Source organism: Raphanus sativus, unplaced genomic scaffold (genome assembly GCF_000801105.2).
Source record: "Raphanus sativus cultivar WK10039 unplaced genomic scaffold, ASM80110v3 Scaffold0238, whole genome shotgun sequence".
NCBI classification, from domain to species: domain Eukaryota; kingdom Viridiplantae; phylum Streptophyta; class Magnoliopsida; order Brassicales; family Brassicaceae; genus Raphanus; species Raphanus sativus.
Genome location: NW_026615558.1, coordinates 1 through 50,588, shown reverse-complemented (window position 1 = coordinate 50,588; position 50,588 = coordinate 1). Strand labels below are relative to the sequence as shown.

General features: G+C 33.5%; 6 protein-coding genes, 3 long non-coding RNA genes and 1 other non-coding gene across 13 annotated transcripts; 8 read left to right on the top strand and 2 right to left on the bottom strand.

Annotated features, from left to right (window-relative positions):
* Positions 1–883: 883 nt before the first annotated feature.
* Positions 884–2,157, top strand: LOC130501634 (dehydration-responsive element-binding protein 1B-like). Its single transcript, XM_056996476.1, has one exon. It carries the CDS (start codon positions 1,202–1,204, stop codon positions 1,967–1,969), a length of 768 nt encoding a protein of 255 aa, XP_056852456.1. The 5' UTR covers positions 884–1,201; the 3' UTR covers positions 1,970–2,157.
* Positions 2,158–4,331: 2,174 nt separating this feature from the next.
* Positions 4,332–5,787, top strand: LOC108834914 (uncharacterized). Its single transcript, XR_001946884.2, has 3 exons — positions 4,332–4,624; positions 4,717–4,913; positions 5,419–5,787. It is a non-coding gene; the product is annotated as an uncharacterized LOC108834914 (long non-coding RNA).
* A 5,076-nt stretch (positions 5,788–10,863) lies between these two features.
* LOC108834913 (dehydration-responsive element-binding protein 1B-like) lies at positions 10,864–11,829 on the top strand. Its single transcript, XM_018608227.2, has one exon. The coding sequence runs from the start codon at positions 10,983–10,985 to the stop codon at positions 11,760–11,762; it is 780 nt and encodes a 259-aa protein (XP_018463729.2). The 5' UTR covers positions 10,864–10,982; the 3' UTR covers positions 11,763–11,829.
* Positions 11,830–13,396: 1,567 nt separating this feature from the next.
* On the top strand, positions 13,397–17,929 carry LOC130501636 (ABC transporter B family member 28). The gene is made up of 16 exons (XM_056996477.1): positions 13,397–13,840; positions 14,379–14,566; positions 14,653–14,676; positions 14,749–14,850; positions 15,055–15,145; positions 15,241–15,341; positions 15,431–15,481; positions 15,590–15,718; positions 15,984–16,046; positions 16,131–16,410; positions 16,534–16,682; positions 16,778–16,867; positions 16,954–17,088; positions 17,182–17,238; positions 17,325–17,381; positions 17,570–17,929. The coding sequence occupies exons 1-16, from the start codon at positions 13,432–13,434 to the stop codon at positions 17,804–17,806; spliced, it is 2,163 nt and encodes a 720-aa protein (XP_056852457.1). The 5' UTR covers positions 13,397–13,431; the 3' UTR covers positions 17,807–17,929.
* A 235-nt stretch (positions 17,930–18,164) lies between these two features.
* On the top strand, positions 18,165–18,237 carry TRNAK-CUU (transfer RNA lysine (anticodon CUU)). Its single transcript has one exon. It is a non-coding gene; the product is annotated as a tRNA-Lys (tRNA).
* On the bottom strand, positions 18,171–28,343 carry LOC108819885 (uncharacterized). The gene is made up of 5 exons (XM_018592902.2): positions 28,149–28,343; positions 27,904–27,992; positions 27,038–27,835; positions 26,624–26,890; positions 18,171–18,203 (listed from the first exon to the last, which is right to left on the bottom strand). Exons 1-5 carry the CDS (start codon positions 28,318–28,320, stop codon positions 18,171–18,173), a joined length of 1,359 nt encoding a protein of 452 aa, XP_018448404.2. The 5' UTR covers positions 28,321–28,343.
* Positions 18,863–25,106, top strand: LOC108821184 (MADS-box protein AGL72-like). 4 transcript variants are annotated; one of them, XM_056996480.1, is made up of 7 exons: positions 18,863–19,292; positions 19,390–19,575; positions 23,977–24,123; positions 24,214–24,313; positions 24,471–24,512; positions 24,632–24,682; positions 24,823–25,106. In XM_056996480.1, exons 2-7 carry the CDS (start codon positions 19,394–19,396, stop codon positions 24,958–24,960), a joined length of 660 nt encoding a protein of 219 aa, XP_056852460.1. In that variant the 5' UTR covers positions 18,863–19,292; positions 19,390–19,393; the 3' UTR covers positions 24,961–25,106. The 4 variants fall into 4 exon arrangements, with proteins under 4 accessions (XP_056852460.1, XP_056852458.1, XP_056852459.1 ...); XM_056996478.1 differs by having other exon boundaries at positions 24,799–25,106; XM_056996479.1 differs by having other exon boundaries at positions 18,863–19,575; positions 24,799–25,106.
* Positions 19,582–21,456, top strand: LOC130501637 (uncharacterized). Its single transcript, XR_008939830.1, has 2 exons — positions 19,582–20,890; positions 21,181–21,456. It is a non-coding gene; the product is annotated as an uncharacterized LOC130501637 (long non-coding RNA).
* Positions 28,344–35,403: 7,060 nt separating the features above from the next.
* On the bottom strand, positions 35,404–36,373 carry LOC108821682 (transcription factor bHLH126-like). Its single transcript, XM_018594674.2, has 3 exons — positions 36,080–36,373; positions 35,598–35,951; positions 35,404–35,524 (listed from the first exon to the last, which is right to left on the bottom strand). The coding sequence occupies exons 1-3, from the start codon at positions 36,302–36,304 to the stop codon at positions 35,444–35,446; spliced, it is 660 nt and encodes a 219-aa protein (XP_018450176.1). The 5' UTR covers positions 36,305–36,373; the 3' UTR covers positions 35,404–35,443.
* Positions 36,374–38,657: 2,284 nt separating this feature from the next.
* LOC130501635 (uncharacterized) lies at positions 38,658–39,385 on the top strand. The gene is made up of 2 exons (XR_008939829.1): positions 38,658–38,865; positions 39,100–39,385. It is a non-coding gene; the product is annotated as an uncharacterized LOC130501635 (long non-coding RNA).
* Positions 39,386–50,588: the final 11,203 nt, after the last annotated feature.

Below are 50,588 nucleotides of genomic sequence, written 5' to 3'. Positions count from 1 at the left end.
ATATTATCTAATATATTTTCGATTTCAATTTTTTTTATTTTATATTTTCGAATTTCATTAAAAAAAATAATATTTTTTTTTTATTTTTTTTTTTGAAAATTCCGAAGAAAGGGTTCTCTCATAATATTTCGACGACCACGTCCCTAGAAAAATTTTGAGGAATTTTGTGACGAACCCTCATCCTCACAGTTTCCTCAGAATTACTGTTCTTTGAAATTCCGTCAGAAAATTTCGAAGAAATTTCGAGAAAAAATGAAATTTCGAAGAGTTTTTTTCGAAAACCTTTTTCTTCGGTATGTCGTCAGAATACTTTTTCTCAGTATCTGCGTGTTTTCTCGTAGTGATAGGTTTTCCAATTTTCTTATGCGTGGCTCATTTGTTTCTAGTATAACATAATTTGATTTTGATCGACTGTGACGAGTTTCTGGTTGAATTCAAACATTTTAATGGCTGGTTCTGTGGCGACAAACAAAAACTGTAGATTCAGGACGTACCATATTTTCTCTGGAGTACAAAACTGTTAGGTTATTTATCGTACAAATGGGAAATAAACGCTTTGGACACTTGGAAAAGTGACACACACAACAAAACTCAAAAGTGACTAGTATAAAACAATTTTTAAAGAGTGCTCTTATATATGTATGATGATAACAACTCAAAACAAACTGAGAGCACTTATGATATATTTCTCGCAGATCTATTAGGTCCATTAGTTTCTAGATGGTTGATCAATAATGAAATTTTGTTTATTCATGGAAGTTAATAGTTATATACAGAATTGTCCTACACAAACACAGCCACACACTCGCACAGTACAAGTTAAAACTCATAAAGGCATAACGAGTGAAGAGTCAGCAGCCATGCCAAAAGGGTCGGGACGACACGTGGCATGCTATGAGTGAATGAAAACAACGCATTCAAACAAACCGTGGGATCACTTTAGCTGTGTCCTGTCCACTTGTCACTCCCAGAGCCAAAAACACCGCGTTCTTCTCTAAAAACCAGCCCCACCCATTCCGAAATATCTCATGCCAATATAAGCACCAACTCTCGCTCCACTTTTCTCAAACTACAAAACTTTTAACTTCACCTGAAAAGAAGATAAAAGAGAGAGAAAATAAATATCTTATCAAACCAGACAGAACAGAGATCTTGTTACTTACTAGACTACACTCAGCCTTATCCAGTTTTTCTTCCAACGATGGACTCAATCTCTACTTTTTCTGAACTGCTTGGCTCCGAGAACGAGTCTCCGGTTACTACGGTAGTAGGAGGTGATTATTTTCCCAGGTTGGCGGCAAGCTGTCCGAAGAAGCCAGCGGGTAGGAAGAAGTTTCAGGAGACACGTCACCCCATTTACCGCGGAGTTCGTTTAAGAAAGTCAGGTAAGTGGGTGTGTGAAGTGAGGGAACCAAACAAGAAATCTAGGATTTGGCTCGGAACTTTCAAAACCGCTGAGATCGCTGCTCGTGCTCACGACGTTGCTGCCTTAGCCCTTCGAGGAAGAGGCGCCTGCCTCAACTTCGCCGACTCGGCTTGGCGGCTCCGTATCCCGGAGACAACCTGCGCCAAGGATATCCAGAAGGCTGCTGCTGAAGCTGCATTGGCTTTTGAGGCCGAGAAGAGTGATCATGGCATGAACATGAAGGATACTACGGCGGTGGCTTCTCAGGTTGAGGTGAATGACACGACGACGGACCATGGCGTGGACATGGAGGAGACGTTGGTGGAGGCTGTTTTTACGGAGGAACAGAGAGAAGGGTTTTACATGACGGAGGAGACGAGGGTGGAGGGTGTTGTTACGGAGGAACAGAACAATTGGTTTTACATGGACGAGGAGTGGATGTTTGGGATGCCGACGTTGTTGGTTGATATGGCGGAAGGGATGCTTTTACCGCGACCGTCCGTACAATCGGGACACTACGATGACTTCGAAGGAGATGTTGACATGAACCTTTGGAGTTACTAATATTCGTATTTTTTTTTATTTTTTTTTTAATTCTTCTGTGTGATGATATTTTACTATAAAAATTAGGATTCTGCCTTTATTTTTTTGTGGGGATCTTTATTTTTATTTTTGAAGTTTGGGAAACGAGTGTAAATGTTTCGCCATTTGCTGAGTTTTTTTTTGTGTGCAGCATAATCATCTTGGTTTCCTAATATGCAATAAAGAAAATTTTAGTTTAAATAAAGAAAGAAGAACAAATAGAAGGATATTATTAAATCGGTAATCAAGTATTGGATTTAATAGCGAGATTTTATATTAAAATGATAAATATTTCACTATTTAAATATAAATTGTTTAAAAATAGAGTAATTGCACTAGATAAGTAAAAAAAACTTATTTTATTAGATATCATATATGGAAAGGAGTTCAGAAATCACTGTGCATTTTCTCAAAACTCAAACTTAGCCTTATAGATAAATCTGGATCTACACCTATTTAGCTATTTATTGCTGTTTTTTCTTTTTCTTTTTCTTTCGTCTGTCTTTTTCCTCATATTTGATCGTGAAATTTTCTGCCTCTTTCACTGATAAATAACTATTTATTTATTTTTCTCTTGTCTCTCTTCTTTCTCATTGGTCGTGAGATTCTCTGTTTATAACATTTTTTTGGTTTGTTTTACTTTTTTGCTGATAATATTTTTTTTAGTAAATTCAATTTCATCTTCCAAATGTGAATCGGAAAAATCCGAACAATGAACAAAGCTGCAGCTGAAATACATCATCTTCCTCATCATATCTTTACCTGCTTTTTAATTATTACCCTATGTTGTTGTGGAGTTGTATATAATTTCACATACCCTTCTTTCTACAAATACTTTTGAAAAACAAACCATCTAACCTAATTACTATTCTATCTATGAATATTCACCTAAATTGGCCTAATTTAATCTAAGAATTTTTAATTTAAAAACATATTGTAAAAGGTTATAAATCTTTTGTGAATAGCATTTATGTAAACAAAGGGGTAATTGTAGTCTTTTAGGTGGCAGTAGAGCTCAAAAGAGATAAGTGACCAAGATGCAAAAGAAAAATATTTGTACAATGGATTAATAAATCCAACCGTTTAGTCCACTGAGCTATCTCTCCTAATAAAAAAACATACTATTAGACAAGAAAAAAAAAACAATATAGGACCTTAACTCTCTAGTTATAGAACTTTTTTTTTTGAAATGGAAAGTTATAGTATTTGGCTTGTATATCCTTTTTTTTTTCCAACTTGTAACTCTGAAGAATATCTTCGTAAAGTTTTAAAAGATGATCCTCGGATCTTTATTTAAATAGACTCTCGGTCGAGTGACAAGGGGACATGCCTTAAAGAAACATTTGTCAAAACTCAAAAGAGGATTTCCAGAAATGGAAAAATATAACCGAAGCAACCGCTTTCATCAAACCGTGAATTTAATGGAGACCAAAACGGTATTCCAAAAACAGAAAGATGGGTTCCACAAGAGAGCTCATGGGTCCGTCAAAATATCATAAACCGTGTCTTAACAGCGGAAACACTGTCCCTACGAGCCAAACTTTCCCATGCACTGGTGCCCTACGTAGCCCCACTATCACGTCGCCTTCAAGCCTTTACTTTCTACTTTCTTCTTAAGGAAAACATTTTATTGTGACATCTTTTCATCGCCACTAAATTTTTGCCCTTTGCGTTTGTTGTATTGTTTTTTCTCCCAAGGTGTCACTATACTCAATAGTGAGTAACGTGTGAGAATTGAGAGTGAGTGGCGACGAGAGTGACGTTCTTTTTCTTCTTTTTGTATGCGAATATATGTTAGGAAAGATACTCTACATTGAGATAGTACAACTATTCGTGTTTTTTATTAGATTAAAGACCTTTCTGTGCCCACGTGATTATATTATAACCACAAGTTCTTTTTTGGAACAAGAACCACAAGTTTTTTTCTCTAATACTATTTGAGATATTTTATCGATATTCGACCAAACAAAAATAATATTTTACTGGTATAAGGATATTTGAGTGTAATAATGTAGGGTCTGATTGTATAACACATCTAGCGCAACAAAAGTAGAGTAATTAAAATTAGAGAAATTGCAGTGGATATACAAAGATAACCACTATATTTGCGAGTATGGACATTCGACTTTAGCGATGACGTGTTTTTTTATAATGTCACCAATACCCCTACCATCCTATATCGAAGCCTATTTTTGTATGCATTATTATTTGCCATATTCATTTTTTTTTCCAGAACATGCGAAGTGAGAGAACTTTTGTTCATTATTGCATGCAAGAGACATGAGTCTCGAAAATATCAACTCCCTCTCTCTCACCCCTTCGGTTTCTCCGTAGAATCACAAACATCCACTTTCAGTTTTTTTTCTCTCCGTAAAATCCATAGTTATCAAAGATTCTTACATATATTCTAGTACAATCCAGACAATAATCCAGATTAATCAAAGAATCTCAGCTTCATATCACTCAAATCCCTCGGATTTCACCGTAGATTCCAGAAGATAATCTAGAATTATCGTAGAATCTCATCCTCCCATCCCTCAAATCCGTCGGATTTCACGGTACATTCCAGAGTCATCGTCTGAACACTACACCGATCATCTTCCTCGTTCCACCGTTCTGGTTGCATATCGTTCGATTGTAAGTATTTTTATTCTTTTTTTTCATCACCAAATACTCCATACAGATCAAAGCTTTTGATTATACTTATTATTTGATTCAATAATATGCAGTCAATGGAGTTAGGAACCCGATAAGATTCTCGCTAAGAGAGTTTGCCATCGTAACAGGGCTGCCGTGTGGTAAATACCGGATCCCTCCGCCGAAAGATATGAAGAAACCCGCCGGTGAAGATGACGATTTCTCACACACACCACCGAGAAACGGTATCAAGCCAGCACATGCAAGGACGTTGGACACCGCATAAAATGTGAGATGTTTACATACCCATCTCCATTTTCTACTTTCTAGCCTTCTTTAGCAATATATATATAATTCTCCGGATAACACCTATGTTAGAGAAGCTTAGTCATAAATAGCCTTTTTATTTTTGGAAACAACATCACCTGTTTATTTGGATTAGTTACCGTGCAAGCATTAAGTTAGACATACATATTTCTAGAGATAGCCGGCATAATTAATGTATTGACCAATTTACCGGCCAACAACAAAACTAGTCTCCTGTTTGCTAAATATCCGTCTAAACTCCTAGAGATAACCTCTCGTTGTCCCAAACTTCACCAAATTGCTCATCTATGGAAATACCGGCTAACATTTGTGGTAGACATACACTGCCCAGAATAGCCGTACATTTTTGTTTGAAGATAGCCGGCGTAGTTAATCTATTTAGCTAAGTTACCGGCCAACTACAAAGTTTATGCAAATGTTTTGTTAAATATCCGTCTAACCCAGTCCTTTGTCTTCTAAATGCCTAGGTACGTGTGACTCAAATCATCCCGAATGAAACATATTTCGAGATCGACGAAGCAGAGCTGTGTTTCTCTGACGACGAAGATGGCGAAAGAGTAGATAAAATGCTCAGTCTAATCAAAGAGGGCAGCAGTTTCAGGAACGAAATGTTCGAAGGGGAGCACCAAAGGAAGACGTAGCGCCCATGCGTGACGTCTCAGAAGAGGCTGTAGCTCTAGCAAGAAATATGTATACATCATAAATTAGCCTTTACAGATCTAGGTTATCTGTACATTTATGAAAGTTTAAAACATAACATATCTAGAGCATATAAAATACTCATCATACTGTTTCAGGATTTAGCCGCACATTAATATAATTAGCCATATATTTTAGAGCCATTACTTAGCCGGATATTATATACAACTAAAATAACCGAAGCCACAAACTGAATCCGGCCAGCCATGAAAAAGGACAGGATACATCGATACTTAGACTTAATTGTCCTAGGTTATCTGTCCACTCCATAACAGTTTTGAAAGCAATATAACTAGAATGTAGAGAAACACTAAAGACGATCCAAGTGTTTTAGAGTGACACTTTAGTTGGTGTTCTCTTCAACTACCTTAGCACCAGTTATATAGAAGAAAACATATAACTAGAACGTAGAGAAACATATATATATATATATCACTCGTGAGATTTCAGCGAATTTTTTTATTTTTTAAGGTGTCTTTTATTGGTCAGAATGCGTGGTTATTACTAGGTGTATGACGTAGCCATATAAACATTTTGTGCATATATACTTTTGCTAATCATTACTTGCATGTAATGATGACAAAACATTTTTTTTATGTAAAAGAGAGAGACGGCATAGGGGCAGCAGAGTATTTTTGCTAGGGCAGAAGGTGGGCCTGAAGCTTGGGCCTCTTCTTTTTCCATATCCGCAAATATTGCCACCAGACTGTATTTAGTGTGCAAATGCTTCTTAAAATTAACGCTCAGTTACGCTCGTTTGATACCAATTAAGTAGAAAAAGAAAAACAAGTAAAGTAATAAAAATTCCATAAGTTACGCTACATATGAGAGATGTTTTACTCTCAATAAATGTAGCAAAACTCAGCGCAACATATATTTGTAATTATTTTTTACTCTTATTTTATCCCTCTCATTTACTCCCAGTTCAGCTTTTCTTTATCAATCATACTCGTAGAGTTTTGTCATACTGATTGGAAAAACTTGAATAAATATAAACAAAACTGTAGGCGTAAATCATTTTGTCAAAAAATAATAATGTAGAGTTGTAATACTTTTTGACTTTTTCTTTACATTAAAGTATTAAACACTTCTCTCATGAGAGACACTTTCTGATAAAAGACTATGTGTTTTTTTCACAAATTTGTTTTGTGGGAAAATCAAAAATTGTAGATAACCAGTTATGGACGATATGAATTACGGATGATAAATTGTTGACGACGAATTGTAGAGGACGAGTAACTTGTGGATATATAATAAAAAATACAAAATATGTGTAATGATTTACTTTTACTATTACAAATTTGAAATGTTAAAAATAAATTGACTTGTATGTAAAATATGTGAATGAATAGCAAAATAAAAATGAAAAATGTGGATTAGTGAAGATGTGGAAATAGAAATGTTGATTATTGAAAACGTGGACACAAAAAATACGGTTGGTTATAATGGAAATGAGTTGGATTAGATGTGACCACGGGGGAGTCTCCAGCAAATTGGTGTACAGTGGTTCGAAAGATGAGATCTTTAGTGAGTTAGAACAAAATTCGATTGTGGTGGTGCCGTCGGCGACAGTGGGAATAATGGTGGAAATGTGTTTATGTGGGGTTTTTTTAGAAGAGGCGAAGAACAACGTTTTAAAGGTATCAACTAATGACCTCGGTGTGAAGATGTTTATGTCTATGACTAATTTATAGTTTTTCTATCAACGCGTTGGTGTCCACGTCCACATTTAATTTTGTTTACATGTTAAATTTTATATATATATATATATTATATATATATATATATATATATATATATATATATTATATATATATATATTATAGGATCCTAACAATAGAGAATTTTATATATAATTTATCATGATATATATTTTTGTTTAATATATTTTAGAATTTGAGATAAAAGTAAATGAAAACATAAAATATAATAAGAAAAACAATAAAGTAAAATAAGAAGAGGAGAGAGACTTATGTGATTGAGAAAAAAATATCTAGTTTCATTCTTTTAGTTTAGGGCCATGAGAACTTTTTCTACAAAAAGTGTGTATCAAGTGACAAATATCTTATAGTGTAATTGAAATGTGATAATATGTCTTTAAGCGTAGAAAATTCGATAATGTATTGGTCAAATACTCTGCTCCCTGGCTTAAGATGAAACTAATATCATTTGTGTTTGGTAAAATAGATCTAATACTATTTATATTATAGTAGACTACATCAACTTAGTAATTTAAGAAACATCTGACTGGAGATAAGTGACAAACACAATTGAATACCATATTTTATTTGAACTAATCCATGCTGTATGTACCTTATAGAACTCTTATAATCCATATCATTAAACCATTTCTGTCTCCTGTTTTGATTCTTATTTTCGGTACTTTAGCATTCTTTTGGTATGTTACTAGTAATATAAGATAGACGGACTTGCTTCATAGGATATGCATGTCTTTGTGGAAAGTAAACCCGTAACCATTGTCAGGGTTGGCCCTAATATGTTTGTTATAGAAAGCGGAACATACACCATACTAAACTTGGGTGTAAGTAAATGTTGTCTCAAATGGTGTTTTTAAAAGAGGTGTTCTGACTCCTAGCTTTATAACTGTCTCTTATATACAACTTAAAAGTAGTTGAATCGTGTAAGCATTAATATTCTACGTTGCGGCGTTACAATCTCCAGTTCGTAAATATTTAGTCCTTTTTGCTGTGAAATTATTAGACCATCACTAATCCCAGTTTTTAAAATGAAAATTTTAACTTCGGCTAAGAGATGATTCTTATTTTTTTAGATTTTAACTAAGAAAAGTTAAAAATCGTTTCTTAAATAAAAGATATAAAAACTGTTTTAGTCGAAAAATGTAAAATAAATAAAAAAAAATGTCAAATTATAAATTAAGAATCCCAGATAAGAAACCAGGTTAATCATGCTCTTAAGATATCGACGAGATCAATATTGACGAGAGTACAGTTACGAAAAACAAAGATATATATATTAATGAGATTGTGGGTGGAAATCGAGGGTATGCAAAGGTTGTAAAGATTTGTCAATATCTTACTGTAGGAAATTACCTTCATGAACAAATATACTGTTTACATTTATGCTTATTTTACAACAGGTGTGCATAAGCTACTAATCAAGCGCATGAGTTGGTATTCTTGCATTCCTAATTCGAGCCCCGGTAGAAGGAGTGAATTAAGCATGTTTATGTTTAAGATCAAAGGATGGCTCCCAGTGGCGGATCTAGAAATTTTTCTGAGTGGGGGCAAAAAAAAATTTAATCTACTAGTTAGGTTTTATATGATATTTTACATGAATGAGTTGTATATCTTAAACATCTAACAGAAAATAAACTAAATAATACAGCTAAAATTTTTTTATGTAACTTTTGAAGAAAAAGAACGAACCACTAAGAAAAAAAAACTGAAACCATTTGTCAAAACAAAATTGAATAACAAGAACAAATGACCAAAAATATTGGAAAGAACTAAAGAAGAGAACGATGTAAAAATAAATACTAACATATGGAATAAATTAAATCAAAAAAGTGAAAGAAGAAAAATATATAAAAACAGTGCAAAAAGATGTAGGTGGGAAATTTGAACCTCGGTTTGAGTGGAGGCAAAAAGAGGCTTTTGCGAACAATGCTGCGAGATACTTGATAATTCTAGTAGAAATAAATTTAGTTGTAAATTATTATGGGGCAGCTGCACCCTTCCTGGGCTTAGTAGATTCGCCCATGATGGCTCCATGCAGAGGGGGAGATTAAGTCCATAATATCCCCAACTCTTCCTAGAATAACCGATTTTTTTTTTTTGCGTTTATAAATTATTGTAACTTTTAACGTAATTCAGATTGAAGTACTTTCTAATTCTTAACTGCTCTGCACTTTCCGTTGATATGTGAAGCTGGAGGATTAGTCACCGTTTGAACAAATTATATTAGCTAAGACATTTCCATTTCCACATATAATTTACTCTATAAATAGAATGAGAAATGGAGTATGAACAAAAAATAAAAATCACTCTACTTATAGAGTAATTTATTTTTTGTTTATACTTCATTTTCACTCTATTTCTGGAATAAATTATGGAGTGGAATAAAGATTTTTAAGTTGGTTTCTGTCTCTTCAGTGTTTTAGCCATTTCTTTTTGTTGAGTTCGAACTAGCAACTTTGATAACATAACATATTATATGTTTTATGGTAGGTAAGTTAAATAAGTTTGTAACGTAAAATTAATTGATAATATGTAGATTGATCTATACTTTGATGTGAGACTTTATTGTTGTGTCAATTGGATACGATAGTTTTTCTTTGCCATTAATTTCAAAATAGTAAGTAAGAATTGATGGGATAAAAAAATTGCAACTTTTGGATCAAAGCGAGTACCTAACGAATTAGATTGTGTAGATCGGATTCTGATTCTGATATGATATTAAATTAGATAATCTGTCAATATAAAACTAATTTGTGATTAATAGATTAGTTCATATTCTAATTACTTATAATATGTGACGTTGTTATAATATGACAGAATTTGCTTATATGCTAGTAGTTCATATGGTGATTTTTATCGGTTCTGACGAGTTTCGGGTTGAGTTTATACACTTTAATGGCTGGTTCCGAGGGGACAAACAAAAAACTTGTCAGATTACCTCTGAGGTAGAAAAGTATTAGGTTATTTATTCTTCAAATATGAAAATGATCGTTTTTGTACACTTAGAAAAGTGACTCACTCACATCAAAAGTGTCTATCATATAACATTTTTAAAAGAGTGCTCTTATGCATATGATACCAACTAAAAAGAAATAGAGTACTTTATGATATCTTTTTATTAGATCTTTAGGTCCATTAGTTTCTAGATATTTGATCAATAATGACATTTTGTTTATTCATGGAAGTTAATAGATAAAACAGAGTTGTCCTACACACCACAAACACAGCCACACACTCCCACAATAAAGGTATAACGAGTGAAGAGTCAGCAACCATACCAAAAAGGTCAAGAGGACACATGGCAGCCTATTCGTGAATCAAAAATCCATTCACACAAAACCGTGGGACCATTTTAGCTTCGTCCTGTCCACTTGTCATCCCCAGAGCCAAAAACAGCGTGTTCTTTTCTAAAAAACAGCCCCACCCGTTTCCAAATATCTCATGCCAATATAAACACCAACTCTCGCTCTACTTTTCTCAAACCACACACTCTTATCTCCACCTGAAAAAGAACATAAAGAGAGATAGAGAGATAAAATAGATATTTTATCAAACCAGACAGAACATAGATCTTGTTACTTACTCACTACACTCAGCCCTATCCACTTTCTCAAATGGAGTTTCCAACAATGAGCTCATTCTCTTCTTCCTCTGAAATGCTTAGCTCCGAGAACGAGTCTCCGGTTATGACAGGCGCCGATTACAGTCCCATGCTGGCGGCGAGCTGTCCGAAGAAACCGGCGGGTAGGAAGAAGTTTCAGGAGACACGGCACCCGATTTACAGAGGAGTTCGCCTTAGAAAATCAGGTAAGTGGGTGTGTGAAGTGAGGGAACCGAACAAGAAATCTAGGATTTGGCTCGGAACTTTCAAAACCGCTGAGATCGCTGCTCGTGCTCACGACGTCGCCGCCTTAGCCCTCCGCGGAAGAGGCGCCTGCCTCAACTTCGCCGACTCGGCTTGGCGGCTCCGTATCCCGGAGACAACCTGCGCAAAGGATATCCAGAAGGCGGCTGCTGAAGCTGCATTGGCTTTTGAGGCCGAGAAGAGTGATCATGGCATGAACATGGAGGATACGACGGCGGTGGCTTCTCAGGTTGAGGTTAATGATACGACGACGGATCATGGCGTGGACATTGAGGAGACGATGGTGGAAGCTATTTTCACGGAGGAACAGAGAGAAGGGTTTAACATGGCAGAGGAGACGAGGGTGGAGGGTGTCGTAACGGAGGAACAGAGCAATGGGTTTTACATGGATGAGGAGTGGATGTTCGGAATGCCGACATTGTTGGCTGATATGGCGGAAGGGATGCTTTTACCGCCGCCGTCCGTACAATCGGGACATAATAATGATGACTTCGAAGGAGATGTTGACATGAACCTTTGGAATTACTAATATTAGTATTTTTTCTTTTCCAATTCTTTTGTGATATTTCACTATAAAAATTCGGATTCTACCTTTATTTTTTGGGAAAATTTGGAGAAATACACTCAAATAAGAAAATAATTTGAAAATTACACCTATATTTAAGTTTTTAGAAAAATACACTTATATACATATAAATTTACATAATTGCCCATTCTTAATATTTCTCTAATTCAGATATATTGTTTAAAGAACACTGATTACGTTCACGCTTATGTTTTTTTCTTCTATGATGCTGAATATGAATTTGGTTAATGAATAAAGAAAAGATATGTATTTGGTTAAAGACAGGTAAGAATTTTTTTTCTGGAATCCAAACAGAGAGTGCTCTCTCTCCTCTACACTCTCTTCTCTCGTTTGCTTCCCTCTTAATTTCTTTGTCTTCTTCGTCGTCCTTGTCTCGTGAAGAAGAGACACTTAGCTTTTTTTTTTGTGAAACTAAGAGACACTAACCTTTTTCCGTTTTTGTGAAACTAAGAGACACTAGTGGAATCCTTTGCTCACTTTCATTGATGGCATTGCCTTAGCTCATGCTCGTCAATTTCGGTTTGGAAGTAGATAAGATATTTCCGTCGTGATGAAATTTTTGCCTTTTGGTCTGATTTTGTTTGACTTGTCTCACTGAAAAAATCATTCTCCTGTTATGAAATATTTTTGGTAAATATGTGATGATATACGCAGGGGATAGCCATCTAAATGAAGTGGTCTGATTTTAAAATGATAAAATAACATATTTATCTCAACACACAGATTTATCTTAAACAAAATAATTTTAATGATATTATTCTTATTAATTACCAATTTATATATTAATTTCGAATTAATATATTAATTACTGAAATATCTTGGGTAAACAAGTCATTTCATAATTAAAGAAGTGTATTTTTCAAAAAGTAAAATAGGAAATGCGGTTTTCAATTTTCAAATCCTAAACAGGGTATTTTGCAAATTATCCCTTATTTTTTTGTGGGGATCTTTATTTTTCTTTTTAAGTTTGGGAAACGGGTGTATATGTTTCACCATGGTGTTGTCAAAAATGCTGGGTATTTTCTTGTGTGTGTAGCATAATCATCTTTGTATGCAAAGAAACAAATTTTGGTTCTAATAAAAAAAAAGAGGAAATAGAAGGAATGTTACTAAATAAAAAAAGAAAATAATCAAAAGGTAAATTAGTATAGATTTTAAAGTGATCATTATTAAAAGGAGACCAATATTCTATATTCATATATAAATTGTTATAGATTCTTGACAAAAAAAATTGTTATAGATTCTGGTATCCAGCTGAGTAATAGAATAGCCGTTTGCTGTAAAAAAAAAAGATTATGGTATCCAGAAGTTATTAATTTTAAAACATATTTAAAAGGTTATAAATCTTGTATGAATAAATAGCAGAAATCCTTAGCATTTCTGCAAAATAGAAACAATATAGGGCACTTCAGTAATTACAAAAAGTTATGGATAGCGAATAATCGGAGCAACATTTTTAGAAAAATCAACACTATTAAAAGTTTAGGTACACTTGGTCCACATTTAAACAAAATCCGCCTTATTTTGTAAATAGAAAAAGTACAGGTACTAAATAAATATAAAAACTAACAGAAATTGAGAAGCGCGTTGGACAGAGAGAGAGAGATTATCAATGGCGTCGTCTGCAACCACTCTTCTCTTCCACCACGGCTCTACTCGACTCATCCCTCGCAGACGATGCCAATCGCCTCTACTCAGAACGTGCATACCAAAGCCATTTCTCTCCCTCCGCAGCTCACGTGGCTCCTCCTCCACTGCGCCGCTCGTGCTTTCGCCGAAGGCGAAATCGGTCGGATTACCTCGCGCTTACGTCACCGGAGCGCCGCCGATCGTGGGAGAAGAGGACCCGAAGATCGACGACGGATCGAAATCGGAGGCGGAGAAGGAGGAGGAATCGAAGGATTTGATCAAATGGGGGCTTGTGTGGAGCTTGATGAGCAAGCACAAGCTCAGGCTCCTTGTTTGCTTATTGACTCTTGTTGGATGCAGCACTTGCACTCTCTCGATGCCTGTGTTTTCAGGTAATCGATGTTCTTCGATTCAGCCTCACGTTATTGTGGAATGATAGTGTGCTGGTTTGGTTTAGTTTTTCTATTTTTAGTTAGGCAAAATCTATGTTCAAATTGATTAGGCGCGCGTCTAGACCGATTTAATTAGTACCTCGACGGATATTTTTAAATTCGGTTTTGTTTATGTTCGATTTGCTGACTAGGTAGACATCTAGGCACCAACCTAGACCGATTTTTAGAACATTGGAATGGTTGATATTTACACAATACGCCATGGCCACATATCTTGCATAATAGTTCATGTAGATTCATAATAGTTCGTGTAATTTCATATAATTCATGTAGTTTGTAGCGATGTAACACATAATAATAGTTCATGTGATTCATTCACAGTCCGTATAGTTTCCAATATACTACTATTTTTCATGTGGTTCATGTGCTGGTTTTGCTGGTGTGGCTGACAATTTTTTTTTTTCATTATTGATTGAGTTAAATATGTATTGGTTCTGTGTCACAAGTAACTGTGAGTGTTATGTTTTGAGATGTAAAGGTAGATTCTTTGAAGTGTTGATTGGCGTGAGGCCGGATCCTCTGTGGCAGCTGCTGAGCAAAATCGCTGTTTTGTATTCGTTGGAACCCGTCTTTACTATTGTTTTTGTAACTAACATGAATGCTATCTGGGAAAGCGTTATGGCAACGCTAAGAGCTCAGATTTTCAGAAGGGTTTTGATCCAGAAGGTATGGTTTGTTTCGTATGATCCATAATTTGCTGAATGTTTACCACCTGAATATCTTTGATGTTGGTTTTCTTTATGTATTTGCAGGCAGAGTTTTTTGACAAATATAAGGTTTGTGTTTTTTTTTATCTCTTGGTTTGTTCAGGGGGATTGGGACTTTTGGGCTGAGTTCATTTGTTGTAGGTAGGAGAGCTGACGGGGCTGCTTACGTCTGATCTTGGCGCTCTGAACAGCATTGTGAATGATAACATCTCAAGAGATCGTGGATTTAGGGCATTTTCTGAGGCAAGCCATTTCTTTACTATGCAAATGTGAGATCGGTGTTTGTGTTTCCACTTTGCATAATGAATAGTTGAACACAGACTTAATCTTAGCTTGGTGTTTTGTTGCTCGTATTTTTGGAGTTCTATACATGACAAAGAGTATCCTGTTGCATCTCAAGAATGCACAGTTCCTATGGCTTATGTTTTTTTTAAAAAATCTTTTTAGGTTTTTGGAACAATCTGCATATTATTTACTCTATCTCCTCAACTTGCACCTGTGCTTGGTTTATTGATGCTCGCTGTGTCAGTTTTAGTTGGTAAATTCTCCAGGCCTTCATTTTTTCCTGAACTTATTGTTTGGTACACCTTGGTCATTTTTGCTCACGTTTAATTGTGCTCATTTGGTCAAAAGCTGTGTACAAAAGATCGACTGTTCCTGTTTATAAAGCACATGGATTAGCCCAAGCAACAATGTCTGATTGTGTATCAGAAACGTTCTCTGCAATCCGAACTGTAAGTACTTGACTTCATCATATTGTATGTTTTGGCTGTAGTAACTTTTGATTTTCCTTTAACGAAGCAAGTATTTTTCTCTCTTATAGGTAAGATCGTTCAGTGGTGAAAAACGTCAGATGTCTCTCTTTGGTAGTCAGGTCATATTTCAACTTCTTACTAGCTATAAGTCAACTCTTTTAAACAAATATTGTTTTTGTTCCAACTGTTCCAGGATCTTTTATTCTAACCATCTGTTTGATGTACAGATTCTTTCTTACCAGCGTAGCGGCTTAAAGCTTGGTACTTTCAAATCAATAAATGAATCTATAACAAGAGTTGCTGTTTATATTTCTCTATTGGCTCTGTACGCTCTTGGGGGAAGCAAGGTCAAGACGGTAAGATATGCCTGCCTGTAAGACTTTTTGATTGCTATTATGGTTGAAATGAAGCTTCATGCCCATTAAGGCAAAAAGAAAATGGTGACTAGATGTTTTAAGCTAGGACAAAGTTACCACCGTCTGAAATTTTATAAATCATCAGAACTAAATAATCAAGTTTCTTTTATCTCTATTTTGTTTAGTTTCTTATGCTGTTACTTTTACTCCTCTGCACTTTATCTTTCTTGGTTCTTATCTTTTAAATTTTTTTTTTCCTACGCAGGGAGAGCTTGCTGTTGGAACAGTTGTTTCCTTCATTGGATACACATTTACTCTAACGTTTGCTGTTAGTACCTCTATCCACAAGGCACTTATGGTTACCCATATACATGTAATTTAGTTTACCATGGTCGTTGCTTCTGTTTGCCAGGTCCAAGGGCTTGTAAACACGTTTGGAGATCTACGTGGAAGTTTCGCTGCTATCGAGAGGATCAACTCCATTTTAAATGCGGTGGACATAGATGAGGCTCTTGCCTACGGGTTAGAAAGAGATATACATACAAAGAAAGTTCAAGATGAAAACCTTAGATTATTCTTGTCTTCTGGTCCTAATTTGAATATCCGTCACCTCGATAAGTACTACATGTCAGATCTGAAATCAACGAACAATCTACGTACATTGACTTGGGCAGGAGATGTCTGTCTTGATGGTAAAATCAGACCAAGAAAACTCTCCTCATATCATCATACTTCAAGATCACCCAAACTTCCCTTGAACTGAGGTTGTACAGCTAAGCTGAGGGTTTTCCATTTTCTGATTTTGTCTAGTGTAGATTTGGATTTTGCTTATCCCCTACGACCCGATGTGAAAGTTCTTGATGGGTTCAGTTTGACGTTGAAAGCTGGGACCGTAACTGCACTTGTTGGCTCTAGTGGTGCGGGAAAAAGTACTATTGTACAGTTATTGGCACGCTTCTACGAGGTAATCGGCTCTCCTCTTCCATCTGAAGTCTGTGAAGACTAATTTTGAAGCTGCTTTTACATCATACTGATGGGTTGAGTTCCCAATTCTCGCAGCCAACACAAGGACGTATTACTGTGGCTGGAGAGGATGTGAGAATGTTTGACAAGAGTGAATGGGCTAAGGTTATCTCAATTGTGAATCAGGTGTGTATCCGTACATGTATTGGGTCAATCTTGGTGGATTATATCTTCTTCTCTTTTTAGATGGTTATGATTCTTGTGTGACTCAGGAACCCGTTCTCTTTTCCCTCTCTGTGGCCGAGAATATTGCATATGGTCTCCCTAATGATCATGTGTCCAAGGACGACATCGTTAAGGCAGCCAAAGCTGCCAACGCTCATGAGTTCATAATCTCACTTCCCCAGGTTCGGATTCCTGACCTTATGTGCAACAACTCCCCTGTTCTTCTTGAAAATGGAGTTAAGCTCCTCTTACCAATACTGGTGTTTTGTTAATAGGGGTACGATACACTGGTGGGTGAACGAGGAGGCCTGCTTAGCGGAGGACAGAGACAGGTATAAAGACATTAAATGCTATGTGTTTTGTTGTTCCTCGCAGACTTTTGCTACCGCTTTGATGTACTTGTTTATCAACGTTTCAGAGAGTTGCAATAGCCCGGGCTTTACTGAAGAACGCCCCCATCTTGATTCTCGATGAGGTGAGAGACTCTTTTGTTTAATAATCTCATCTTTGATTGACTGTTTGGATGGGAGAGAAGGAACAATATGCAAACAGTTCAAATGATATTCTAGAACAGAGAAGGAGCGAATTACAACTTAAAGCAGATAGAGCTTTAAGATAAACATGAGACCCCTCTGCTTATTCTCTCTTCCATTCTTGTTGCAGGCCACGAGTGCGCTTGATGCAGTGAGCGAACGTTTGGTCCAGAGTGCGTTGAACCGTCTGATGAAAGACAGGACAACTTTAGTCATCGCTCACAGATTAAGCACAGTCCAGAGCGCGCATCAGATCGCTGTATGCTCTAGTGGGAAGATCATAGAGCTTGGAACTCATTCTGAGTTGGTGGCGCAAAAGGGATCATATGCTTCACTTGTTGGCACTCAGAGGCTGGCCTTTGAATAATCTAATCAATCTAAAAGTTCTTTTACAAGTTTTACTCAAATAGAAGACCATACAAACAGATTATAGATTGTTACATGTGTAATCTGAAACAAAAATTACTATAAAATGGTGTTTCAAGTGTTATATTCCAAGAACTTATTTCAATGCAAAGCAATTACCAAATAGTTAATAGAAATTTGATTTTGATAATAAGTGGTTGGTATAGGTTTCTACAAAGAGAAGTATCAGAGTCACAGAGGTCAATGGTGGTTTTAGTTTCTATGGTAATGATCTTCTGTTCGCTGGTGCACAAGCTAAATGTTTGACCGGTGTATGGCTTTTGTCTAGATATACAACTAACCTTCTTAATGAACAAATAGCCCGTCTAGCTCAGTTGGTAGAGCGCAAGGCTCTTAACCTTGTGGTCGTGGGTTCGAGTCCCACGGTGGGCGAATTGTTTTTTCCTTTCACGACCTTTTTTGTTCCTGGGCCCTTTTTCTTTTGTTGTTTTTAATCTAGTTTCACTGCATTTGACAAGGTAAGTTTTGTTTCTCACCATACGTAATAAGATATTACTGCACTCGAAGACCATAGTCTCACTGCCTTTAACAAGCTTTTTTCTTGCGTAGAAAAGTACTTAACCTATTGTTTTTTCTCTTTTGAGTTCCACAAGTTTGATCCATCTGCTCAATTACAACTTCACAGGGTCTAACTTTCTTCAGATCTAAAGCTATGAGTTGATTTTTTGGAGAGAGAGGATAAATCAATTTGATTTTGATTGTGAGAACTTGGGTGAGAGAGATATATGAGGAGAAGATGGACTAAAACCATTTTTTTTGTGCAACCAAGTATTTAAAAAAATAGATTAATGTGAACCAAGTATTTATCAATAAGATTTGGAACATTAAAAAAGACAAGCAAAACTAGTGATAAAAAAAAAAGACAAGCAAAACTAGTTGACTATTTTTTGGACAAGGAAAAAAATAGAATATTAAAAACTTAGTAAAATTAATATCTTTATAAAATTTAGCATAAATAACAAAAGTTTCCTGAGCGTTATATCACATCAGATAAAAATAGCAGACTAGTTGACTTAGGGCTTTGTGTCTCCTGCTTACGCAGTTTTAAGGAGATGAAGACCAAAGAGAGAATCATCGAGGGATAGTTCTATAGTCTACGACTCTTTCACCAAATTCTCTTCATTTTTCACAAGTTTTATTGCTCTTTCCACTTTTTAATCCCTTTTTGTTTTCTTTTCTTGTAAAAGTTATTCTTTGTTCATATCACAGAGGTTTTTGGTCGGCTAGATTTCTGTTCTTGTAAAGTTCTTTTAAAGGCGAACGCCGCATCTTGTCAAAATAAACTTAAAAGGGTTTTGTGCGCTATCTTTAATTTTTTTCCAGATTTATTTACCAACATATTTTCTAGGGAAGTTTTCAGATCTAGTCTTTAGATCTCTCCAAAATATCTTTAAGAAACCATTTGTTGGCTTTGGATTCATATCCAAGTGAGTTCATTCTTTTTTGAAAGAAACAAATTTTTCCTTTCCCAATAATCTTTCAGATTTTAGGGTTTCTAATTAAAGGATTCATTAATCATGGCAGGAAGATGGTGAGAGGGAAGATCGAAATCAAAAGAATCGAGGACATGACTAGCAGACAAGTCACGTTCTCCAAGCGTAGGAAAGGTCTCCTGAAGAAGGCTCACGAGCTTTCAGTTTTATGTGATGCTCAAGTAGCCGCCATCGTCTTCTCTCAGACAGGAAGATTATATGATTTCGCTAGCTCCGAGTAAGTACCTATCACTTATGAACCTTTTGATCCAACACTCATTTGTATATATATACACCATTATTTGTGATGTTAAGCTCTTAATTAATTAGGTAAGATTGTTTGTACTAGCTGGAGATTTCTAAACATGTAGTTGAGTTTAATTTCCCCCAAAATATTCCCTATGAAATTGCTTTGATTTTCTTTAATTAGGCATATCTATACTATTAAAGCAGAATCCCTCATAGGATTCTGCCCCTGTTTTTTCAACTTAATTACAACCAAATGCCACTGCCATTTTCTTCCTTTTTTTAAATGAAAATCGTCCATTATAATTGGCCAACCAGAACCACCTATTTTTAAGCCCATTCACGACAACTTTTACACAAAAACTGATTCGAACATTCATTTATACCAACTCAATCTGTTTAAACTCATTTGGAATATAACATAACCCACTAAAAATTTACCCAATTCGATACCCTAAAATTTAAGGTTTGCGAGATAAAACTCAGAAAAAACCTGTATCTAATACCATAAGACTTGAAATTTTCGATTTATGAATTTGACAAAATATAGTATTTACATTTTAGTACCACTTGAATGAAGAACCAATTAAAATATTGAATGTGAACCAAAAAAATAACAATCTATTAACATTTTATCAATTAGTGGATTTATAAAGAATAAGAATGTATTTTTAATTGAGTTATAGATTAACCCATTCACTTTTATTCCATTATTGAAATCGATTCAATAGATGTTAAGGAATATTCTGTGTTTTAACTACTTGGTCACTAATAAATATTTTTTTTTCTAATAAAGAAAGGATTTCTAAAGATTATAAAAGTTACCTAATATCACGGTGCATGATATCCAACTAATTATATTAACGTGGCCAACACCCACCGATTATATTGGAGCTTTCAAATGGTACCCATATTTACAATAAATGATAGCGATAATATAGATATTATAGCGATAATATAGATATTATAGTTTAGAAAAATCTAGTGGGATACGATTTGGAGTATGCCCCAAGGTTTCCCAATAACCTAAGCACCTCTCCCTTTAACCTCTTCATATTATAAATACCGTAGACCCCTTCCTATTGAAACCACTACCGTCAAAAACACTGCCCTTAAAGAAACCTACTGCTTGCAGCAAAACATAACCTAAGCAAATCCAAACATTGGAAGCTTCTAATGAAATAGTGACAGGCATCAAATATTTGAGGTCCTAGAAGATTACTTGGTTTGTTCATGTGAAGGTTCTACACTCTTGGAAACAAAACATAACAGGGAAAACCATGTAATTTGTATTGGCTGATGAGAATGTAAGCATTCTTTTCTGTCTACATATGTTTCTGTCTACTCATCGTTGATGTTTTTTCTAATATTGCGATTTGTTGTTAATAATTTTCATTCCTATAAAGGGTCATAACATAGCCATTAATATATCCAGTCACATGAATGATTAGTTGTATCTGAGTTTGGTCGACTTTCAAACTATTTCGAATGGATCACTTGATTGCAATATCTTATTTGTAATTATACAAGTCATTATGCATTTAAATCTCTGAATATTTGCTATCAATACTAACATGTTTCTACTTTTTTTTTTCAGATTTGCTGGGACAGGTATTGAACTGTGGTGAGGTCGAGATGATCCAATGTATTCGGGAGAAGCGACGGAAGAAGCTTGAGTTCACCCTACACGACATCCAATAAGTTTGGTAGCATCTTTAACCCACCTAGAACCTGTACATACGTAACATAATTTTATGTCATTTTTTTGCCTGGTCAAAAGCATTCGAATTATGAAATGCTTACAAGAATCACCAGGCTTACACACATTCTGGGCGAATTTATCTTCTTAGAAAGTTTAATGTTAGACTTCTTATTTTCCAATGTAAAAATAAAACTCATATTACAACTATCAAACTATGCTGTACTTGAATGGAAACTAAAATATATATTAATGAAAAACAAGACCAAGTATCGGGAAATAATTTATCTTTCTGAAGCAATGCCGTTCTTTATATTTGTCCTGAAGACACATAAAGGACGGTAAGTATGATTAAAAAAATTGCTAAAAAATATACTAAAATTTCCTTTCATAGATATTTATTTAACAAAAAAATGTAAAAAAAAGTTAGATTTCAGTGAGATCAGATTTTGAATGCTTCAAATCTTATTCGGTCACTCTGAATCATTCCAATCTCATCGGAATAAACGAAAGTCATTATCTGATTTAACATTGAAAACAAATTATAAAAAAATATAGATTTCGATGGCCAGTTCTTGGGAAAAAATTCTTAGAAACTGTTAATTATTTTCTTTTTGGTCAAAAACTGTTAATTATTTATAAAAAAGAGAAAGACATGAATTATATTTACCTCTTTGTTGTCTTCCGAAAAATCTTATGACTTCGTTAAATAGTTCGGAAAGTTGAATTCAAAAGCCATCTCCGTCTCATCGTTTTAACTCCGATGGCTTCAGATTAAACATGCAAATATTTGATAAATGAAAAGGTTTTGAAATGTATAGTTCTAACAGATTTTTAAACATAGAACAACTAAGTCTATATAATCTAAAAAAAAGAGAGAATATTACTGACTAGGGAACGAAGAAGGTGAGTCGTCGGTAGAAATTTCCATTCTCCTTTTGGTTTTTGCACAGAGGATTTTGTTATTTTTTTTAACATCGATTCACTTTCAGAAATAACAAAAGTAACTTGATCTTTTGTTGTCCATAAACATTGTAGTTAATGTGGACTGGGCCTATAAATATGTATCTAAATTAAGATTGAAGAAATTATCTAATATATATTATAATAAAATCCGAAAATTAAACCCATTATATAAAGAAAATAGTTTATATTCAAATTCATTCTTATAAGATAACCCAATACAATTTAGATTTTTATGAAGCTCAATAATTGAGTGTTGTCTTTATTTTATATAAAACTATGATTTATGAAGCCCAAATTTTTAATTGTTCTATCCTAAATAAAAATGTACACTATAAATTATATAAAGATATTATAGAATAGAATCCACATTAAAGTTTTTCAAAACGCGTAAAAAAATATTTATTTCTGTATAAGTATACAAATTTATATAAGATTTCTCAATTGTTTGCATATTTTATAAATATAAACGATTAACACAATTGTAACTAGATTATATAATCTTATGTACAAATAAATAATTTTATAAATAAAAAAAATAAATAGAAATTTCAAAGAAAAAACCCGCGCTTTGAAAGCGCGGGTCAAAATCTAGTAGTTTCTTTAAAGTACCACGGAATTGTATTTCTTAATGAAAATCTAATAAATTAATTGACTAAATGTGTTTGTAACTTGCAATCAAGTTCTTCTTCAAGCACGAGCAAGTGATTTAGGGTTTTCCCAAAGCGTTGTCGAACTTTGAACCTAGTATACATTGGAACTCATCATGCTGAAACCACTTAGCACGTTATTATAATATATAAGAAAAGCTCAGTGATCATGTCATAAAAATAAATACCTGAAGAGTACAATTAACCGTTTTAAGAATAGAAAACTACATGAGACAATATTTTGTTACTTTGTGTCAAGGTCTAAACTTCAGCCCTAGACAGTTTGGGATTCTTGAGTGTGTTGATCTTTTAGGGATACCTGAATTTCTTGCACCGAATTCAAACTAACCGAAAGAATTAAAATTGTGATGTGATGCTACGTTGATCAAGTGTTCAACTGATGATTATCAAACCTCAACATTTATCACTCTGCCAAGCCATATATATATTATAGCCTCTTGGTTAAATTAACAGTTACTACTAATTCACATTTTAGTAATTACCAATAACTACATTTGAGTGTCATTGATACAAATGTTAACGTCATTGATAATTACGAGCTTACTTATTGATTTTGACCATTAAAGCAAAATAAAACTGTTAATAGTTAAAAAGGCGTGTGTATAAGTATCACTGTGTGTATCAGTATCACTGGTGACTATAAATAGGAAGCCAAATCATGCAAATTAAAAGATGCATATTTACACTTCGGTGTTCTGATGTTTAGCATTCTCATCCCGTTAGGTCGAAAAACATATTGAACATGTACATTACGATTCATGCTTGGGAAATATTTCATACTTATATAAAATACATTACTGCTCAGTAGTCATGAGATAGGTCAAAAGTGGCTAGAAACATGTATTTAATTTTTTTTTTGGTAAAATACATGTATTTAATTTACTAGGACATATGACTTGATGCTTGAATAACAATTTTAGGTTAGAATAAACATGTCTAAAAACATGAATTTTGAATGTGTGAATTGCTCTTGTTGATAACGATATATAACATAGTTCAGAAACTGATTATGTATATTTCTAATAAATAATACTGAAGGGGTTCTTGGAAATGTATACAGCATGCAGAAGATGATAGATAGATGTGAGATACATAGGGGTGAGTATTTTGGAGCGGAGAGACTCCAAAAACAACAATATGTGCGAGAGCTCAAGAACGAAATGGCGATAATGATGGACAAGATTGAAATTCTTCAACTTCATTGCCGGTGATTTTCTGATCTTCCTATATCTGTTGCATATGTATGTTTTCTTGATATGCAGTATATGATTGTATAACACTCGGATAACATCTAAAGGAAGCTGATGGGACAAGATTTGGATTCGTGTTCGGTGGAGGAACTCAAGGAGATAACTACCAAAATTGAGAAAAGTCTTACTATTGTCAGATCAAGGAAGGTATAAATGCACTGAGTATATAATTCATATAGAGAGAAATAAAACTTCATTCTAATAGTACTGTCGTAATTATATAGTTGTCATAATGTGTTGAACAATAATGTTAGACGTTGATATCGAAATGATGAGCTCATTCCGCATTTTCCGATTTCGGCAGGCTAAGTTAAATGAAGATAACATAGAGAAACTAAAAGCAGAGGTACTATTACTAATTAATTTAATTATTTTCAAGGGAGTTTTATTTCTAAGTTTCTTTTTTTGTAAACTGAGTTTTATTTCTAAGTTTCCTTGTGAATTTTGTTCACTTCACTTTATTAGATTGTAGCAGAGAGAGAGGGCTTGAACGAGAGAAGCAGGCTGCGCCAAATGGTAAACACACATATACATAATTCAAGGACATGAATTGATTCATTAATGCACAATCATAGACTTAATTTAAACATAAATCTCTAAGAATTTAATTTGTTTTCTTCAATGGATTTTAGGAAAATAATATGTTATCATTTCAGTTTCAAGAACAGCCCTTGTGGATGCAGTCAAGGAGCCTAGAGAGTGAGAAGAATGCACATTCCTGTAGTAGTGGAAACATGGACTTGTCTGATGTGGAAACTGACTTGTCCATCGGATTTCCTCAAAATCGAGTGTAATCAACAGGGTTCTTGTTATTATCAGGAGATGTATATATTTCTATTTCTGAATGTTTGAATCGATTCTCTCTATGAATGCATCAATAAATATAGTAGTGTAAAAGTGTTAAGTATTCTCTACGATATTGCTTTATTTATTTTCTCCCTTAGTAGAGCGGTTTTTGTTTGTCTTACTTTGTGAAAAATTGAGTGTTTATATAACTATGTTAGTGTATATCAGTATATATATATATGATTTTTGTTAATTTGTTATATCAATATGGGTAAAAGTTAGGGCTGGGCAAATAAACCGAACCCGAAAATCTGAACCGAATCCGATCCGATAAAAATGAATCCGAACCGATCCGAACCCGACATAAAAACTGAATGGATCTTGTTTTATGGTATTACGGGTTATGGGTATTATCCGAACCGAACCCGAATCTAAATAGATATTCGATACAACCCGAAATATTCAAAACCCCCAAAAAATCTTGTATCAAATATGATCTCAATTCCTAATATGTATTCAAAATACATTAATATATATATTGAATATTTAAAATACTTATCTATTACATGAAGGTTGGTGGTACTATTACATGAAGATTGATGGTTAAATATGGCTATTGAATCTTGAAATATTTAGATTTAGATTTTGTTTTCACTAAACAATATTTCTCATTTCATTTCATGAGAACGTAATTTTCGTTTTATGGTTTCGTTTATTTAATTTTTTTTATCAATAAATATGTTTGATTTTGAATGATCACGGTTGATATTCATTTCTTATTTTAAAATCAATTTTACTTATGTTTTGGTTACAAAAAGTTACAAATTAGGTATTTCAAACCCGAAGAACCGAATTTTCTTATGTTTTGGTTATAAAGTAGGTAAAAATTAGATATTTTAAAACCGAAGACCCGATTGGGACCCAAACCCGAAAGTACATTGGATTGTACCGGTTCTTGGAAGATTTACTAACCCCGACCCGAACCCGATAGAACCCGAACCGGTCCCGAACCGAATTTTTAAATAATCCGAATGGGGCTGATTTTGATAAACCCGAATAACCGAAACCCGATTGGATAAAACCAAAACCCGATTGGGACCCCGAATGCCCATGCCTAGGTAAAAGTAAAACATACATTTTATTTTAATAAAGTCACATTGCTCTAGCTCTGCAATGTACTTTTGAGCTATTAAATCCAGACATTTAATAGTTTGACTGTTAATTTATTAGTCACAAGGCCCACAATTACATCCCAATAGATAAATGTTTTTATTAGAATATTTATACTGAATGACCATAAATTCAAAACAAATTACGTATATAAATATATTTAAAAAACAATATGGAATTTGTTCATGACATTTTAGCAGATAACTCGTTATTTGGTAAACGAATAACATAATTATGTATAATGGTAAGGAGTGTTATATCAGACGACGCGTTTGAAATTCGGATGATGGTTGCAAGTTGCAACAATTAGTAACAGCCATTGCAAAGCGAGATATGCAAAACGCACACTGTTACGTTATGCGTTGAGTCTCTCGTTAGTCGTTTAAGAACAAAACGCAAACGTTATTTTAGAATAGTCCTCATTACGTTCCCACAAATATAAAACGTTCTTTAATACTAAAAACGCCTCGTTTATCTCCTCAAACCGCAAGCCATTTTTACCGTTTCCAGCACGAGTACGTCTACAATATGCCGCTCAATCTCAGCGACCACCATTTCCTCTTCTTTTTCAAGCTTTTTCATCCCCAGAAGATATTCAAAATAGATTTTGGTTCTTCCTACGTTGGAGAAGGTGGCAGAAATGGTGGTTGAACGGGAAGAACTGGAGCTTAGAAGTTCTTGAGGAAGCTTGTTCTCCTCGTAGTTATACATCTGACCGGAGCATATCGTCCCATCTTCGTCCTGTTCCGGTCCTTCTGCTCTCTCCATCTAAAATGTTACATGAAAAATCAGTAAAATATTCATAGACATAACCAAAAAAAATAAATACAGACATAAACTTCTGAATTATTTTTAAAAAAATATTTATTTTTAAGTAAATATTTATAGAGAGTAAGAAAACGTAGACAAGTGCACCTGTTTCCGGGGACGTTCTGAGGCAGAGACAGCTGATGAGTTTGGGATTTTTTTGCATTCTTTCTTGTGTAAAGGATCACATCTTGGTGTAGAGATGAAAGCTTGTCTCTGCTTGTGTTGGAGATTGGGTGTTGAATGAGGAGATAACTTTGATTTACCACACACATTTTTCTTGCATACGTTGGTAGGTCTTAGTGGATGTTCATCTACGCTTTTGAGTTTCTTCGTGGAATCTTTTGAATGGGTCAGCTTTCTTGTTGGTTCTTGAGAGATCTTATTATCTTGTTTGAACACAAATGTGGGACTGGAGCTTAGTGTGTTGTTCTCTTTCCGTGAAGACATGCTTCTCACTTTCCTATGCTTATTCTGGTCCAGTCCTGGTCTTGCCCTTCTGTTCTCAAGCAAGTTTGTTATATCCATGCCAAGTCTTCTAGTGATGACCCTTTCATTATTTCCTGGATCTTGAGATTCCTCATCTTTGAGCCTCCAACACGCAGAGTCTTCATGCTTATTCTCTCTGTTTAGCTGAAGAGAGAGGCGACGAACTTCTGAATCAGATTTACGAGCAGAAGAGACCCTGGGGCTCTCAGGCAAAGATCTTGTCCCTGAGCAGTTCTCAGTGAGTCTATGTCCTCTTACACCTTTTATTGATGGTCTATTAAGGTCTAAGTTATCAGGAAGAAGATCAAGACCCATGAGTCTAGCCACCAGGTTTGGTGACTTGGCGCTAGGTGAGTTGCAGTTATCAGAGGATGTATCAAAAAGAAGAGCTCTCAGGTTTGAACTTTTCCCGCCCACCTGCATTTGAATTTGTCACTTGGCTGCTACATCAGTACTATATAATAAAACCATTAATGCTGACTTACAGAGATGTTGAAGTTATCTTTTTCCTTGTATTTTGTTGATAGAGAAGACTCCTTTGTTAACTCCAAGCTGTTTCGTGGCGCAACCAAGCCTGAAAGTTCCAGTAACAACAACAACAGTCCCAAGTGCTTTATACAACGAACCTAATCCTCTATAAAACTAAGTCTTTCTTTTCCTTGGTCAACAGTCAACATGTTTTAAACTCACAAATGACTACCAAACAGCAGAGAGAAGAGAAGGCTAGTACCTTTTGGATATCTTGAGAGAGAATCAAAACTTGGCTGGCGGTGATGGTGACGTGAAGTAAAGTAGAAATGGTGAGAATGAAAAAAGTGGTAAAGAGCAGGGATGCAGCCATTAGCTTCACTGGATTTGCTCCTGGATCTGCCTCCACTGGACCATTCTTTACCCATTTCCATTAAGACAAAGCCTGTCTTCTTGTTTTGTTATTACCACTAACGTATAATGACAAGTGGCATGTGAAAATGGACTGACAAAAGAAGAAAGAAGAAGAACAAGATTCTTTGCACGGGCAAAAAAAAATCCAATATGTATATCTTATGTTATTTGGGTTCTTGAGCTTCTTTTGAAACCTGAGACTGAGAGCTATCAAAAGAAAGCTATGTAACTTTATCTATCTTATTAAAATAGAAATATTCTGTTGGACCTAACATTTATTTTGTAAGTTTTTAAATTAAATACACATTTATACTTTATAGTTAAACCTACATTAAATCACTAATGTTCCTTTCTTTATACTACTATCTATGTTTCCAAACAATATACTTATTTCTTTATACTACTATCAATGTTTCCAAACAATATATTTTATATACTACTATCAATATTTCCAAACAATACAATAATTAATCTTAGTTATTTTATATCCATCGTTTTCTCTTTAAAATTTTGTAGAAACGTCATAATTTCAGAAATTACAAAATAATAAACTTTAAAATTTGGATTATAAGATTACAAATTATGAAACTATTACAATTTCAATCAAATTAAATTACATATCGGCCATCCATCAGTTCAATCGGTTAGTCTCGGGTTTTAGTGACTTTTTAATATGAATATTTTAAAAAACTAAATTGAATTGTTAGATCTCCGGATTAACCGGTATAATCACAATTGGGTTGAATTTAAAAACACTGATTTAAATACAAATATTTTAAATACACACTCTTTAAAAATTAACAAAATATTTGTTAAGTTATTAGTGAAATTTTTCATCGTAAAATATTCCGCGCTTCCAAAGCGCGGATCAAGATCTAGTTACTGCATTACATTGGTAAACGAGCAGATGCTATTTAAAAGTGTGACAGAAATATTTTAAAATAAACCGTACTAGTAAATTAATGCATGGTGAGATGATGATATTTAGCCACGCATCTCTCTCTGAGAAGAGACAGCTTGAGTATTACAATATGATTTCAACCACACTGTATGTTTCTCTACTCTTCACTTTCTTTGGGGGTTTTCAAGTTTCGAAAACTTTACAAATTAAGGTTGTCTATATTTCTTTTCTTGATGATTTGAAAGTAGAAGAATATTTTTCATGGGTTACAAATTAAGGTAGTTACAACATGACCACATGTTTCAAACGTTCATGGATATATGAAGTATTGCAGAGCTACAATGGCTTGGCATTTACTAGGACTTGTCTTGTCTCACTATTATGCTCAGTTTCAAGTTTCAACCCATTTTTTAGTTCAACTCTTTTCAACATTTTAACTCTTATTTCTATGCATTTACTTGGAAAAAATAAATTTATTTGATCAGTTTAAAAACAAATGATTGTTCACGCGAAATTTTAGAGAGGTTAAATCTTTATTACATTTAATGAATAATTAAACAGATAAAAAACAAAAAAAAAACTTACCTATAAGAGCAACGATGAATTTAGTTTTTTTTTTCTCTATTTTGTTCATTTTAATTGATTTTATAATTATCACTATCTTAAATAGTTTATATAGTGTTATCCAAAAAATATTTACATAATAATTAAAAAAATAAAATAAATATAAATCCCTATATATATTTCTATATAATGTATGTAAACATGACTGTTTTCAAATTTATTTTATGAAATAAAGGATAATTTTACTATGATGAAAAATTGTATCTCATATACCAAATTTGATATTTAATATGTTACTAAATATTTCAAATCTATGAGTGTTTTCAAATTTATTTTATTTTTTAATTTATGATTAAATATTTTGAACTCTTGAAATAATCATTTATTGATTTTTAAATTAGAGCAATTGCATGTGATATACACGTTTAGAAGATTATTTGCACAAGTGGTGATGTCTACATGTGCAATTGTTCGACATTCCATATATGACAGTATTATCCCTAAACCGTATGCCTGCGATGATATGCCAATCAAATATTTAGTAAACATTTAAAACCATTTTTTACACACAAAAATATATTTTGAGATTGGATGCATAAAAATTGGCTGAAATTTCCCGACAGCAAGACGGCGTCACTACCGGCTGTTGAAACCCTTAGCCACCTCTCTCCGATCATCCCTCACCGAAAACAGAATGAACGGCGACGATCCAATCGAAGATTTGGATTTCTTAGCTCTCTACCAGACGCGATTCCCCACCTTATCCTCTCCTCAATCCCGACAAAGTCAGCGATCAGAACTTCCGCCTTGTCCAAGCGATGGAGACACGTCTGGTCCGAGAAGCCTTCTCTCTCCATCCGAGTGGTTGCCAGATCGAACACCTCCGAAGCTGGGGTTACGCTGAAGATACATTGACGGCGGTCGGTCTTGGATTCTCTGCAACTGTGTAATTTCTGATAATCCAATTTAGAAGCCATTGGTATTCAATCGGAGCGGTAGTTATGCCATTATCTTCTTTCCCTCCCCCGAATTCTCCTCTTTATTGTTAGGTGAATGTTTGTTAGATTTGCCATTTTCTTTCTATAATCTAGGTCTTTCGTTTAGTCGGTAAACTGTTGCATTCTTATTTTCTGATGTCAGAGGGGAAGACTTGAAGAAATATTATTAATAAAAAAAAATTCACCCCAGAACTTCTGTTTTAAAAAAAAATTGATCCCTCTGACTTCCTCTTCTCTAAACGGTTTTCGTGTTCTTGAGATGATGATGTGTGTGCTTGTGTGCTTTTGTGCTTGTGTAGTTGAGCACTGTGGGTAGGGAAGATAGAGTGAGAGATGTGAGTTTTCCATTCTCTGCACGTGTACGTATGTGCTGATTATAATGAATTTTAAGAAGGAAAAAGAAAATGTTACACAAGACGAAAAGGAGACACTCGTAATTTTCATCACTCTTGCATTACCAAACATGCAAATATAATAATTTTTTACCACTTACCTAATTATTTTCCATTCTATGTATATTGAGCTAAATGACTCTTTAAATTATTGATGCATCTATTAATAAATATTTGAAAAACTATTATGCACATACACGGATAGAACACCTAATCATTAATATTCAAATAAGTTGATGACAAAAAAAACTGACCAAACAAATTTATGATTAAATAAGTTGTTAAAATTCCAGATCAGACTTTAGAATGAATAATCGTTTCATAAATAATAATATGGATTCCTATTGCAAACACTTAAAAGAATTAAAATGAAACTAGTGCCATTACTTTTCAACAGTTCTAAAAAGATATTTAGGCTACAAAATTATATACTGTTGCTGCTGCTAATAATCATTCGGTCCATTATAAAATAAACCTTTTTGGGGAATGGGGGAAACGTCTCTCTTCAATATATGGGCTTCTAGTAATGTTAGAATCCACTTAAATTTGATAAGGCTGATAGCCCAATCGTCCGATTTAAATCTTAACCTATCCGTTCTATGTTTATAAATCGCAAATGTTGGATAATGGATATATATCCTCTTTGACATATGCTACTGCTATCTCAGATTACATGCAACAATTTTGGAATACTAGCAGAAAGTCTTAAACAGTTATTGATCGTAGATAGTTACTAACAGTGACACTTATAGATAAACTATATAGTCCATATAGCTTTACGGTTAGTAACAAAAACTATAAAATGTAATCTCGTTAGTAGCTTTACGGTAAGCAAAGTTTTAGATTAAAATAAAAACATGATTTTTTTCAAGAAATCAATTACAAAATATGGATACTAATTTCTAAGAAAATTGTATAAATTAAAAAAAAAATTCCCCACAAGTTCTAGATGACAAAATTTTTTTTTTCCTGTGATTCGCTCACACTAAACTACAATAATTGTATTACTGTATATATATGTATTCACAATTTTTTATGAAAAAATTATTGCTTGGGGCAGCCGAAAGTGTTTCATATCTGAATCTCAGGAAACGACACCTGCTGATGGAGAAGTACATGGACGAACATGTTGATACGTTTGGCTACAAATCAGTATCAATCATTTTTTTAACTGCAGGATGAATGATTATGGGGCTAAATTAACTTCCACACGGACACACACAAAATTTTGGTCATCACTTATAAGGTACAGAGCTAAAACCGATGTTATACTTTTAGCTAGGCTGTCTTGGATCTTGCTCTTAATTATTAGGCTCACCATTAGATCCGTACGTGTACAAACATAATTGTAGATCAAATTAGCCAATTGGGAATATATATTTTCTTTTTAATTTGATTGGTTTCTTATTCTATTCTTTTTTCAAACGTTAAATGTTTACATTTTTAAATTAATATTTATTTGTATTATACTGAAGCGATATAAGATCGAATTAATTGTGTTTTTCGATTGTTGTTAATGGGCTGTATGGTTATACTGGTTGAAAACAATATCGGCTTTCAGTATTATAAATTCTTAATATACCCCATCTATCTTATTAAAACAGAAACATTCTCTTGGACCTAATATTTATTTTGTAAGTTTATAAATTAAATACACCTTTATACTTTATAGTTAAACATACATTAAATCACTAATATTCTATTTTTTATACTACTATCCATGTTTCCAAACAATATACTTATTTCTTTATAATACTATCAATGTTTCCAAACAATATATTTTTTATACTACTATCAATGTTTCCAAATAATACAATAATTAATCTTAGTTATTTTATATCTATCATTTTCTCTTTAAAATTTTGTAAAAACGTCATAATTTCATAAATTGCAAAATAGTGAACTTTAAAATTTCGATTATAAGATTACAAATTATGAAACTATTACAATTTAAATCCAATTAGATTACATATCGGTCATCCATCAGTTCAATCGTTTAGTCTCGGGTTTTAGTGATTTTTTAATATGAATATTTTAAAAACATAAATTGAATTGTCAGATCTCCGGATTAACCGGTATAATCACAATCGGGTTGAATTTAAAAATACTGATTTAAATGCAAAAATATTTTAAATACACACTCTTTAAAAATAACCAAAATATTTGTTAAATTATTAGTAAAATTTTTCATCGTAAAATATCCCGCGCTTCAAAAGCGCGGGTCAAAATCTAGTTTTTCTTAAATTAAACGTCATGAGACAATCTTTATTGGAACACAATCTGATTTCATGATCATGAATTTGTTGGACGGCATCTCAAAGTTGATATAAATTAATTTAGCACCAATAATGATATAATTAAAGATAACAGACGAATATTTCGGAAATCTCAACAACTCATAATGCGTATCTCTTAGATGAGTGATTCTAACATCAGAACTGATGTGATTTTTATTAATATGCTTATGGGTGTGTGTATACATAGGAAAAGAAAAGGCAAAAGAAACCAAGATCTTGGGGATATGTATACTTTTGTGTCGTATCGTGAATTACAATAGAATGGAAGATTTTGTAATTGTATATCAGATAATCTTTTTATAGTTTATTAAAGTATGATAATGTTTTAAATCGTTGAATAACAAATTAATATGAAGATTGGAAATAGAAAGTTGGTTCTATGCATTGAATTTAGGACTTTTCTTTATGGCAATATGCTTCTTCCTTTTCGGAACAATCATAAGCGTTTAACAAATTCTTTATACTAAACCTAGTATTTGTCTAAGTGAGCAATATTACAGTGGTTTCATCCATTTTTGCTTGCATGTCAATGTCATGCAAGATTCTTGGGCTCCTTTATATGTTTGGTATGTTTTAGAACATACATATCACTAATGTTCGATGAGAGGTCATGAGATTAATATACACGTATCCTAACACACGTGTATATTCATTTAGATTTCGTAATACCGAAGTCATCATTTAATTTATTTGATTGTGTGTAAACATGTGTTAAGATAGTCAGCTTACGTATACTCAAACGAGTATTACTATCTTATAGTCATTTTGATCCTTTGTTTGGCACGTTCGAATTGCTCAAACATTTGATTTCTAGATCATGATTTGTATTTCTAATTCATATATGGTTTCTCTTATTTGATAACTCACTATGTCGCAGAAATAAGAGTTGTTCCTTCTCAAATTTTCAGTCCTATATATGTATTAAATATCACATAAAATATGGAAGATAGCGAAAGTGATTAATAACGAACAAAAATAAGTAGTTAGGTCGAGAACAATCTTGCAGATTATGATCAATAGAGCTCAAAAGATGGTTCCCACCTACCCTTGTTTCATATAGAAGATAATTTGCATTATGCTGCTTTGAATCGATACAATTAAACATTAGCACAAATAAGTAGACTACATGTTGGTCTCTTTATATATACCTTTCTGGTTAAATCTAGGCGGTCTTGTTTCACTAAGCTGCGCTTACCGATTATTCCTTCCAATAAGACTTAGTGATTCGTGGGATATATATTATATAAAACCCATATATTCATACTAAAAATCCGCATGAAAACATAACGATGGAATGATATAAAATATTATAATGAAAGGGAAACATGATAGCTGATATTTGGAGGTAAGTAGAAGAAAAATGTAAAACAAACACACAAAAACCTTAGATGGTGAGTAAAATGCAATGTTGCAAACATCAAACCCTTGGTCTTTACGGTGAGGGCAGTGAATGAGGGTTAAGTTTATGACCTAGATACCCCTAATGTCCTTTTGAAACTTAACAACATCACACACAGTTTAAACCGAAGCTACGCCTCCATCCAAGAATGAATTTCAAGGCCCGCTCCCAATATGAAGTTTCAAGATAAATTTAGATATTTCTGCATTTAGCATACCATGGAATTAGTTAGAATATAACCTATACTTATGTTGTAAAATGCATGAAACTATATGCCATATCGGACGTATATATATAGCATATATTTGTGTTTTGATTGGTATCCTAGCTAGAGAGTATGTCAAAGCCGAAAACCGATTTATACCCGACTTAAAAACATATATATTACAGAACATTTTGCTTATATTATTACCAAATCTAAAAAGAGAAAAAAAGAAAACTAAAAGAGAAATAAATTTTAAATGAGTTTATATTTGGTTAAAGTTCAAACCACACATACATATAACAAAAAAACGAGTACTTGGAAAAGAGATCGTACGATGAAGAAACTTTTAAAACTAAGAATGTTATGTTTCTTAGTTATTACTACTTATTAGTACCCCGGCGAAGGGATCAACTCCTCGACTAGCTTCTGCTGCAACCAAGCTAAGTCCAAGCATCCGAAAGTATTAACCTGTATTGAATATATACACATATGGTGAAAACCCTAGACTAAGTGCAGTTGGCATGGCATATGGTAACAATACCTCGACTTGAATAGTGTGCATGAGCCTTTCATTTACTCGTGTTGTGAGAGAATTGATGACTTGAAGCCCTAACTCCTGAAGTGCCTCGAGCACTCTTGAAAGTGGCAAAGCGTCAGGACCTGACGAGTTGCTGCTCACTGCCACTTCGAAACCATTCACGCATGGTTGCACAATCAAACTCGCCGGTTCCGGTTTGCCTAACTCGGATCCACTTCCTGCTAGGTCAGGATCTGATCTCTGACATGTTTCTCTGCTTAGCTCGTCTCTTCTTGCACTGAGTTCTTTAATCCGTGTTTCTGTGTCCTTTATGAAATCAGCCGCTGCATTTACATGATCCGCAACAGCTCTCTTCCCCTAATAAATCAAGAAAAATACATGTTCATAGCCCTAGAAAACAAATCCCACCAAATCTTGTTTCTTTTTAGGACAAATGATATTAAGAAAACAATAAAATTTGAGAAAAAGTGACCAAGAATATGAACCTTAAGGTATTGAAGAGGTAGGTGACTACGAAGCGAAGCGTAGAGTATAGCCATTTCCTGTCTTCTCTGGCGTTCGATATCGCGGTGGAGAAGCTTCTTCTTTTTATTATTATCATCTATATCATGGGGCATATCGGAACCGCCGCTGCTGCCACCTTCGCCGGCTGAACCAAATGGTCTCTGTCTCTGGTACCCTTTCGAATAAGGATTCTTATTAGGATCCATAGTTTGACACTTTGAGCTTCAATAACGCCAGATCTCCCTAGGATTTCCTGATTATGTCCTATATTTCAATTTCTCATATTGTTTACTCGGTAGCTTTTATATTGTGAAGGATGGTGCCTTAAAGAAATAAATGGTTCTCTCATGACCATTCTTTTAATATATAAAAATATTAGGAAGACCAAATAATGCAGCTTTCAAGAATCACATTTTTAATCTAAACTAGTGTTGGACCCGCACGCCCGTGCGGGTACTATCTTCAATTTTTAAAAATTTTACAATGGCTATATTTTTATTTTTTAACATTTATGAAGGCACTCAAATTTGTTTGTTCAGTTTAGCTACTTATTTTTAAAAATAAAATTGTTTTCTTCTTCAACTCAACTATGTGTGTTTCGTGCTCATTATATTTTTTTCGACAGACATGATGTCAAAGTTTTTTTTTATAATTAGAATTTTTAAAATAAAATTGTTTGCTCATTTTACAATAATTTTTTTACTATTATATTTGCAAATAAAATGATTTAAAACGAATTTTATATGATTTAAAACAATATTAGTAGTTTGTATATTAGATATATGTATTAACTTGTTACAATAATAGGTAGTTTGTATAAATTTGAATTTAATACTATAGTAATACATTAAAAAGAGGAATTAATTTGCTAAATAGTTGGCCCAAATAAGAAAAATTGTGAAAACATGAGACCTCATTCAGTGATAAAAGCCGAGCACAAATTCTATGAACAAAATCTTGAATAATACAAAAAAAATATGTTTGAAAGGTTAGGTTAAATTGTAGAATTTAAGTAAATATTTTGTTAGTTGTGATTCGAAATAATAGGTATCGATCGGCATATACATTTTTAAATTATCAACTACACATTTCTTTTTATTTTAATCATCATAAACACCAGAATATTATTTTTAATAAAGATTAGGTAATGATATCCTTTGTGTGATGGTGGGTGCATTGACATTGGGAAAAAAACTGAATGTGGTTGAGTTTAGAAATTATTGAATTTATTAGTATGAACGGATTAATTGTATTTCTTGATATGGTTTATTTTTATATTCTTGCGTTTTTGGAATATTTTATTTTGGAAATTAATAAATTAGAAATATATATTTCGTAAACAGATAATATCAAATGATTTAAACTTTTTGTCAAAAAAAATATCAAAAGATTCAAACTATAATATCTTTTGTTATTCTTTAACCTAAATACATTTTTTAAAAATATAATAAGATTTTATCCATATCAGAGAATTGTTAAAATACACCATGTTAGAAACCATACAATTGATCATAAAAATATCAGAGTAAACATAAAAAATACATACAAGAAATTAATGGTTTAGATAGGAAAAATTTAGATGATAGCACAACAATGTCTATTACACGGTTTACACCATTCCTCTTAAGCATTGTATATTTTGAATCGATTTACCTGGTTAATAAGTATTTAAACAATATGTGGTTAAGTATTTATATATTTGGTTTTGTTTGTATAGCAAGGTAGAAGGACGCATGCTGAGGAGAATTAAATTAATTTTGGTTCAGTGGAGTTTAGGTGGTATTTATATATTAGGCTTTTAGTTTGTATTGGGCTGGTATTGTGATGTCAATGTTTTATGCTCGTTTAGGAATTAAATGAAACGGCAGTTTATAATCTAGTGGCAGGGGTGTGTAATTATTGAGGAAAATCCAGGGGTATTTTCTATTTGTACTTCACCTTTAATAGTTTAGATTTGATTTTCTATGAAATTTAGTTAAAACTTCTTTCTTTTTGGGCTTAGCCTCGGCTTGCTTCCATGGACTTTCTAGAAAAAAAAAATTTCTATTACATACAGTAAAAACTCTATAAATTAATAATGTTGGTAATATAACAATTTATTAATTTATAGATTTATTAATTTATAAAAAATCAATTTTAGATATTTCTATTTTAAAATATATATTTTATATAAAATTAAGAAAATAATTAAATTTACTATATATACATTAATTAAGTTATTTGCCTTCATATATTTACATAGAATTTTTTAAACAAATATTATTTTATTATTTTATCGATTTATGTTATATTTTTAACTGACTCGATTTAGAACCAGAAAAATTTATTAATTTATAGTGTTTATTAATTTACCGAATATTAATTTATAGAGTTTCTAATGTACTTTGAAAACTAGGCAAGACATGGTGTATAGACATCTAGGGATGTCAAATGGGCATACTGTCCATGGGTAACCCATGTCCAAATCGATATGGACTAATATGGACACGCCCAAATCCGTCCAAATTATTTTTGTCCAAATGAGCGACACCCAAGTATACCCATAGTTCATATGGGTAAAACCAAATGGACATGGACTGCCCAAATCTTAAAAATATCTAGAGTTAATATTTGGAGAAAATCATAATTTTTGTTTTCTGGTCGTCAGCGACTCATGAACTCGGAGACGAAACCAAAATCGTGTCGAGCAATCCTTCTTCTACCTCCTCACTCTTTACTCTCGTTTCGCCTCTCTATCGCATCTCCCTCGGGTCCGCATCTCGCTCAGGTTCGTCCTCTCAATTCTTTACTTCGCTTCGTCCTCTTAGTCTTCATCTTCACCTATTCATATTCGTTGAATCACACGACTGGATTTGAAATTTAATGGGCTTGAGATTCTAGGTTCGATGGGTCTCTCTCTCAATTTATGGATTTTGGATTTGATGGGTTCGATTGATTTGTAACTTGCGATTCTAGGTTTGAACTTTGACGGGTTTGATTGACTGGTAATTTTTGATTCTAGGTTTGAACTTTGATGGGTTCTTCAAGTTCGATTGTTTGCTTTGGCTCGGTTTGATCGTAGTATTCAAAGAAGAATAAGAGAAGGAAGGTGATTATGAAGAAGAAGGTGGAAGAAAGAAGAGAATGAAGTATGGAGTTTAATTATAAATTTAAGTATTTTTTTGTAAAACATGAAGTTTAACTCTAAATTTAATTATTTTTTGTAAAACATGAAGTTTAAGTCTAAGTATCTTGTGTAAAACATGAAATTTAAGTAGATTTAAAATTTTATATATGAAATTAGAATCTATACATCTTTTAAATTGAAAATTAATTTTGTTTATATTAAGTGAGCATATGGACCCCATGAGTAATCCAACTGGTCATTGTCCTATTTGGACATGCTGTTATTTGGACTCCGACCAAAAACGCCCAAAAGAAAATAAGTCCATCTGTACACGCCCAAATCCATCCAGTCCGTTCAATTGACATTTTTTTTTGTCACCTGTCCAATTGACATTCCTAAGACATGGCTCATCATACTAAGAAGAACTAACTTTATTTTGTCAACAATATGTAACACAAAATGTATATTCATAATATGTAAAAAGAAAACAATATGTAATTTTAAATTTTGGATAGTGAAACCATTGGCATACTAACACAAACTGCTAACTATTGTTTTTTAACCTAACTTATTTTTTTTACTAAAACACTTTAATAAATGAATTATTTTCCCAAACTATGTTTTTTTTTGTTCACTTTTTCCAAACTATGTTTACAGTATACATTATTGTACTGAAACTGTACACCAAATAAAAGGCAACTATCGAAAAACTGAGATAAGAGATAACTTAGTGTTAGATGATAATCGCATATAAAAAGAAACGATGATACTTTTATCTGTTTCGCAAAACTTTGAGCTAGGTCTAATTTCCATGAGTTAGACAATTCATGTATGTTAACAATTTTGGTCAAAGCATACCCTAAGTTTTTTTTTTTTGACAAAGAAAAGCATACCCTAAGTTAAAAACAAAAATTTAGGCAAATTCATCCTTCCGGCCATCAAATATCAAATTAAACAAAAGAGGTGTTGTACATTAAAATGTCAAACCGACAAAATTGCATAGAAACAAAAGTGAAAATATGTCCCTATCCACATTTGCCTTTAAGAATTTATGATCTCACACAACTAAGGATACATCTATTTAACATTTGTTGACGTGGAAGCCCAATCGTGTCCTAAGATTCGGATACATGTAAGATATGTGATCAAATCTCAGCCATTGGTCTTCTTATGGTCGCCTGTGGGCTGCCAGCTTTTGATGTGCACCTGCTAACACTGCAACTACTCTTGTTAATCACATTACTTATTTATTATTTAAACCCCCCATATCCATTGCGTATCAAAGATATTGTGTATGTTTATTCCTCTTAAGAAGATACTATACAATATAATATGTTATGGATAAAAATACGATGATATCCTTCCAACGTTCCCATTTTTTGTTTCTTATAGTTTTTAAAAGAAGCATTTTTGGTGAAGGTTATCATTTCAAGCGTAAAGCAAAATCCTCCTTCTCTGTCACGAATCCTCTGCTACCTTTTATATATATTTATATATATACTCCACTATATTCATATTTAGGTGGACTTTAGAGATCTACTTGTTTTGGATGTTTGACCAACATATATTTATTTCTCGTGGATGTGTGTGCATCAGTGCATGCTATGCAAAGTACGTTTATCGTATTTTTCACAACATGTACTTTCATTTATTCAAGAAAAATTATCGGAATAGTCAGCGGGTGTGTTTTAGGTCTTTGAAGATGGTAGGTAGAATTTAGGTTACTTCGTTCATTTGATGTGTATGCCGGCGGACACAATTTTATTTCAGATTATATAATCAGCAGCATCCTTTATGCATGGTGTGGTGGTAAATGATTATGTTTTTTTTTTCTGAATGACGAACCTGATTTGTGAATCAAATGTACGAGAATCGAAGTATGGTGAGAAAACCTATATTAATAGTGCTTTTCTCATTTGCTTTTTTGGTGCGCTAGCATTCGAGTTTTTGCCGAAACCTTACTTAAATAAAATTTTAAATTTGCTTAGCACGATATATAGTTTATGCATCTTTGAAGTGTCTTAAACTACTTTGTACCAAACCACACCGTTTTGGTCGGCGGTCAGGTCGAGTTAGCATTGGTGCTGCCTGGTCAGTGGAGGAGCTAACACTATAACAAAGGTGATCACTCTTGACCTCTATGAAATTTCTATAAACAAAATTTCGACTTGAATTTTATGAAAAGAAATTGGTGAAATATTATAAATAACTTTATATGACCCCTGTAACATATATATGGTTGAATCAAATTGATCCCGTTGAAAAATATGGTTAGCTCCGCCACTAGACCTAGTCATGATAGCACACTGGCTAGCGAGAATGGTTGTTGGTTATAGTCTGGATCTTTGCATATTACCACAGAGTTTTCACATTTTATTGTCATTACAGTGACACCTTTCCGAAATCTGGCTTATAATCATTATTTAGTCAGATCTATCGTCCTTTTTAATGTATTGTGATTTTGGATAGTTTTAGGTTTATTATTTCTCATGTATTCATCCATTTAACTTGCATTTAGGTGTGTTTAGTGTCTTTGCATGTGCATTTGCATTGTGAACCTTCTGAAGCAAGTACTTAGACAAAATTGAGCATTTGAAGAGATGAAATGAGCAAAATAAAGAAAAAAGAGTCGGAGGAGGTCGTAGTGTCCACAACAAAGGCAGCTAGATTCATCTACTGTAGCGGCTATCTCTAGCGGGCACTGCATAGGCCGATAGAGAAACTCCAAATCAATCCGAAAAAACTCCATTTAATTCTATGAAAAATTCGGAACACATCGGCCAAATATAGCGGCTACAACAAAAGCCGCTACGACCTCTGCACCTAGCGGCCTTAACAAGGGCCGCTATGCCCCTCTGCACATAGCGGCCACCCTAGCTGGCTCAACAAAGGCCGCTACGTTCACTTAACTTTAGAAGATTTCGAGTTTTTAGATTCTTAGTATAAATAGAACTTTTCTTTGTTGAGAAAAGTGATCATTTTATCCATTGTAAAACTCTAAAACCTTTTGGATCTTGAAGTTTATGCAATTTGGACTTCCATTCTCTTGGTTACTTGTGATTATCTCCTCTTCTATCTTTATTATGCTTCTGTCTATCATGGGTTTAAGTGTAACAGAAATGATTAGTGAGTAATCATCCTTTGGATTCATGGGTTAGAGTGATTAGGGTGATTAAGTGAAGATCTAAGATGTTTAGTGTTATATCTCTTTATTTCTTTGCTTTCCTATTGCTCTTAATGCTAGATTAGTGTTGGTCTCTCTAATCTAGATCTTTAGGCATTTCACACCCGAAAAGTGTTCGATAAAATGCTGAACCAAATAAATTTAGCTCTTTACCCTCCTAGCCAATGGGAATTGATGCTAGGAAGTTTAGATAGTTAGTAGACTATCTTGTAATGATTGCTTGCATTATTCAAACCAATGAGAATTGATGTTTTGATAATGATTTGCAAATGAATATTTATCTTGGGAGAGAACTTGTTTAAATTGTGTCTAGACTTAAGGAAATCTTTTGATAAAAGCTTGCTATCCTAGATTGAATCTTAATCACCTGAGATCAAGTCTCTAAACTCATGAATCATCTTTTATCTTATTGAGTTAAGGTTTAAGTTTGCATTTGGGTCTTGTTCTTGCATCTTATCACTTCACTAAACTGGTTTCACTTAGATTAAGTATTGATTTTCATTCTCATTGCTTCAAGATGATTTATGATTGGACTGGCATTCTCTTATATTAATTTGGCTTATGACCCTTGGAAATTCTCTAAAACACGTCTCTCTTGCTCTAGTGTTTTTAATTACCCTTGTTCGGAAACTCGTTAGGCGCTACGTATGTGGTGTACCTGAATTTAGCGATTTATTGAAAAAACAAAAGATTTTGGGGGAGTATGCGGGATAAATTTTATGTATTTTTATACATATGATACTCTATTTGTACGTATAATACTCTATATCTACGTATAATACAAAATGATACATGTTTATGTAGCAAAGTCTGCCTTGATTTATAAAATATTAACTATTATTGTAACGCCCGACCCGTCCACGGCTAATGAGCCACCCACGCCCGTTCTTTCGGCCCGTGGGCTTCATCCCATCCGACGGTCGGTCGTTATTCCAAGGATCGAAATCATTGTTTACTGTCCCTGCAATCACCACCCGACCTTTCCCCGTGCTTTGGACTCACTTACACGGTATCACGAATCAATTCTCGATAGGTCACCCATCCTTTCACTACTCCAGCCCAAGCACGCTTAACTCTGGAGTTCTAAACGGATGTGTGACGGAAAAGGTAAGTCAACTTTGATGATATAGGTAGCCAAATCAAATCTCTTAAGCCTTTTCACATATCACAACTCGGGATGTTACAATTATACTAAGTATATTGTTCACTAGACAGTAAGTACTCACATTGGTGGAGTGGTTATGGCCATTTCGGAGGGAGCAAAGGGTCGTGAATTCAAGATGTTTTTAATTTTTTTTTTCATTTTCATTTAAATGAATAGTAATACCGTCTTTGCAAGTTCATCTCCTTCCTATAACTCTATGTAACCTAAAAACGCAGCTACCCAGTTTTTTTCATCTTTTTCGTTGAGTTTCTTGATCTTTAATCAATAAAGCCAAAGATATATCATAAATACGTTGGATTTGAATAAAACTCGATTTCAACTTTCGTTTTTTCATGGTTTAAGAAAGAACAGATTTTTATATAATCTAAACAACGCACTGACTACTACAATTCCACAGTCAACTCGACATAAAATCGTCTTACCGCGTTTTGCTTCCGGTCAGAGACATATCGCCACGTTTTGTCACTGATCTGCGTTTACTCGGCCTATTACACCGACAAATCGTCGCGTTTTCGAACAAGGATTTTTACTGTCAATATAAATATATATATTTTAATAATCTAGGGCGTCCGGTAGACCGAACTCTAACTGACTAATTTTATGGGAACCTTTCCACCAATGATAGACTGATTTGTTTGCTCGGAATAAAAATTAGATATTCATGTCGCATAACCATACAAACAGATAAATATAAATTTGATAGGTTTCGAACCCGAAATACTTAGCATTTTCTATAGGTCCGGGATATCCCCAGGTTAATCAAAAAAAAAAAATACTTAGCACTTTTTTAAGTCCGCTGTACCACTCGATCGCTTGTGTGGTTAAATATTAGAAAACCCATTTCAACATTTTAAAAGAAGTACCAAAGGCTGTTTGCTTGGGAGTGTGATGTGGAAGTATCTGATGCACCAAATCATGCCTTATAAAATTAGAAATTAGAAATTAGACGCACGTTTTTATTTATGACCAAATGTCCCACGCCAAGTCGACCACTGTGAGGAAAAAGAGATTATGCAAAGTTCCTCATGATGACAGAAAATAATGGCTTCTAATCGGACGGTTGCCAACAAAAGCCGCAATTTGTACAGTAAGGTCGGAATTATTTATAGTCCTGTTTTATGTTTGTTTATAATTTTTTTTGTTTTGCGTTTGTTCAAAAGAATTAAATATGGTTTTCGAATTATAAGTACATGTATACCTTTATAAAATACAACTATGCATTCTTATTTTTATAATGGTACTAGTTAATCTATCATTTGTAATAAATTGTTAACAAACAGAAATTACACATACTACAGACCCAACTACACTCTTCGTATATACTGACACAAAATTCTTTATATATCATGAAGTTCTTTCAAACTACCATTTATTATGTTTAATTTTAAAATATTACTTTCTATTTACAAAGCATTTCAAAATACTATGAACTTTTGATTTTTATAAAGGTAGTATATAAAACCATTAAAAGACTCCAAATTACAAATTTATGGTGTTTTGAATGTTTAATTTATTATTATGGTGTTGACACAATGAATAACTCTTTTAAATACAGTGTGTTACAACCCAAACCAGTATAAAATAGAGCTCTTATGACCTTGTCAATTAAAGAATCTAGCAAGACGCTCCTATGTTAATGAACAATTTATATAAAAGCGCTTGCAGAAATTTAATTGACTTTTTCTATATGGTAGTTACATAATATGTGAATCACATTCATGTTTTTATCTAACAATTTCTAATGTAGATGCCGGTCTAGTAAGTATAGATTCATTAAAAATAAAGTGGAAGTCAAATTAAGATATTAAAAAGAATAGTGAAATAGAAAACTCAAACCAATTTTGAGTGGACAACGAGGTTAAACCATATGAATCAAACACAAAAACATGCTTTATTCAAACATAATTTTTACTTTTCAAAATACAAATTTTATCCTCGCTTTATTGAAAATTAATAAATAATTGACCTGCTGATATTTTTGATTCAACATAAGTTATAATTGAACTTAATTTGAATTGAAACACAATTTTGTTAGGTAATTAACCCTACATATTTTTCTCCAAAATATTAAACCTATATACAAAATGAGTTTTCAAAACAAAATAGAAACATCAAAAAAATCCATGACTTGGCCATGCATTATACTCTTTTTGTTTTAAAATAGTTGACGTATTAGAAAATATTGTTTGTTCTACATTAAATGACGTTTTCAATTTTCAAAATAAAATTTACTAACAATTAATATTATACAACCAATGATATTATGTAATCTATTTTAATATTGGTTAAATTAACAAAAATATGTATAGTTAGTGATGCTTTTGTGTAAAAATGTTTTTTTTTTAATATGTATACACTACAGAAGTGATGCTTTTGTGTAAAAATGTTTTTTTTTTAATTTGTATACACTACAGACCCTACTTGCCTAATTCACCTGAATCAATGGTTAAACAGATTTAATTATTCATTATTTAGCTGAAATTGTTTACCAAAAGTCTTTAAGAAAAGTCATCAGTTCTAGAGAGCGGTTGTCAACGTAGCAGCATATAAAAGTTATATAAATAATAATTATATTATATTAAATATTCGGTGAATTTGCCAATTGTATATACTGGGTAGAAAATAAGAAACTAACAATATGCACTATTATTGAAAAGTGATGTGATTTTTTGTTACCAGAATAAACAATATTATCTTCGTGAAAGAAAGAATATAATTAAATTTTCTAGTATATATAAACAGAATAGAAAACAACGTAACTGTATCACATATAAAATAAAATTAAACTATACTATATAAATATGTAATATAGTATAAGTTGAAAATCTGATTTATGGACTATAATATAAAATTTGTAAAAATATATGTTCAAAATTTTCAAACATGTTATGTAAAGAAAAAAATTAAAATTGAGAACTGATTAATTGTTTTAACAAAAACTGAAAGTAATTCAAATTTGATGGGAAATTTATGTACAAAAAAGAATACGAAAGATTTGAATACGCGTCTAATCAGGTTTATCCATATACGTAATCAGATGATATGAGTATCTAATTCCTTTTGTAAGCAACCAAGTCTAATTGACGCCGATGATCAAACTTTCAGATGACTAATCATTTGGGTTACGGTCTGCCGAATACTCCCGAATTATCGAAAAAAGAGAGAGAAACGTGGAGAGCATAGTGGGGAGAGGGTGGGAGAGATTAAATAGAATGACAGAAATGAGGGGAAAGAGAGGGAGGGAAGGAAATAAATTATAAAATTAAATTTATTCTATAATTTTTTTGAAGTTTTAATAATTTTTGTTCAATATTTCCTAAATAGAAATAGAGCACAACATTTATATCTTAAAACAAATTATATAATTCAGAGAAATATATATCCATTTCACACCAAAAAAATCGGGTATATGTGAAAAAGTAAAAAATAAATTCAACATCATTAACTGTTTGTAAAAAGATTAATTAAAGTGATTAAAGATAAATCAATTATTAGAAGATAAAACTTTTATAACCAAATCTATAATATAATGAGGGAGTATCACTCCTCCTTAAGGGACACGTGTCCTTTTTTTTAAATAATGGGCTTTCTGTTTTGTGGGTTTTGATCATGTGTACTGTTTATTATTGTGTTCTGTCTGTTTTAAAGGCTCATACATCTCGAAGCTTTCTCGATATTTTTCTCCGTAGCTCTCTGGCTATCCTTCTTCCTCTTCCTCTTCCTCCTCCGTTCTTCTTCAGTAATGGTGGTCATTATTTCTTTTCTCGACACAACGATCCGGGCTTCCATAACGTTTCTCCAATCCTCATTTATATAGAGTCTCGAGGTTAGCTCTCAACCATTTTCTTTTGATTTCTCGCACCATAGCTTCCGGCCTTTTGATTCCATTGCGAAAATGACTTCATCAGCTGCCTCAGACGCCATCTCTGCCCTTGCCGTCGTCTCTGACGTCGCCGCCTTCTCTGTAGTGGCCACCGTCTCCGCCGTGGACGCCTTCCCCTACTCCACCTTGGATTCACTCCGACTTGGCAGATCCGTCGGTAGGCTCCTCTGATTCTGGGATGCTAAGGACATCAACAAGAATGGGGAGCTTTTGGGAATAACCATTTTGCTCCTCGATGAGAAGGTGATGGTTCTTTCCAACTTAGTTGCATAGATTTAATCAAATCGATATATGAACTTGATTATTCTTTGGTTGTATGTGAAAACTCTTCATCTTGATTTTTTTTTCCTCTGTGAAATTTTATGAGATGCTAATAAGATAATCTTTTCTTATCACAGGACCATGTGATCCATGGTTTTATCCGAGCTAACTGGGCCAGCCATTACCGGTCCTCTCTGGCGTCTGGTTCAATCGTGAGACTGGAGCGTTTTGATGTTGCTAGGGTGTCCCAACTGTCGTCTTCTCCGAGATCCTTCGTTTGATGCTGCTTCCTCTTCCGGGGTTCAGTTTTGTTACTCGATCTATCATATGTAGTTTGACTCTTCCATATTCATTCATTCTACCATCATCCCAAACGCTTCATAACCTACACATAAACCACTAAATATATAGTTGAAATTCGAGAAACAACCTCATCTCATTAATTGTTTTGTTTTTGGTGATAGTTTTTTTCCTGGTGTGGAGTTGTAGGGATCACAAGATTGCGTTGTTGAAGGTATGTGGTGATTAATCGCGGTTTCATTTGGATCAGTTTTTTTTTTCTTCATTTGAAAAGCTGTGGCTTTTTAGTTTTAATGTTGATTCATTTCACCCTGCCTGGCTCTCTGGTTTGTATTGCTAATGTGAGTCCATGGGTTCTCACCAAAAAATGGTTATTTTTTTTGTTTTGTTTCGACAAGGTTAGCGAGATAGCGATTGCTATAAGGTGTGGAAACAAATGGTTCTCAAGTACGATTTTTGAATGAGAACGTGAAAAAGTATCAGTGTGACGTTACCGTAAGCGGTGAGCTTTATTTCATTCTCTGAGATTCTGAGCTTTAGAAAGAAGGCAAAAAGGTAAACTTAAGGACTCATTTGGGTTGATACCACACAACAAATCATTTTTCTAAAACGTTAGTAACCCTCATGCTTTAGGACAGGAACAGCTGTCATTTCCTCACCAGGTATATATATACCTCTCAGCCATCAAAATCTACATTTAGAGTAGATATTAAAGATAACAACAAAATGTTGCAGGTGGTTTCACTTTGTTAAGCTCCGTCTCTACTACATGACGCAAATATTAGAATGATGTTTCCACCTGATGTTATTGAAAAAGCTAAACATTTTCTTTTCTTGAACTCAGGAGGATTGGGTATTGTTACATTCACTAAAACTCATTAGTTAGCCAGCTCTCTGCATATTGATTTAGTGTGGAAAAATCTGAAATTTATTTCCTTTCTCTGTGTGTCATCAGGAGCTTATAGTGACTCAAGAGATCTTCTGGAAGTTAGAGAAGAGGTTGCTGAGTTCATTGACGCCATGGGTACCCAGGTTATTGCTTTCAGCTTTGTTTTTAGACAACTGAGATGTATTTGTCGTAAAAGCAAAGCCAGCTCAGGGTTATTATTTGTCATCTTCATATCTCAGGGACCAAGAACTAACATTTTTCACTGATGGATCTAGCAGAGGTGTGAAACAAATCTAGAACTATGTTATACACGGAGAGGGAGACGGGGTAATGCTCTGTCCCAAGAGGTCTTAGTAACTGCTACAATTTTACTTCTGACACTTCTTCTCTAGCTATTTGCACCACCAAAATTTCTCATTGGCCGATGAATCGACCAAAAGGTACGGCCTCATAATCTAAAAGACTAAAACCCTTCAAAATGATAACCATTGTTCTTTGTAATCTAACCTACTCAACATGTCCACATGAAACTGTTATTTCAGGCTTCATTGCTCTGAAGGTGATGATGAGATGAATGGGTGTCATATTTTCCCCGAAGAGATGAGATCAAAGCTTATTACTGTGTCCTTGCGGATTTGTCTATGTCTTTTCTCTCATATGGAGATCAAAGTAAATGATAAGCTTCCCCCAAACAAGTATTAGAAGACAAGTGGTAACAGTGGAGACGCAAGTTACCAAAAACGTGGCGGTAGTACATGTCGATCGTGGTACTGGTACATGGCGGTAGTACATGTCGATCGTGGTACTGGTATACGTGGATCGTCTTCATCATTTTAAGAAAGAAACATTAATAAGTTTTATTTTTTAATTCTTTTTGCTTGGCTTAGTAACACAACATATTATTTGTCTACATAGTTCGTGATAGTGACGTTGTAATACACGCGTTTTCGCGATACCAAATGAGTTATATTTGTTTTAATATGCTGAGCCATAGCCATAGCCATAGTTATAACCAGAACAGTTTTTAAAGACTCCTATGGTGTTGCTGCTGAATGTTTCAGAACAAGTTTTTTTCGTCTAAACTGATTACAGAGCTTCAGGAAACACAACTAACCAAGGCACACTAAAAAAATGGTCACTCTAAGAAAAAGAACAAAACAAAGATGTTGCAAACTATATTCGATGCTCGAAGAAACAACATATAATAAAAATATAGTGATTCAAAAAGGTCAAATATTTTCGCTAAAACACAGTGTAACTCTGCTCATTAAATGCCTTCCTAACACGTGAAACTGATTCTACAATTGCTTGCACACATAAACTCCACTTTAATTTCACGACCACCTACTTGGTTGGTCAAAGCAAATGGAAATGGTTAATATTTTAAATTCACCCCCACAAACTCCATCCAAACTCCTACTCTAAGTCTTCAAGATCAACATACATAAGTGTGAACAATAGTTTTTAGAAGACTAAAAATTAGTCATTTAAATGTTACAATATATGAAACTCAAAAGCCATTCTACAGTGTGTAAAATTCTCTTCACCCAACCTTAAAATTTTAATCTTCAGAAAGCGTAACAGAATGGTAGGGTAACAGAATGGTAGGGGTAAACTAATAGACGTCCTCTCCACCAAAAACAATTACATTGCATTACTTTTTATAGAACTCTATAAAACAAGAGTAAAAATCAACCAAAAC

Excerpts from the sequence above, each read along its gene's own strand:
- LOC130501634 (XM_056996476.1), top strand. The coding sequence starts at position 1,202 with ATGGACTCAATCTCTACTTTTTCTGAACTGCTTGGCTCCGAGAACGAG.
- LOC108834913 (XM_018608227.2), top strand. The coding sequence starts at position 10,983 with ATGGAGTTTCCAACAATGAGCTCATTCTCTTCTTCCTCTGAAATGCTT.
- LOC130501636 (XM_056996477.1), top strand. The coding sequence starts at position 13,432 with ATGGCGTCGTCTGCAACCACTCTTCTCTTCCACCACGGCTCTACTCGA. Across the intron at positions 14,851-15,054 it reads GATTTAGGGCATTTTCTGAG|GTTTTTGGAACAATCTGCAT; the intron begins GCAAGCCATTTC and ends AAATCTTTTTAG. Across the intron at positions 16,047-16,130 it reads CATTTACTCTAACGTTTGCT|GTCCAAGGGCTTGTAAACAC; the intron begins GTTAGTACCTCT and ends TCTGTTTGCCAG.
- LOC108821184 (XM_056996478.1), top strand. The coding sequence starts at position 19,394 with ATGGTGAGAGGGAAGATCGAAATCAAAAGAATCGAGGACATGACTAGC. Across the intron at positions 24,314-24,470 it reads CTATTGTCAGATCAAGGAAG|GCTAAGTTAAATGAAGATAA; the intron begins GTATAAATGCAC and ends CGATTTCGGCAG. Across the intron at positions 24,683-24,798 it reads GAAGCAGGCTGCGCCAAATG|GAAAATAATATGTTATCATT; the intron begins GTAAACACACAT and ends AATGGATTTTAG.
- LOC108819885 (XM_018592902.2), bottom strand. The coding sequence starts at position 28,320 with ATGGAAATGGGTAAAGAATGGTCCAGTGGAGGCAGATCCAGGAGCAAA. Across the intron at positions 27,993-28,148 it reads TCTCTCAAGATATCCAAAAG|GCTTGGTTGCGCCACGAAAC; the intron begins GTACTAGCCTTC and ends TGGAACTTTCAG. Across the intron at positions 18,204-26,623 it reads ACGTACTCGTGCTGGAAACG|GTTAAGAGCCTTGCGCTCTA; the intron begins GTAAAAATGGCT and ends CACGACCACAAG.
- LOC108821682 (XM_018594674.2), bottom strand. The coding sequence starts at position 36,304 with ATGGATCCTAATAAGAATCCTTATTCGAAAGGGTACCAGAGACAGAGA. Across the intron at positions 35,952-36,079 it reads TACCTCTTCAATACCTTAAG|GGGAAGAGAGCTGTTGCGGA; the intron begins GTTCATATTCTT and ends TTGATTTATTAG. Across the intron at positions 35,525-35,597 it reads TGCACACTATTCAAGTCGAG|GTTAATACTTTCGGATGCTT; the intron begins GTATTGTTACCA and ends TATTCAATACAG.